This window comes from Alosa pseudoharengus, unplaced genomic scaffold (genome assembly GCF_046254945.1).
Source record: "Alosa pseudoharengus isolate Yale_2024_CS ecotype anadromous, Long Island Sound unplaced genomic scaffold, YU_APseudo_1.1 YU_APseudo_1.1_scf_19, whole genome shotgun sequence".
In the NCBI taxonomy this organism is placed as follows: domain Eukaryota; kingdom Metazoa; phylum Chordata; class Actinopteri; order Clupeiformes; family Clupeidae; genus Alosa; species Alosa pseudoharengus.
In genome coordinates this window covers 6,432,078-6,489,550 of record NW_027468657.1, presented here as the reverse complement: position 1 = coordinate 6,489,550, position 57,473 = coordinate 6,432,078, and the positions used below count along the sequence as shown (strand labels likewise).

Here is a 57,473-nt window from a genome sequence, read left to right as displayed (position 1 = left end):
CATAACGATGGCAAAGGATTTTTTCTTAGTACAGTTTTTATGTTATTTTTTGTTCAATTATTTTATTGTATGTAGGCTACTTTACTTTTTAAACTATTATAAAATGCCCTTTTATGGTTTTATTTATCGTTATTCTTGGCTTTTGTTTATTACCCCTGTGTATGAAATGCCCTATATAAATAAACTTGCCTTGCCTTGCCTGTTTGCTTGTTTGTTTAATAATGGATTTAAAAGGAGTGCGAATACTTTAGCGAATGCAACTGCTCTCTCAATTCACAACTGTTTCACCAGTCACTACACAAACTCATGCATGATATGATATTTATATAAATAACACAATAACTAGATGTACCGCAGAGCGGTACAAAATATGACCGCCGCCCAGTCCAGCACATTTTTTCCACAAAAAGAAATCACGCTGAAAGGCCTATATGATTCTAACTGTCTCACTAAATTGCATTATCCACACTCAATTCTCACTGGTATCTGCTAGACAACAAGTACCAAAACATGATTAGTTCATAGATTTCACTAGAGCCCGACCGATAAAGGATTTTGAAGGCTGATACCGATACAAATATTTGTTGATTTAAAAACCCAAAATATTCCGATATATCGACCGATATATATTTTTTTTTTCAGAAACGCGAAACAAAACATTAACAGATTTCCCTAACATTAGTTATTTGTAGTTATTTATGAATATTGACTAAAATAATATGATAATGCATTTTAAAAACAAACTTGTTTATTTTTAAATAATATTGTCACAGTGGAACATCGAAATATATTAAAGTTCTGATAAATAAAATGTATAAAAATAGAAACTTAAGATATTAAACTTAGTCTTTTGAACAAAAACACAATAACAACAACAACCAAATCAAATTTACCAGTATTAAAAGACTCGGTAAGCTTCATAAATATAACTTTGAACTAAGACTTAATTACAAAAAACAATGATGATATTATTACTATCATCATCATTTGTATTATCATTAAACAAGATAAAGGTCACTCGTAATTGTTTGCGTGTGTAATAATTAGTCCCTATTGCCTTATAAGCTACCTTATAATTACAATGTCAGCTTGCTTATCCCTTTACCTGCACTTTTAAAATTATTTCCATCAAGCTACATCAAACCATTTTCAATCATCAGTTGCTGCCTGCCTTCTAAAACCTACTATTTAGTGATCTAAATCCATTATGTAACTTGTTAATGCTGCGGCTGAACGACAGTCTGAAACGCACACTTGGCATCATTGGATTTCACACACGTTTAAAAGAAAAGCTAACTTTTATGCACAAGCTACGTTTGATACTTTTTCTCTATGTCTAAATGTTCACTCCTCGCACGTCTAACTTACATTTTACAATGCAGGGACTGTAACTACAGATATACTAGTTATAAATACAGTAATCATTACTTTATTAGGCAGAATAAGTTCGTTGTGGTTTCCAATCTCATTAATGTTAACGTTAGCGGTCTTCCACTGATATTCATGGCATTAGCTAGCTTTGTGGTTAGCTAGTCTATGATGAGCCATAATTTAGCAATGGATAACGTCATACTGCAAATTGTAAAACATACGCTTTCAAAATAACAGGCCGGGGAGAGATGATACGTCTCACTGCTATAACTGTCACACTATTAAAGAAATACAGTCATATTCAGTCACATTGTCAAAAGTTAAAAGGACAGACAGTCAACTACACTGTAACAACGTAACGTAATTACTAGCTAATTCCGCTTCACTCGGCTTATTTAACAGCAGCAAAACTGGACATTGTTTTCACGAATTTTGTCATGCTTACTTGAATTAAGAGAACTGATGGGGATGTTCTTTTCAATTGTTATACCAAATCACCATGAACAGACTTAACTGATGATCTCACTCGCGGATAACTGGTTCTCTCTGCCCGACTCTGGCTGGATCAGCAGGTTGCAGGATGTGTGGCGCGTTATAAACGAGTGTTGCCAGCAGGGACGGTGTAGAGTGCCCTCTGGTGGACAAACTATACAACGCCAAAATCTCATGACATGGTTGAAGGGTGTTTCGTCCGTTTTTATTTTTATACACAAACTCATGCATGATATGATATTTATATAAATAACACAATAACTAGATGTACCGTAGAGCGGTACAAAATATGACCGCCGCCCAGTCCAGTACATTTTTTCCACAAAAAGAAATCACGCTGAAAGGCCTATATGATTCTAACTGTCTCACTAAATTGCATTATCCACACTCAATTTTCACTGGTATCTGCTAGACAACAAGTACCAAAACATGATTAGTTCATAGATTTCACTAGAGCCCGACCGATAAAGGATTTTGAAAGGTTTTTATTTTATTTTTAAAATAGTCATTTATCGGCCATTATAAATGCCGATACCGATAGTTTGGAAAATGCCTAATATCAGCCGATAATATCGGCTCGCCAATAAATCGGTCGGGCTCTAGATTTCACATGTAAAATTCATTTTATACAACCCCACCTCCATCTTGCCTGTTCATAATTCTGAGAAATTCTTGATTGTTTGTGTTATGTTTATGTTATGTGTGTGGGTGTGTGTGTGTGTGAGTGTGTGTGCGTGCTTGTGTGTGTGCCTGCGTATGTGTCTGTGCATGGAAGCGTACATATGTCTACTGTGTGAGTATGTGTCATACGTATGATTACTGTGTGTGTGTGTGTGTATCTGTTTGTGCACATGTGCGCACATGAAATGGATTAACATGACCCCTGGAGGCAAATATACGGAAAAAAATGGTCATCCTAGGCCCTACAGTTCTCAAGATATTCACAGAGAACTGTGTCTGGCCTACCCTCCTTTCGGGGGGTCCAGTCCAGCGGGGGGGCTACAGATCAAAACGAAAAATGACGGTTCCATGCTATCCATGTGGGGGTACATGCCCACCAAGTTTTGTGTACCCCGGTCTTTCAGTGTCCCGGGAATCCTTGTTGGTGTACGTCACTAAATGTACACATAAATTGTTTTATTGTAAGGCCCCCCATGAACGAAAGTACACAAAACTTGGCATGCATTCGGAGGGTGTCATAATGATCCTACACTTTCAATTTCGTGCAGTTTTGACCATGTCAGCCAGAGATATTGTGATGAAAACACCTAATTTTTTGCTTTTTAATTTTTTAACTAGGTGGCGCTATACATGAAATAAGTGGTAATGGGATGGGTTGACATGGCCCCTTGAGATCAACATACAAAAAAAAGGTGGACCTCCTAGGCCCTACGGTTCTCGAGATATTCACAGAAAACTGTCTCCGGCCACCTACAGGCCAGTTGGTGTATAGTAACATAAATTAATTTATTGTGTGGCCCCCCATGAACGGAATTCCACGAAACTTGGCGTGCATTCAGAGGGTGTCATACACTTCCAATTTCGTGCAGTTCTGACTAAGTTAGGTCACAGATACCTGCGATTACAACACCTCATTTTTACTTTTTTGTGTTTAACTAGGTGGCGCTATACATGAAATGAGTGGTTATGGAATGGGTTGACATGGCCCCTTGAGATCAACATACAAAAAAAAATGGTCCTCCTAAACCTTACGGTTCTCGAGATATTCACAGAAAACTGTGTCTGCCCTACCCTACTTTCGGGGGGTGCAGTCCAGCGGGGGGGCTACAGATCAAAACGAAAAACGATGGTTCCATGCTATCCATATGGGGTTACATGCCCACCAAGTTTCGTCTACCCCGGTCTTTCAGTGTCCCGGGAATCATTGACGGAAATTTGGACATGCGAAAAAAAAAAAAAAAAAAAGAAAAAATCTGACTAAACCTATATGACCGCCGCTTCGCTGTGCGGCGGTCATAATAAATATGTATGGACTATGGGTTCAGTCCAAAAATTAGGTAGGTTATGAAATTTATGGAACAATGTTTTATATTTCCAAGCATTTAGCCTAACTTACTAACTCTTAGGGTAGCCTACAAGTGTTTCCCAATGTAATTGGTATTCATGATAGATTAAGAAGTCTTATGTCCCAAAAAAGTGGTATTGGTGGGGAGAAGGAGATGGAGAGGGTAAAGAGGCTAAGTGCATCAAATGAAAAAACATTGTTCCATAGACGACGTAACCTAAACTCTTTGTCGACCCATATCACTGTCTGCGTCCCAAATCTCTATTGGCAGCCGATCAGTGTTACCACCAAAAATGGCGGCACCTTCCCTCAAGAACAACCATTTTTCAGTCACCCCAAACCCCAAAATGTCCTCATGCCCACTATCTTAGAACTTCATTGATTAAGGGAAATCATTTTGAATAATTAGATAATTGTATTACTTTTTGGAACAAGAATATATTAGAACACAAAATAGCCTCTGAAACTAATTTGTATAATTCAGCACCCTCCACATTTGTATTTGTAAAAAAGTCACCTTTTGGCGAGTTATCTTACTTTCACAATGAAAACAATGGGAAAAAATCTATTTGAAAGGAAGTAAATTTCTTCTGATAAGAAAAAATCCTTATAAAGAAATAATTAACATGCCCCAACTATTGGCACCCTAGAAACTACAGAGTGCTTATGAAGTTTCAAGCAGTTGTCCATGATAGTTTCATTGAGGTCACACAGGTCAAATGTCCTACACATTCTTCAACATGGGAAAAGAAGACAATACGTAATTCAAATAAGCACAAGGTGTATTGACCTTGGTAAATCAGGAAATGGGTATAAGAAAAACAGGTACCTGCCTGAGAATGCCTGTATTTACAGTTAAAACAATCAATGTTGTTATTTTAACTGTAAATAAGGACATTCTCAGCAAGTACCTGTTTTTATATCACATACATTGCTGTTAATCAGTCAAAATCAGCAGGTTTTGATTTTAAAATGTCCAGGTATTTCATGGAGTTCATGGTACCATGCACCTCGTATCCGACTGCCAGTCGAAGATGTTTTTCCCTCATCACTGACTTATTCAGCTATGTGAGGTGATTTTCACTAATAAACAGCCATGTAAACCTAACCTCCCTGGCAGGTACTTGGCTAATGTCCATATTTACAGTTAGTCTACAACAACATCTTAATTGTTTTAACTTTATACAGACATTCTCAGGCAAGTACCTATTTTGTATACCCATTTCCTGATTAACCAAGGTCACACGTCCCCCTTATTTGAATTATGTATTGTCTTCTTTTCCAATGTTGAAGAATGACTAGGGCATTTGTGTGACTTTAGTTTTAGGCTATATCTCAGTGAAATTATCCACTATTCCATTTAAATGTATCATCGCATATGCTTGAAGTTTATTCCATCCAAATGCAGGGAATCCTCTACAGAGGGAGTTCAAAAGAAATACAAAAAAAAGCACATAAAGGGACACATTTCAAAATGGCTCACCTCCTGTTCACTCAAACAAACTTTTCATTTGATTTTAGCCTAGCCTACTCGTCTTAGCACTGAACATGTTTGATACTGCCACCAACGTTACAGTTGACAAATGGTCGTGCTATACATAGATATTAGAAAGCTAGATACCGCATTGGGCTCCAGAACATACGTAAATAGTGCTGCCATCATGGTGGGGAGGCAACAATAACTGGAGGCCAATGGAGAAACAGGTGTCTCTGACTGGACATCAGACAGGTGTCTCTGATTGTTTGCAAGTGTTGCCTATAGAGAGTAAGGTGTTTGCCCCCAGCAATATGACGACCGTGTTCACATAGCCTATGCCAGTGGTTCTCAAACTTTTCACAATGAGTACCACCTCAGAAAACAATTAGCTCTCCAAGTACCACCATTATTATACAGTAGCGTAGACCAAATAAGCAGCCATGATGACAGTGAAGTAGGGAAAGGACAGGTTTTCTGGCCCTTTGGCTCATATCCGTATCACAGGTTTGGGCCAAATTAGTGTTTTGTATTTTAAAGGAAAATTCCGGTATTTAGCACTTTGAGGCCCTTTTCTGGTTTGTTTTGGACGAACTACAGTGGTGGACACCGAAATTTTGACGATTGGTCCTGTCTCAACTTTTCTGACTCGTTTTGAATCGCCTTTGACTAGTCAAGTGGCTGCCTACAGGCATGCTCAAACATGTCCTAAAACAACCCTTAACGTTCGAATCTTAACAAATATATCGGCGCAATGTATGATTTCCAGCCGTCTTATTTGCTATTGTGGAACTATCTCACAACCGCGTATAAACTTCCGCTCAATATTTGAGCCTGAAGCATAGACGGTGGCGCAGTAATATCAACGTGCAATGAGTCTTCCAACAGAAATCAATGGGATTTTACAAAATGCCAAATAAAACACGACAGAAACTGTATTTCGCTACGCTACTTGTTTTGGAACATCAACGAACATCACTAACCACTCCTAACCGCACAGTTTTGAAAACGAACGTTAAAGGAACACGCCACCCAATGTCAGTAGTAATATATGTTCTTACCTTAACTTTCACGAGTTGAGTCATACCTCTCCCGTGTCCGTACGTGCACTCAAACGCTCTGGTGCGCGGCTGGACTGTGTTAGCATGTTGCTATGCTAGCGGGCTTTGACGGCAACTAAGCGTAGAAGTAATCAAAAACATCCACGTTTTACCGACTTAAATACAGTTGCACGACCCAGACGGCACACATAAATCTTACCGATGTCGGGCCGATAAATGCCGTTATAGTCTAGAAGACATCGCATAGGAAGCGTTTGCTCATTGGCAAGACATCGGCGAGATGTCGGCAAATCATCGAAAACGTCAATGAGCCAATGTTTCAACGACTCATCGTTTGCTCATTGGCAAGACATCGCCGGGATGTCGGCAAATAATCGAAAACGACAATGAGCCAATGTTTCAACGACTCATCAAAGCTGCCCACCCCTGGCTTATACGACCTTTATTTATTTAGGTCGGAACTTGAGATTGCACATTTTACACTATAGGCTATACATTATTAGATCTATAAAGACACAAGAAAGATGCCAGAAATATTTTCAATTCATTTTATTGAATGTTTAAAAAAGTCTGAATGATGAAAAAATGCTGTTAGAAAATGTTCCCCCAAAAATCAGGTTCTTCTCCTGCAAGAGACAAAAACAAAAATTAATTCACTGCAACACTTTCATCTTTAATGTCTACCCTTACCGATTGCTGTTAATGCATTTTCATAGATGCAGAGAACCACTACCGAGCTCGGAGAAATAGATTTCAAACCCATTAGCATTACCTCAGCTGATATTTCAATCAAGCAGAGGCGAGCTAATGCCGTTACTTGGCTAGCGCGCTAACGCCGGCCAAAACACCAACTCTGGAAGTGACTAGAGAAAGTTGGGACTGAAACGTAGCCTACATTTGCTTTGGGAACTTCGGCTGATGCATCTGTGCATTTCCTCTGTGCAAAGGCGTTATGATGACACGACCAGCAGGTTAGCTCAGCCAAGACAGTAACGTTAGCCTAGCTCCCACTCCTCTCCATACAAAAACGACAGCCTGGGTGAAGTCACGGTCAAATAATAACTTGCTATTCTTACACCTAAGCATATTGCTGTCCTTGTACCGGTAATCATGGATGCTGTAGTGTTAACATTTCGCCATAGCCGCTAGCTAGGTTTAACATATTTTCCAGTGTTAGCTCAACTAGCTAACGTGAATTAGTTCACAACGAAGATGTAATTACCCCAAAACAGCTCTTTATAAAGTAATGTACACCAAGTTATGGCTTAGCCTAGCAAGCAAATATATAAACAGTCATACAATTGACACAATGCCTATTTTCTGACAATTTACATGAGTGAATTTACCAACCGGAAAATCGCTGCTCCAGGAGGCTGATCTGACGTGCCTGGCTGCCTGCTACACACGCAAAAAAAAAGAACAGATAGAGCGGGATCTGCGTTGGATAGTAGGAACGATCAAAAGCCAACATACATGGAAGCTGGGGTAAAAAAAAACATAGCGGGATCTGCTTTGGGTAGTAGGAACGATCAAAAGCCAACATACATGGAAGCTGGGGTAAAAAAAAACAGATAGCGGGATCTGCTTTGGGTAGTAGGAACGATCAAAAGCCAACATACATGGAAGCGACTTCAGGCCGATACCCCTGCGACATTATTATATGGGAGGATTCCATGCTGATCTGAAACCGACATCGGGCAGACGTATGTGTGCTGTCTGGGGAGTAGTTGATAGAAATGCTACGGCCACGCAACGTGAAACGTGGCGATTTTCCAAGCGAATAAACCGGAGAACTACAATGTGTGGCGCAATAGCACTTGGGAGTACTTCGACCTAGCGTAGTAGTATTGTTAACACCTAATTGTAGATCCTATCCACCACAGAGTTTAGAATCCATGCTGGATCGACCCTCAGCCTCTCCCTCCCCTCTGAGCGAGAGAGAGGCACACACACTAGAGATGCGCTGATGGGCTATTATTTCAACCATAACTGCATAGCAAAACTTATCATCCATCAGCCATCCATCAACACCAAAGTTTTTTGACCAATTTTCGAAACGGCACCCGCCTACCATCCGCTGGTTGTTTTAATGTAGGGGAGAACTGGTGCAATTGTAACAGCGGTACAAATGTAACAGTCTTTTATTCTCAAGATATGGTGTAGCTACGGAAACGTAAACAGACACATATCATGTAATTATGTATAATCTTACAGCCATCCAAATATGAATGGTCTACTATAAATACGACCAGAGATATTAAGCAAAAAGGTGCAAAATTCAAGCATCGCGATTTTTTATTTATTTTTAACCGCAACTGTTTGTTTAAGTTTGCTTTGTGAAATTTGAGCGTGTGGACTTCAATCACATGTCATTCATATCTTCAGTCCCTCTGTTTCAAGTTAACATGAGTCCTATTTGATTTATGTAGTCACAGCACATGCAATTAAATGAAAATAAAAACATGACCTGTGCGGGTCAGTTGTAACACCAGTCTCTATGGCAAAATGAACTGATTTTATCGCGAATGCACGAACATTCTCATTGCGAGTTATGGATTATGATTTTTGTGCCGCCATCACCCAATTAAAGTTAACACAGCAACTTGAAATATCACTGTTGGACCAAATGCTTCAGACATGTAAGAAATAAGCAGTTTATCAACTATATTTACTGGTTTTATCAAGTGGATATGGCCAAAATAAGCATATTTAAAGGTTATTGTGAGCTAGCATAACACCGTAATATGGTCTGCAACGGCTAATCAATAATGCAATAAATTAGCTTTAACAGTCATACATTTGGACTTTTTTTCTTGATTTTATATGAAAACAGATGCTCTTTGTTTAACCCAGCACTGTTTTGTGTTAAAATATGGTATAGTAGGGATGTAACGGTATGAAAATTTAACCTCACGGTTATAGTGACCAAAATTATCACGGTTTTCGGTATTATCACGGTATTTTTAAAAGTGTGTTCAATATGTTCAGAAAGCACTGATAGGCCTACACAAGCGATTATTATTTCACAAGCTGAAATAGTTTCAAAAAGTGTCCCGTTCAGTTTTTCATGTTAAATTGGCTATGTGCTTATTGCTTAACTTACCCTACCATGACTTGGAGGTTGCTATTACTGTTATTTGGATCCAATGAGTGAGACCAGGCTTGGAATTTCACCATTCTGGGGGCAAGGCCACTTGGCCTTCAGTTGGGCATGTTTGGTGGAGGGCACAAAGGCCACATAGGCTATAAAAAATATCAAAGTTGTATAGCCTATTCACTGCAGTAGACCTGCATCACTGTATGAAACATTACAAAAACATGAAACATGACATATTATATAGAACTGCAAATCATCTGAACATCTAATATTTACAGATATCTAGGCTATATTTAACATTTATTTTATATTTGGCCTGTTATGAAATCATGTATTGAACAATTTAAGCACAGTTCAGCTTTAAGAAACTCAAATAGCCTAGATGCATGCTTAGCATTTTGTGATCTACTTTCACAAACTCTTAGTCAGCTGTCCTCTGATTTACCGATATATAGGCGATATTTGTAACATTTATTTTGTATTTGGCCCGTTATGAAATCATGTGGAACAATTTAAACACATTGTAAAACTTAAAGCCCAAATTTGGAGACATCCATGCATGTAGAAATGTGCAAATTCAAAAGTGGATTACTCTGGAACGGCTAACTGTACAGGGGACTGCTTTACACCTTTATGTTCGGTAAGGTCTGCTGTTTGTTCTGATATATGGTTTGTCATGTGTTAAACGAAAGGTTCGTGAAGTATTGCACCGAGAGGAATGGGTAGGGAGATGGACGAAAACCTTCAGTAGAATTTATGATTAAATTTAATTATATTATTTACGTTTCTCGCGAACCGTTCACCACAGCAATTCGCGGCTAACATAGTTTAAAAGCTGAGAAAAAGCTCTTTCATGTGATACTTGCGATGTCTGTGTGATGAGTAGGCTACTTCTCGAGTAGTTCAACTGAGAAGAATAGGTGAATTTAGACGCACTTTCTTTCTTGCGCTGTCACTTTCTCCACTGCGTAAAAGAAATTAATTTGCGCTGTGAATGCTAAGATTATTTTGACAGGCCATAGGCTAAATAAAATTCGCTATTAGTAGGATGCAAAGCAGAATATTGAAAGAAGGGCACCAAGGGCACCGTGGCCTGTAAACCTCTGATTTTCAAAGGGACATCACGGCCAACGCAAGGGGCAAAAACGTGGCCGCCGTGAAATTCCTACCCTGAGTGAGACCAAAGTAAGTGTTCGAAATAAAACTTTAGGCTACTGTGTTCTTCTGATAACGTGAGTGGAATGGATTTAATGTGCACGCGAACATAAAAAGACGCAGAGTGCAAATGATACAGTGCAAGTTTTGCGGTGAAAATGTTCCGCCTTTTAAAATCAGGTGTAGCCTAATCCAATTCGCAGTTAAAACCATCAATTAGACAACAGAATCCGTACCAATTTTGCTTCATTGTACCAGGCCTACTGTATGTCAAAAGCAGGCTCGGATGAAGCTGGGAAGGATTAAACACACGGTTTCAACACCGTGATAATCAACCGTGATAATTATGATATTTCAAAAGAAAACGGTAATTGTTATCGTCAACATTTTTATCACGGTTTATCATTATACCGGTAATCGTTACATCCCTAGTTATAGGATTCACGATTTTAGCACTGTTACATTCATGACGCTACTGTTACAACTGTACCGCACTTTTTTATGGCTGATAAGTTAAATTATTGACAAACTATAACATCTTTTTTAAATTCTGTTTCAACTTTCATGGAGTAGACATGTACGACTCTGTTCTGGTCAAATTCCACAACTCTCAAGTCTATCGTCTTTGTGTAAATCGAGTTTGAATTGGAAAAATAAAAAAGTGTTACTCCCCTAGGCTATATGGGTGATGCAGCGCTGCTGACGTGAGGCTAGAAAGCCCTTGCCTGTTCTAGGAAGACTGATCCAATGCAGCAAATATATTAAAAGGCTAAAGTCGTACATTGGCTATGTTGTAGCCTATCCCCAGAATATCAGCAGCAAACTCAGTCTCTGTCTCGCAAAACAGTCTCCAAATAAAACGCACATCGGCCTGTTGCCTTTTCTGCCAGCTTGTGAAAATATATCGTCCAAAATGCTTGATTGCATTGCATTCTCCACATTTTTAGCTACATTTTCATGTACCACATCAGCATTTTTGTTCAGTGAATCTTTTGTAAATTGCTTTACAATTACCGTCGGGCCTATAGGCCTATAGGCCTATTGCCTGGCTTGCCTCAGCTTCGGTCACGTCCTTTTACAATTTTATCATTGTAATAAAAAACGCAATTTGCCACATAATTTCAACATGCTCCTGGCCTACTAATTAATGCCTATTGTACTTTATTTTTTGCAAAAAGAAAGAAATCCTTGATAAAATAACAAGTCATTCACATTATAGGCTACTTTACACACTGTTATGTCAGGGTGACTGAAAGCCTGTTCTGAAGACTCCCATTCATTTTGACTGCACGAGCGCGTCTTTTTCAGACAGACAGCGCAATTCATTTTAAAGCAATTTACAAAAGATTCACTGAACAAAAATGCTGATGTGGTACATGAAGATGTAGCAAAAAATGTGGAGAATGCAATGCAATCAAGCATTTTGGACGATATATTGTCACAAGCTGGCAGTATAGGCAACAGGCCGATGTGCGTTTTATTTGGAACGTTATTAGGAAAGTGCGGTGTAAGTTTAGGCTACATTTGTGCGTAGTGCCAGTGTCATTCATTTATTTTACATGTCTTACAATGCATTCACAGTCGAGTGAAATCAGATATAAGCTTACAAAGACGCTTAGAACTCACGTTAAGCCGATGGTAGCACACTGAATGCGAATGCACGATTTGATGCAGGCAAAAGTATTGACTGTTACTAACGAAGGTTTTATAGCAATATTATAAATGTGGCGACAGAATAGCCTAGAACTTGGGTAAGCCTTGTTTAGTAGCAGCTAGCCTAATTGCGGTGATAGCCAAAACTAATGTGAATCACGGACTATCCTATAACCAAAGAAAGTAAAGGTGATTGGCCTACCTGCGTTAGCCAAATAAAGGACGGGACTGCACCCTTCACAAACCGTAAAATAAAGTTTATTAGTTTTACAGTTGACTACAGTTTACAGTTCACCATCAGTCCACACAAACAATTCTGGTTTCCTTCAGAGCCCGTCTACGGAGCCCTTATTAGACATTCTCTGTTTCCTTGCACTAGCCATTTCGTCGTAGCCTATTCTGCCTTTTTGTAAAGCGCAAGTTTTGCAAGTTTTGGTCAATTTCTGTAAAGAAACAGTGCCACCTATAGGCCTGGGGTATGAAGTAACGTGTTGAGTCGTGTTGAGATGGATCCGTTTGGACGCAAATATTCTTGATACGGTTCCAGGGAAGACAGAGGAAAAAAAGATCGGTTTGGTACGTGTGGACTAGGCCTAAAAGACTTCCAAAAAAGTTAAGTCATAGTACACAAAATGGCTTCACGTCTTGCCAACTGTTGCTGAAGAAATTTCACTTTTACTGCCTCTCAGTATTAATTTGACAGTATGATTACAGGCATCTAATTTGAAATGTTAAAGGTGCAATAACAACACACATTTGCACTTGACTCACTGAGTTTTATTTTGCTGACATCTACCTGCAGATGGAGCTGTAGGGACATGTTCTGACCTTTAGACCAATAGGCCTTTAGTTATTAACACAAGAACAACTAGACCCACACCTATCAAAATGGCAGCCCCTATCCAATATTTCAGTGAATCATTTCCTGCAAAGTTGGCAAAGACTTCAGCTCCGTCAGTCTCCTGCACCAGTTCAGCTATCTTCCTCATGAGCTCTCTCACCTGCTGCTCTGCTGCAGTCTTGTCCATGTTATTGAGCTCCTGATATCTGTTACCACAGTCCATGATGAGTTTCTGGAGGTGTGGGTTGGTAGTGCTGACATAATGCTCAATACTCTGAGATCCCAAATCATCTCCATGTGTGAAGAGGATGATGGCTCTGTCCCTTATATTGGTCCTCAGTGCGTCCTCTAACCTCTTTAAAGTATCCCTTTCTTCAATAGTAAAGCGGCCAATCTGAATGACCACCAGGTACACACACAAATGACCCACACACAGCTGTCTGCATTTCATAATATGTGTCTCCAGCTGCTGAAGATCATCATCAAAGAAGTCTGGAGTGTCGATGACCTTCACGTCTGTTCCACATATACGCTTTTCTTCAAACTGACACTCAGTAGTGATCGGAGTAGAGCTGGCTTGTGATATGAAAGCATTCTTTCCCAGGATGGTGTTCCCACTCATACTCTTCCCCGAGCCAGACTCTCCCAGGAGCACCAGGTTCAGCTGTGAGAAACCTGCACAGAGAAATGTCACTATGAAAACATGTTATAATTTACTTCAAACAGGATTTGAAGGACATTTGAGCTCTTTCAGAATCACATTGAAAATAGTGTATGTAAGTGTTGCTGGAAAAGAAATTACATTACAGTAGGATGCCTTAAATAGTTCCACTGCATAATTAGCAATACTGATTATGTGGTTAAACCTCTGTGCTGCATTTAGTAGAGTTCAGTGGGACATATTTGACCTTTTTTCCATAATTTTACGTTTCTTGAGGTCTTAACAAAACATTGTGTACTTTGGGCAAAATCCCAAAAGTAAGAAGCATCACTTTTTTCAACCCTGTCTGAAGAGCCCTGTTCGGAGAGGGCGGTTTGTGTGCCTGTTGCACAATGGCTTTGCTTTGTCATGTTAGATGGGTAAAACGATAGGAAAAGCTGAGATGGTGTTATTCAACAAGCTGCCAGCTGAATCTGAATGGCTCCCTGAACTTGTTTCTAGACCAAGGCAGCCCATGGGTTTTGTTATTTTGATGTTTTGGTATTTAGCCACCGCAAATACCCAAATATATGTAGGCTACTAATTACTGTGAAAAAATAACGTTCATTTTTGTACAAAAACAATCAAGAAAAATATCAAGATTTAGTCAGAAGGACTAAAATATTATCAGATATTTCAAACAGACCAGTAATACACCCGATACACACAAACTCAAAAGCATGACAAGGATCATCGTATGTGTCATAAGAAGACTGATGAGTGACTATATGCACTGACAAAATCATTAGTACAACAGAACAGGAAGATCCCCAAGCTGGCCTTACAGTTTTGCACTGTTTTCTGGAAATTAGCTAATAATTAAAAGTGGTTCGAAATGAAATTGTGGGACAGAAAGAAGTTGGAAGTTTAATGCAAGGCCTGGACATGTAACACCGGGCATGCCTGAGTAGTATATTGTTTCACATAATATAGCACTGAATAGAACTATGCTTAAAAGAAACATGCAATTATTCAGTAAAAATGAAATGTAAATGAAAGAATGTTTGTTTATCAAATAAACAAACACACAATATAATTATCCTATTGTTATATTCATACATCATACAGCTACATTTCAGTGTCCATGAAAAAAACCCATATAGGGATAGTGAACACTTGAATAATGAAACTATACTGAGTAACACAAACTTACTGTTGGACCTTCTGCTCATCTTAACCAAAAGTGGCTCTGTAGTCTAGAGGGATCTTCAGGCTGGACTGCTGAAACCTTGCAGTACAGGAGCTTTTACAGAAGTAGTAGGCGGGCCGTGGGGTATCTTATAAGACAGCAAGCAGAAATTCATTTCAACTTTTTGCTGGCACTCATCTGGCTGTGAGGGAACATGGGAGGTTCACTTTTTAAACCATCTATTCCTGCAGGTAACATCCCACTGCTCACTGATATTTTTAGGGTGATCATTTTATTTATTTTAGAGTCTGATCTTGTTTTAGCATGCACTCTACTATGTATATAACTGTGCTAAGAGTTGTACTTTAGTATCATGCTAATTTCTCCTCTGATTTGTTTATTTGCTTACTTGAATAGATATACAGAATGACGTCTTTACGATAGACATCCTTATATGATGTTGAGAAAATTGAGTGTTCTTGCTTTTTTACAAATATGTAAACAAATAGAAAGCCATGACACTGAGTGTTTTTGATCATTTTAATAGTTTGTTCCACAAAGATGTGTTGTGCATTTATATGTATGTTATATAACGACAAATATATAAAGTACAGTACATCATCTTACTACACAATAACACTACACAACAGCTATTCAGCAGGGAAGCAAATACATATTAGGTAAACCTGTACCATACCACCAGTAGAAGTTGATATGTATCATGATATGTATTTTTAGGTGATCCCCTGAGAATCGTGCTGATTGGCAAAACTGGAGTGGGGAAGAGTGCTGCAGGCAACACCATTCTGAGGAGGAATGTATTTACATCAAAAGTCTCAGCAAACCCGGTCACAGCAACTTGTGTGAGAGTGAGTATTAGTAGTCCGAGACAGATTGAGGTGATTGACACACCTGGTATTTTAGAGACAGATACAGGTGCAGATGATGTTAAAAAAGAGATAGTGAAATGCATTAAATACTCGTTTCCAGGACCACATGTGTTTCTGCTGGTGATTGCAGTTGGGAGGTTCAGTAGGGAGGAACAGAACGCAGTCAGAGCCCTACAGGAACTCTTTGGGGAGAATGTTGCAAAGTACATGATGATCCTGTTCACTCGTGCTGATGAACTGGAGGATCAGACTATTGAAACATGTCTGGAGACTAGTCACTCCAAACTAAGGGAGGCGATAAAGAGCTGTGGTGGACGATACCATGTGTTCAACAACAAGAGCAGCGACTACACTCAAGTTGTGGAGCTGGTGAAGAAAATAGATGAGATGGTGGAGGAAAATGGCAGCCACTTCACTGAGGAGATGTACAAAAAGGCACACAGAGATACGGAGGAAAGAGATCTACCCTGTCATTCATCTGAGGTAGATAGACATCTTGCTTACAAGAAGGTGGAAAGATGTTACTCACTTGATAGAGATATAAACTTACAGACCTGCCCCATCTGAGAAGATACCTAAATTTCAAGAGATTCTTCTGGAAGATGATCAGGTTATTCAGTGATCTTTCTACATTGGTGGATCTGCCAGCAACTTCTGGTGGACATACCCATCTGTGGCCTGGTGGGAAATTACAGCATACTGAGTAACACAAATTTACTGTTAGACAATCTGCTGTTCTTCACCAAAAGAGACTGTGGTGTAGAAGGATCTTCAGGCTGGACTGCTGAATCCTTGCAGTACAGGAGCTTATACAGTAGAGGAAGTAGGCGGATCCCGGAGGATCTTATAAGACAGCAAGCAGAAATTCATTTCAACTTTTTGCTGGCACTCATCTGGCTGTGAGGGAAAATGGGAGGTTCGCTTTTTAAACCAACTATTCCTGCAGGTAACATCCCACTGCTCACTGATATGTTCAGCGTGATCATTTATGGGAGCAAAATAGTCTCAAAAATAATTGTACATACTCGAAAAGATATGCACAAATAGATGTGTATTGGTAAATGTATTTGATTTACAATATTAATTGATCCACACACATATTTTGTCATCCACAAATATATGACTATTTAGAATAAATATAATTTTTTGTAATTTAAAAAATATATATATATTTTTGTGTGTGTTTGCATATAATGCCATTTATCTATCTTTAACTATCCAAGTATCTATCTATCTATTTGTAAATGCATTTCTTCAAATATGTGCAGCATGCTAATGAACCGGATGGAATAGTAATTTAGCTAGTAGTAGGGTGACCTACAGGGAGAGGGAGAGAAAATATTTCCACTGCTCCATGATTACTGCCATCAGTAGACACGCCACAGTAGTCTTGAATATATATCTTGAAGTGCTTCTAGCCCTCCTGTTGTGTTCACGGTCAAATTTTTCCGATTGACAATTATTTTCTCTCAAAAAAGTTGTTCATTTATTCTGACTATCATGAGGCTCCATGACTCCATGACAGGGCATCTGAACACACAAAACAAATTTTGATCATTTTTATAACAATGTGGGTGTTTTATTTAACTTTAGAACACTGTTCCCGGTCAAAAATGACCAGCCATTAGAAATGAATGGGTCAGAAATGGTCAGTGTATAAAATTGAGTCCAGGAACATACCTTGATCAGATGGACTGTATCTGTACATTCACATATTCACATACAGTGCTGGCCAAAAGTGTTGGCACCCATGCTAAAGTTGAAGAGCTGAAAAGAGGAATATAAAATCATCTTTTGTAAATTGATCTTAATGCCTTAAGTGAAAATGAGGAAATATCTAACCTTTAAGGACACCAATTTTCTTAGTGAATGAATAATGTATCATAAATAAATAAATGTTCTTCCTTAAAATACAGGGGTCATAAGTATTCCCACCCCTATGTTAAATTCCCATAGAGACAGGCAGATTTTTATTTTTAAAGGCCAGTTATTTCATGGATCCAGAATACTGTGCATCCTGATAACGTTACCTTGGCCTTTGGAATTAAAATAGCCCCACATCATCACATACCCTTCACCATACCTAGAGATTGATAAATCAAACCAGCTAATATTATTCATTCACTAAATTGGTGTCCTTAAAGGTTAGATATGTCCTCATTTTTCACTTAAGGCATTAAGATCAATTTCCAAAAGATGATTTTATATTCCTCTTTTCAGTCAACTTTAGCATGGGTGCCAATACTTTTGGCCAGCACTGTAACCCTCCACCCCCCACCCCTTCACTCCCCCTCTTTGCTTCTATGCCAGCCCCCACTGTAACCTTTCCCCAATAGAATCTTCCCCTTTTTGACTTGCATGAGCTCAGGTCAATGAGGCCTGCAGGCCATAAATAACAAATGGGAGTTCAAAACTTGTAATGTCCAATAGAACATACATTGATACAAAGGTCCATCACAACATTAGATGCTAATATGTGTTACTATGGATTTATAACAAGTCATAATGCAGCGGTCATTTTTGACAGGGAACACACAATTAGTGAACATAAAACTAGAGCAACTTCAACAGAATGTGGGGCTATCACTAGCCTGACGAGCCAGACCCACATTAAAATGTAGGGTCTGGGCACTCACCTTTCGCAGTACTCAGTCTGAGGGGCAGGATAATCAGTTGTCTTTCAAATTCCCTCTGCACACAATAGGACAGCGGCAGCGCTATGAGTCCCATGCGTTTCCCACCAGCGGAGCTAGTTGGCTAGTTCAAACGTTTGCCAACTTAATAAAAGCTTAACTCGTGTCACACTGTTCGCCAACAGCAACATCCATCTTATTTGTTTTCAAGTAGCAGGGAATTCAAGCCAAACCGTTGCAACTCTGCCATCAATCATTATGTTAAGCCCACCTAACGACTCTATACACGATTTCATTGGCCTGATTTAGTTTCGATTTCTGGAGCTCATAAGCCAACGGAGAGTTGCTAGACTAGCCCTGGCAGCAAATGTAATTTGCTGCCGCTAGGGGCGCGTCTAGATTTCTAGGCTAGGCTATCACAGCCTTTACAATTGATTCTTTGTTCGAGCACTTGAGAATTTTTGAGCTGTTGGAGAATCTGTGAAAAACTTTCTTAACAAGCCCGATGTGCAGTCCATTGACCTGTAGCTTTCGTGGTGCTTAACCGTGTGAAAAGCAACCTCTGCAGCAGTGACAACGTAGGCTACCTGTAAGTAAAGCGAGAGATGTGTGTTGCTTATGAGGCCGCGTAAGCTGCAAAGCGCTGCGTGGAACACTAGAAAGGGTGTGTCACGATTATGCCTTCTCACACGCGACACCGCGGTTCGTGGAAATGAGTGTCGCGATTTTGGTTTTGAATCGCATATTGATACAGCCCTACTGAGGGGCGTGTTATTTTCTTGTTCCAACTATTTGTGTGGCTTGCAATAGACAGCCACGAAGCCTAAACCGTCTGCTAGTTAGCTAACGATAGCTGCTGTAGGCTAACATTACCTATCTCTAAGTCACCTGGTAACAATGTTAATACATTGTGTATTGCTTTATCCACATCGATTTCACCATAATATAAGCTGTTATACAAGAAAGACCACTGTAGCTTATAGGTATTTTTCATTCTTTTGTTAGAAGTGAGAAGTGCCATGGATCTTGCTCTACAAAGTCAATGGAGACCGAGTTGACTGTTTGCCCCTCAGAATGGGTGTGGCTTTCTATGACATGAATTTTGAGACATTCTTTCTGCACAGATTCGATCCACAAACAAATAGATCCACACGCACAATGCTGGATGCATGTACTGGTCACGAGCTGTCAAATGCAGAATCAACACTTCACACACAGAAATGCAGATTTAAGAATGACATTCTATGCAAACACACCTTAAAGTATAATATATTTACAAATAGTCTTATACTGTATATTTGTGGATAGCAAAGTGTGCGTGTGAATCAATGAATATTTGTAAATTATTTATTTATTTATTTGTATAATTGTGTATTTACAAATACATGTCTATTTGTGCATATATTTTTGAGCATGTACAAATCTTTTTGAGATAGTTTTGCCCCCATTATCATTTAGTTTATTTTGTAGCGCTGTAGCTGCCTGGCTGCATTAGCTGCTGTCTGTAGCAACTGAAGCTAGGTAAAATCGTTTGTTGTCATTTTTTTGTACCGACAGTACTCTGTGACCTCGAGAAATGGAGATATATGCGAAAACTCGCTGGATTACTCCTTTAAAATCCTGACCTCCAAAAATAGTGTATTCATGAGATCAGCTCGGAAAACAAATATTGATCCCCCCTGTAACATGATTGCGTTTTGTTTAGTCTTTACAGGAAACGCATAAATAAGTTATTAGAACTGCTTATGGTTGAGCAAGAAAGAGAATGTCTCGGGCGAGAATGTCTCGCTTGTTGCGTTATAGTAAGGGAGACTGCTGTGGTAGGAGAACATGATTGTGACATCAAGTCGGGTACTTCGGGGCACAAGAGTTCCGCACGAGTCTCCGAGCTTAAAATCCGAACCGACGATGCGTTCAAGTAATTTTTCCTCTATCGGATGTCAGAATTTCCTTGTACAGAGTTGTACATTTGCATTTAATATTATATCAGTAAGGGATATTGGACAACATGCCGTTCCGTTCACAGAAATAAATGCATTTTCAAGGTTATAAAACGGCCCTGACGCGCAGCGGTATACACCTCGTAAGTGCATTTATTTCTGTGAACTGAACACCATGGAGTCCATTATCCCGCTTATTCCACTGTTGCCACTTGCGCTGTGTTCATTTCCTGTTATAATTTGAATGTTTTAATCACTAAAAATGTCTTGTTTGTAGAACTACTTCTTTCCGCCACATATCAACAAATTTCTCAACTTGCAGGACAAACTGCTGTTACTAGTTCTAAATGGATGGTTGCTATGGCCAAATGCCAGTCGTTAGTTTCATCTCTCCCGTTTTCAAGCGGGCATATCCCAGGATTCTGATTAACCTTAGCTGTGAAACATCGATATTTTACGCTATTGTCCTGTTATACGGAATTAATGGACGAGGGCGAGAGAACTCCCTGACGCACAGCGGAGGAATTATCACCCGGAGAGAAGAAATACTCTTTTCTGATTGGCTGGCGGGGTGGCTTTTAATTCTGAATAACGGGACACCTACTGTATGAAGTAGATCTGGTAAAAAAAGTTTAATCGCCGTTCCATGTCAATGCTTATGAATGGTAACTATAACAACGATAGTAGGACGACGGTTGAGCCTGGAGGCAGGCTTCGCAACAATGGAATCAACTGTAAACAAGATAACTGTCCTGCTATTGCTGTTATAGGGCCAACGAAAGTTGTGCAACAAGCTGAACTAGTGAGCTTCTTTTTCAACCGCGTGTTTCCTTTGCTTTACAGTGGCAACCGTATCCCTTACTTAAAAGCCACCCCACCAGCCAGTGGTGCAATACAGCATCTTAATAATACTACACAATAACACTACACAACAGCTATTCAAATTCCTAGTTAAAAATACCATTCCACCAGTAGAAGTTGATATGTATCATGATATGTATTTTTAGGTGATCGATCCCCTGAGAATCGTGCTGATTGGCAAAACTGGAGTGGGGAAGAGTGCTGCAGGCAACACCATTCTGAGGAGGAATGTATTTACATCAAAAGTCTCAGCAAACCCGGTCACAGCAACTTGTGTGAGAGTGAGTATTAGTAGTCCGAGACAGATTGAGGTGATTGACACACCTGGTATTTTAGAGACAGATACAGGTGCAGATGATGTTAAAAAAGAGATAGTGAAATGCATTAAATACTCATGTCCAGGACCACATGTGTTCCTGCTGGTAATTGCAGTGGGGAGGTTCAGTAGGGAAGAACAGAATGCAGTCAGAGCCCTACAGGAACTCTTTGGAGAAAATGCTGCAGACTACACGGTGATCCTGTTCACTCGTGCTGATGAACTGGAGGGTCAGACTATCGAAACATACGTGGAGACTGGTCATGTCAAACTGAGGCAGGTGATACAAAGCTGTGGTGGAAAATACCATGTGTTCAACAACAAGAGCAGCGACTACACTCAAGTTGTGGAGCTGGTGAGGAAAATAGATGCGATGGTGAAGAGAAATGGAGGAGGTCACTTCACTGAGGAGATGTACGAGGAGACACACAGAATCATGAAGGATAGAATGCTGCCATGTCACTCATCTGATGTAGATAGATATCTTAGTTTTATTCCTGCTCTGTCTGAGAAGGTGCCCAAATTTCAAGGGATTCTTAATCAAGTTTAAAGATAATTTCATCATGCATCAAGTGTTTCAGTGATCTGTCCACATTGTGGATCTGCCATCAGCTTCTGACGGACATGCCCATCTGTAGCCTGCTGGGAAACAATGTCTCTATTAACAGCATTTCCCACAAGATTGGTCACTGTGACACTGGCAAAGCAACAAACCAGAACAAAAACTAAAATCTGTGTTTTTTTTAATACTGTGTACTGTATATATTTCCTCTGTGTATAAAGAGTAAGAAATAAATATAATGTATATGGTCCTTATACATTACTAAAGGTTTTTTGTACAATATATGGAATTATTAAGGAAGGGCAGGTACGGACTGGGACTAAAAGAAGGCCCTGGATTTTCTTCCAAATAGGCCCACTACCATACACAGTACACGCACACACACACCCTTGCTGTCTCACATACTTTGCCAGTCAAGGTATCCCCTTCAAAAATAGGTGGTCACATTTGACAAAAATGGTAGTTATTGATCCGGTGCCCAATTTGGGTCCCATGGCACAAAATTATTTTGGGCCTCCCAAATGCTTGGGGGGCATGCTCCCCCATGACGAAACATTTGAAAAATAACCCCTTAAATGATGACTTCTGGTGAATTTTGTGGAAACTAATTGATAAATTAAGTTAAAATATATTATATGTATTGAAAGCATTTTACCATACAGCCTATAAAAACGTGATTATGTTTGTAGGCAAGGCACTCATTTTTGATGAAAAAGTGTAGAATGTATCTCCCTATGCTGTCAATTCGTTTGCATACTGTACTTGAATCACTATTAGAAAGTCGTGGGGGAAAAAGAATAGGTTGAAAACTAGTAGAATAAAATGATTATGCTCCATAGGCTTTGAGTAGACTGAATTGGAAGCATGGTTGGGAAGTTGTGGAAAAGGATGGACTGATTACAATTCAACAGATTATAATTAATTTCATGACCGCTTGTTACACCAAAACCATCTTTTTAGGGTGGCATTTTTTAATTAAGGATGTACTTCCTTCAAGATTAAAAATTCCAGTTTGTCAGAAATGAGCTTGCAAGCTAACTATCTTGCATACAGTACAAGAATATTATGTAATATCAGATATAGCCCATGGTGCCTTCACAATTTTCCTGCATTCACTTACATAAACTGTGCTGTCTGATTACTGTTTTAGGGGCATTGTACAGGCCCCTCTGACTGGACAGACAGGCTATCAGTCAAACCCCCGGGCAAGAGGCCAATGACTATAAGTCTTGGAAAATGCTGGACTGATACTTTAGTGTGATATATATGATTCAGTGACCTCTAAATGAGATTAAACACCAAAAATACTTTCCTAGGCTGAATAATGCTTCAGATATAGCCAAAATTAGCTTCTGGCGGCTATCCCTTTACTGGGGTCAGATTTGACTAGAGGGCAGTTCCAGCGTTATGGATGTGACAATTGGACTCATATTGGTAAACAAAATGCCTTAGAGTGGGGGCAAAATTAGTATCAGTGAATTAATTTGCATAACTTTTAATGTAACCTCTGTCCTCTGAATACTGAGAAATCCTCAAATTTCATATAATCAATTTCATCCTAAGAATACAAGGCATTTTATCAGTGTTATGGATGTGACATGAAATGGACACACTTTTGTGAGAGATTACAGGTTTTCTACAAACTCTGTGAATTTTGAAGGAAACTGCCGAACCTATGATATATGTAGCATGAAGGACACTTGAATGAACACAAAAAGTGTGTTTTTGAAACTATGCGTCATTTTCGTAATGCATTATGTAGGAAAAACTGGCGTTATGGATGTGACGGTTTCACGTTATGGATGTGACGTGTCTGAACCAGTCCTCGACAAACTACATAAAACACATAATTAAGTAGTGAATTTTGATATGAAACAATTGAAATAGTAATCATGAAAAACTAGCGATGAAATTATTGCTTCCTCAGTGCCCAATAAGATCCACAGGAAGAATCAGGACAACAAGTCATTTAAAATATAAAAAATATATATATATATTTTTTTACCGTCATCAATTTTGGTCAGTGATTCCCGGGTTACTGAAACACCAGGGAACATGAAACTTGGTGGCCACTCCCCTAAATAACTAGCCCTACCTGAACCGTTGCACCCAAGATGACAAAATATTTATGGTATGTTAGTCTCAAGAGCCCACATCAACCTAACCCATACCCACTCATTTGTGATTTGCACACATAAAGTACATGCACGCGCACATGCACACACACACACGCACACACACACACACACACGCACGCACAGTCGCACACATACAGACAGGCAAGCACACACACACATAAACACATACAGACAGGCAAGCACACACACACATAAACACATACAGACAGGCAAGCACACACACACACACACACACACACACGCACAAACACCCACCCACATGAATGCAGAAACATAAACACACACACACAGGCACGCATACACTCTTAAAAGTGCTGGGTTATTATTTTAACTAAAGCACTGGGTTAATGACATTTTTACTTTTTATTGGGTTATCATAACCCATGCTGGGTTATTGTTAAGACCCAGATGCTGGGTTAGTGGCTGAGAGCACAAAAAGTCATGTAATGCACCCAGTGCCTGGGTAATTTTAACCCAGTCATTGGTCATTATAATAGTCTACCAGACAACAGTCTTGTACCCCTGCGTGGAACAGTGTTCTAGAATCTTTGATTGCAACCGTTGGTCTTCCACATCAAGCGACAAGACGGCAGTGAAAGCGCGAAGGTATGTTGAACTTGTGTAAAATCCGTATGCCACAAATTTATATGATATGATATGATATTTGGTAGAATGCATAGACTAATCCGGTGTAGGCTAACTTTTTGGAGATAGTAACGTTATAATAAGGTTAACATTAACGGTAACGTTAACGTTGCTACACAAGCTATTTTTCAAGCTATTTGGTTATGTTAGCTGCTAGCTGCTAACGTACATACTGTAGGCCTATATATATATTGCTAACTTAGGATAACACATAAGTAAACTCATTGTAGAAGTGTTTTTAATCAGATACTGTATTCTATGACGTCTGTTGTGGTTAGAAAGTGCTTTAACGGGATGTGTTTTCAGCTAAGGTTAGGTAGGTAGAAGCTAGCTAGTTAGCGTTAACGTTAGCTTGCCACTTCGCTGGCCATAGCAGGGAGTCATAGCAGAGGTGAAGTTCGGCACTTCTTTTGAATCTGAGGGACTAGAGGTTAGACTACATATTTGGCATTTACGTTCAATTTAAACAGAACAGAAACAGTAAAGCAGAACTTCAAGCGTAACTCTGCCAAAATGCAGCCTAGGGTGTTTTTGGGAACGTACCTGAATCAAACTTTAGTTTAAAACCATAACGTTAATTACGTCCGAAGCGCCATTTTTAAGCTTCTATGAGTTGTCGTTTTCGGGTGGGCGTGGCCTTTTGAATGCACTACTATTTTGATACATGATCGTGTCAAAATCTAACACGAAGGCTCGACACAACTTGAAACTTTGATCGAAGTATTATCAGTGTCTCTACACATGAACTCGAGCATTGATAACATTGTTCGTGTACACATAGTTTACTAAAATGAAAGGGTTTGGACTTAGTGTTTTTAAAATAGCACTAGCGATTTGATGCGATCATGTATAAAAGTAGTAGTGCCCCTAGCATCAAAAGGCCATTTCACCTGAAAACAACAACGCAAGCTTAGAAGTGGCGCTTCGGACGTAATTTAGCTTTTTTGACTCGGTCCATTCACAAAAACATCCTCTACATTCACATTGCACAGTAGCCTAGATCACAATCTACATATTTGTCATATAATGTATTGATAGCAAGGTCCTCAAATTGTCTATAAACTAATGCTCCGTACATGATTATCTGTTCCACAGGCAATGTTCAGCCCCACTCATATTCCAGATCCTGCCCAGTTTACAGCTGCAACACAGGTACACACGAAAACCTTGACCATCATCACCCTAGCATCTATAATTGGGTTCTTAGCTGAAGTTCACTTTGGTCTCAGTCATGTGAAGTTTGTCATCAGGAACACAATATATGAGCAGATAGATCTAACTAGCCTACTACTCAAACATTGCCTTACATACTGAAATCCACTGCTTCATCAATCCCTTATTTAATCAAAATGTATATCCCTGTTTGTTCCCTACATTTACTATGTGTGTCTGTTTCATAGCCATGTACAGTTACTCTAGAAAATAAAGAAAAACAAAATTATTGGAGTGAACAGTACGTCAAGTTTATCACAATTAGATAAACTAACGTCAGTGGGCTGAGTAATTGCCACACATGCAACTCATCTTAACCCAGGTCAATATAAGAGGCTAACATTCACATACAGTATGTTAACAATAGGCTATTTACCAGGCCCTGTTTTGTTACAAGTATGTCTAGGTGGGCCATGGGATAGAAAATGTTGAGAACTCCTGGTTTAGGCTAAATAATTGTGATTTCAATTTTTACCTAAATTATGGTTATTATTCCATTATTGAGCAGCACAGCAATGAAAACGGCAACAGCACAGCTGAGCTGTACAATACATCCAGTAAAAAACAATTGCTGTTGAGTGACACCGGATAATAACGAAGGACTGTTACAGCGGCCTCCACACCACCCTCTTCCAGAGCTCCTTCAGAAGACTAACGATAGTAAGATATTTTACATGTAATGTATGTTATCATTTCATAGTGACAACGGTTAATTGGCAGAAGTAAGCCAAATATGAAGGGCTGGGTTCTCCTGAACGTAAACTATTTAGCATGCAGATGGAGAACACACAAAATACACACACAAAATACACAGCACACTCCTATTCAAAATGGAGAATGACAAAAATTACAGAAAAAGTTTGAGAACCACAGGTGTGGGGTCACTCGTTAAGTTCTGTTAGTTGGACCTGGGTGATGCTGTTATTTGTGTAACGGGCCCTTTTTCTGTATTTCCTAGTGGCACAAGATGATTGGCAACAAGAGACACCCAGTGATGAGCTCTCCTGAATGTAAGTTAATTAACACGCAGACACAGAACAGAGTCTGTAAAGCAACTTTGTAAGCAATTAAAGGCTCATTTCGGTTACATGACCTGTACAGTCTAGTCTGTTCTCCTGCAATCAAACTAGCTGTCTTAGTCTAAAACTACATACAGTCAAGTTAGTTTGACCCGAGAGCATGGTGGCTAGCAGGTATCTTTATATTAAAGACAATGTTTCTACTACTAGGCTGATAGAGATTCCACTTGGTAGTCACTAGAGTAGCTGGCTGCCTGTTTCGGTTTTAATTTGGGTAGGAAGAAAAGTCTCTCTCTCTCTCTCTCTCTCTAATCTCTCTCTCTCGTAGGAGCAGAGTGCAAAAAGGCTGCCCTCATTCATACGTCATTCTGACTGAATCCGATATGATCTGACACTGATTACCTAAAAGAATCATTAATCTTTGTTTTAACCTTTTTAATCTTTGTGTTTCAAGTGTCCCATCTATCCCGTCCAGACCTTCCACACAGGATCCCTCAAAGTAAGACATATTTTAGTGTATGATGTGTTTCATGTGTCTATACTTTTTACTCTGTGTTATGGTAGGCTAGAGGCTGAGAGAGAGAAGTCACTAGAGTAGCTGGCTGCCTGTTTCAGACAAGACACATTTCATCCATTGTATTTTTGTTAACACCTATATTTTTTCTGTTTTCCACAGGTCAAAGATTTTCCAGATCAGCTCCTGCAGGATGCACAGGTATTTTGGACAAGTTCTCTCTACTGTTGTCACTACACTACTGTACTATGAGCATTGCTAGTTAATTGTTTTTTTTGTAAAAAGTTTTTTTGATTTTGAGTTTTTTGTAAAATGTTTTTTAGATTTTAGTAAAATTGTTGTTCAAAATGAAATGAAACAGTGAAACAGTGTTTGAATGAAATTAAACAGTGTTTTTTACTTTTGTACTGTAGCCCATTTGTGGCAATCAATAAAAAATATAAAAATTAATATAATGTATTCTCCTATGTCTATTTCAGCTGATTTTTTCAGCCCTATTTCACCTTGATGTACATAAGTAAAATAAAGTAAAGAAATATGTTTTTGGAAATCCATAAGCAAAAAAACAGAACACCCAATAGTGGGTCAAATATATAACCCAACAGAGAGGTAAATATGAACCAGTAATGGGCTGGTAGGTCATATCCATTTTTCTGGGTTATTTTGACCCATCATGTTAGTAAGAATGACCCATAGTTGGTTTGATAAAAGTAACCCAATTTAGAGTTGAAGTCACCAACCCAATGGATTATGTTATTTTAACCCAACCCGAGGTCGGTCCAATAGTGACCCAGGTACCTGGGCTAGGAATAACCCAATTTGGGTTGTTTCCAACCCAGCATTTTTAAGAGTGTACGCATGTGCGCATGGAAACACACACGCACACACACACACACATAAACACACAAACACAGGCACGCATACGCACATGCACACACACAGACACACACACACACACTCTTATAAACAAAAGCAAACTCACATATGCACACACTCATTTACATGCACATGAGTTGCAGGAGTAGGAGATGGAGACAAATTGACAAGCGTGATTTATTTTTGCGAAGAGAATATGCAGGACTGAGAGGCGGTCATATTTTGTACCGCTATGCGGTACATCTAGTTTATTGCTGCCGTTACTAATGTTACTCTGTGGGTATTAGCTACAGAGGACCTGACACTTCAAATGCTGGCATATCGCGTCACATTTAAAACTAAACTGTGTTAAGCAGACGTGAGCGGCAGGCTGAACAGATCTGCAACAGAAGGAGGTTGCTATGTTAACTCCAGCTGCAAAGTCAGCCATCTTCACCAGCTAACACGATAATCCAGTTACTGTACAACAACACTATGACAGTTACAGGAAGATAATCGCTCAGATTTTCGTTATTACAGTAGGCCACTTGAAAATAGGCTATGGCTAGGCTAATCACTGGAGGTATTTTAATATTATGTTTGTTTTGCTAATAGTTAGGCAAGGCCTCCTTGTGGTTTTGATCAACCTAATAATCTTTGAAATGTCAATTGTAGGCCTAAACACTAAGGTGAAATGCGTTAAAACTGACATGCCACTAGAACAGACGTTTTATCGGCTTTGAGGTATAACAAAGTCTCCAGTCTTGTAAATTCACATTATGTAACATCCATAACGTCACATCCATAACGCACCATTAAAGGTTTTAAAAGTAAGAAAGGGGCACAATTTAGTCATCACACTTTACATTGATATAAATCAGCTTTGCACAGACACTATGGACATTGTCGCATCAACACTGTATGTGTAGAATAAACTTTTCCTATAAAAACGTTATGGATGTGACATGGCCATGGAACTTGCTGACTTAAAAACAAAAGCCTTACAAATGTAAGGAGTTGTGCTCTTAAAGGCAAGCTGAGCATAGACATTACTCTACCATTCCCTTGTCAATCTGGAATTTGTCAAATGACACAATTTGTTTGAACCTTGGGTCCATTTATCCACTTTTTAAATATGTATAATATTACCATGTGAAAAATGTTGTTTCTGTATATGGTTGCACACCATATTTATGATGTAAAAAGAGTGTGATTCTCCATCAAATTCAATCAGATCAGTTACAAACAATAAAATATAGACCTAAATGAAGATTTTAACAACAGTTCTATTTGCGTATGCACAACTTTTTTTTCCATGGTAAGGATGACCTTTGCATGGAATTGCCCTAGATTTTTTATATGTTGTACATCTAATGGTATCATAATCAGCTGAAAAACCTTTTGTATCAATTTGTTTGAGGTTAGGTGTTTTTTTTTCATATATTGACCTGCCTATGTACTCCAACAATCGGAGTAGACTACCTGTTTACAGTACATGGGTGGATTTTTCAATCGATCAGATTTTCAGAATGGAGTACAGTACCTTTCTCAATCCGATTGAAAATTGAATCAAATTGGGCTGAATATGATCAGTTAATGTGCTTGAAGCATTTTTATTCCGATTGAGCTATTACTTGTAATCAGATTAAACGTGTCCATGTAAACGGCCAGTGGGCCTTCCCTCTCACTCCCATCTCCTGAGGTAGTTCAGAAGATGGTAACCTATGCCTTCAAAAACTCTGCTGCCTATAAACCAGTTGGACCTTTGCTTTCCAGTCATGTTATTGCACATTGGCTGCATGTGTTTCTTGCACTTGTTGGCCTCCTCCATTGCATTATCCCAGTGAGCTGTAAGCTTGATATTTGGGACCTCTGTAGAAACCTTTTAATTTACTGTTCCATCCTAACTAAAATAATACAAATAAATTAATGATTCACTTATTGATAAACAAGCTTGAACGTGTCAGCTGAAAATAGGCTTTAGGCTCAAATTGGCTCAAATTCACACACTTGATAGCAAATTCCTAGTTAATTAAATTAACAGTTCCCCTGCCCTAACTATAACTATAGCCTTTAAATGAGCTTGGACAAACAGTTGTTGTCTAAGTCCTCAAAATCCAACTCCCACAACTGCTTAGTTGCTGTTGTTCATTACCCTGAGGGTTAGCATTAGATGCCATCCTAAACTGACATTAGTGTTGCTAATTTCACTGTTGCTGCTACAGTAGTTTAGTCAGATGCCAGGTCCAAAAATGTGCTGATTTCAGCTAAATGTTTTACCACTATCACATGTCTATCCAGCCTTTGGATTTTCCATTTCCTTTTTGTTCACCCACTAAGTTTCAGACATTGTCTATTGCAGACAAAAATGTGCAAAAAATGTTTTTGCCATTTCTACCACTACCGCATTTCTATCCAGCCTTTGGATTCCATTTCTCTTTGCACACACGATGTTGGTATCTTTTCATGTTGAGGTTTTGTTGGTGATTTTGAACGTCCCTCTTATTTTCTAGCAGAGCCACACTGACAGTGAGGTCTCTAGTCTGAAAAGCCATCTGAGGCACAATAAACCTTGTATGGGCAGCAACATTAATGAAACTAAACCCAAACCTGCATTCCTTGCTCAAGATAACACAACTTTTCAGTTTAATCACCTTTACCTTGTCAGTGAAATCACCTTATAAATGCTCACATTAACAGAATCACTTCATGAACACAACATCACTTCAACACATCGTATCAAACAATCAACACATCATATCAAAATTTTTAATATTTCAAATATAGGCAGAATTTCCATCAAAAAGTTAAGAAGTTTAGCTGACCTGCTTGAACTGACTTAGCAGAGTAAATACCTCAGATATGCATCAAACTTCATACATCATAATAACCATTGATTGTAAAATAGTGTATAGTATAGGCTATATTAATATACAGTGTATATATTACAATGTGTGTATCTATTATATATATATATATATATATATATATATATATATATATATATATATATATAGGGGGACGGGACCTGGTGACCTTCTCAAAGTAAACGGTAAAAAAGGGGGCTACATTAAGATTCTGGAGGAAAAGATCTAGATCAATCAGAACAAACATATTGGTCAAGAGAAAATCAACATTCAATTCTTAACTGTATATAAAAGATGAAAACACTTCTTTTTTTGATTCCATGTTTCATGTTGTCTTGCAACCTTTTGGCATGTGACAGTTTCAGTCAGAACAAACATATTGGTCAAGAGAAAAAATCATATTCAATATTTGTATGAATATTTGGTAATTATTATGAGATATGATAAAACTTACTTAACCAATCTTACTTAAAAGTTTGCCAACTCAAGGAGAAAAAAAAATATATATATATTGTATAAAAAGCCTTTATTTTTAGGCCTTGTGATTGTGATTGCCCTGATTGTGAAACTATTGCTCTGGTCTCTCATCTCCGGATAATGAACCTGAAACACCAGCCATATACTGTATTTTTTCTTTATACACACACAGTCATTGTTTTTGCCATTTAGTGCCCCCCACCCTTCACTGCTTGGTACTTGTTGACCAGGTCCCCCCGTCACTTGCCCAATACCACATTTGGATACTCTGGTCTTGCTGTTGTTTCTAGTTTCAAGATTTCTCCTTTTGCAGACAAAAAAATGTGCTGATTTGAGGGTATATGTTTGACCATTTCCACATTTCTATCCAGCTTTTGGAATTTCAGTTTTCTTCTTGCTTACCTACTGCCCACTATGCTGGTGTCTTTTCATGTTCAATTTTAGATAGTCATTTTGAAAGTTATCGTTCATGTCATGACTTGTAAGGTATAACAAAATCAACCTTTTTATGGCGTATATCATAGTCATAGCTAGGATGCTCTGCAAGAAGGATTAAAAATCTGATGATCGAATCATAGGAGACCTGAGATGTGGTGACCCTCAGTCAAAGTTTGAAGTCTATCAGATCAGTACTTTTTTAGTTATGTGAAAAGGCAAACAGAAAGATAGACAGACCCAATTACACTGCCCTCTTTCCCTGAAACATCAGAGATCATGTGCAGCATGACACCTCTTTGTTATAATACACATGTGAAATTACAGGCTTCAAAAGGTTTTAGACTGTAGTTTGTATATATCAGCAGTTCCCACTTGTGATGCATTTGAGAAAGCAAATGTCGAACCCAAACCATCGAAACCCAGCACAAACCCCTGTCATAATGTCACCATTTCTTAATTAATTGCATTAATGAAAAGACATTAATTAAATTAATGTTATATCCAAGAACATAAATAATTTATTTCACATGAATGTAGCTCAAAGAAGTGCTTTACATCACAACAACAAAAAATCATAATGAGTTGATCACACAATAAGAAAAGCAGATATAAATCACACAATCAGTGACACAAAACAGGGAAGATCAGACAATAAGGAAACAGAAGAGTGAAACAATTTACAACTCCTTTACAAATGTCCACTTAGCACCTCTCTAGTACTGGACTTCTTTTAATAGGGTAACCCTTGTGTTCAGGTCAAATTGACCCGTTTTTTTAATTTTCGCTAAAAGAAAAACTATTCAAGATGAATGTTTTTCAGTAGTAGATAGTAAGCTAGTAGTCATCATATCATCGCAATGAATGAATGTCAAAAGTGACCCACAGAGGTAAACCACAGAGTGACCACTTTACTTCTCTCGGTGTGTGTGTGTGTGTGTGTGTGTGTGTGTGTGTCAGATGGTGTCACTGTTGCTCTGACAACCTCTTGATTCCAGTCAGTTTAATTAAAGGAGGTTCACACCAGTGACTACTTCTGATGGTGAACTACAGAGTGACTTCTTTACTTCTCACTTCTGGCACTCCAGGTGATGGCACAGTAATGTGAGCCTCTGGCGCCCCCCTCAGCCTCAGATCAGAATTGCACCAGGAACACAGAATTCAGGGAGGGTTCTGAACGGTTCCCACCAGAGGCAATGTCTGATTCTAGAGTGGACCCATTCTAGATCTGATATCAATTCATCCCACATCAGGCATACAGTATATATGCTCTCTAGAATAGATCAAGCACAGAATGTATGTTCTAGATTCGGCCCAGATATGTTCTAGATTAGGCCTAGATATTGTATGTTCCAGAGCTTCTTCAAACCCAACCAGGGAAAAGCCAGGTAAGAGCACATTAGTTCCACTCTGACCATAATGCATGACACAGACGCAGTCATTATCATCATTCTTATCAGGATGTTTTCATCATAAGAGTTCGTAGTACCAATGTTAGTCAGTTAGGCAGCAGCAGTGACAGCGGCAGTGTGAATAGCAGTAGTTGTAGTTGTGGTAGCAACAGCAGCAACAATAGCAATAGTGGTATTTGTGTTGGTAGTAGTAAGGCTGTTTTGAGTCCGATGCCAGTATGTTGAGATCAGTGATTGAAATGCATTCTCAGTCAGAGTGTTACAAACACAGGACGGCTCACTGTGTGGGTCTCTTTCTGAACTGCAGGAGCTGATGTGGGCTGGTATGTGGCTCGTCATTCTGCTTGCAGTCATACTGCTTGCTGTTATCTTGACATCCTGTTTCATATGTTCCTGTTTTGGTCTCAAATGATGCAAAGGTACACAGTTTCTTCTTCATTCAGACAGTAATACAAATAGCAGTGTTATGTGTTTCTGGTGATATTTTGTACTCACTTTGTTCATGATATCTCCAAGAGCTGCCATGGGAAAGAAGGCACCACTAACCCAGACTGAGTCACCTCTCACACACTGTCAATATCATGCACAGTAAAACCCTCTTGAGAGATGAGAGATAAGTTTGTGAGAGATAAGTTTGTATTTGACACAATTGAGGATGTGAAAACTAGTTGTTTATAAAGCAAACCTAAAAGATGTCATGCATGATTAATATGAAAACTTGCACACCAAAAAATCTCCAATTTTTAATGTGTGTGATATTTTGCACATATGTATGTACTGTATTAACAGTATAAATGAGAGCTATATTTGGACGGTGGATTGGGACTGGGATAGGGACTGGTTGAAGATCTTGGTAAAGACCCCCACTAGCTAGTCCGCACACTCCTTCAACACCCTCCCTGAGACGCCGCCTGGCCCTGCAGCCTTCCTTGGGTTCACTGCCTCCAGTGTGCACCTCACCTCATGCTCCTCCACCACGAGGATGTGGTTGCTGTGGGCTGGAGCAGGTAAAGTGGCTGCCTCCGATGTCTTCCTCCCGAAACCGGCAAAAAACTCATTCAGTTCCTCTGCGTCCCTGTCAGCTGCTGGATTTGTAGCTGATGATGTGCTGAACCCCCTGCCTTGTGTTATTGTTGTTAAAATTGTATTCAATTTTCCTTTTGTATGATGCCTTTGCCTCTCAATAATTAAAAAGTCAAGCAGAGCCTGTGTTTATCGTTATCTCTGCATGTGCATCTCAGGTAATGAAGTGTCCTCTCTTGAGGACTGCAGTCAGTGCAACATAGACACAGAACAACTGAAGTGCATGAACACAAACTGGTACCAATATGTTATAAAAGACAGATATTTGCGTCTCTACACCTCAGCAGTCATGTGCAGCATGACACCACTGTGTTGTTATACACACATGAGATTACAGGCTCCAAGAGGTTGTAGAGTAGTTTGCATGTAGCAGCAGCACCCCCTTGTGATGTATTTGAGAAAGCAAATGTTAAACACAAACCATCTACACCAGGGTTGTCAGACTCGTAAGTAGTGGGCCAGATTTATTTGAATGAGACCTCACAGGGACTTCTCATTATATTTTTTTCTGCATGGTTGTCAGATTTTTGTTTGCTGATATACTATATCTATTATACAAATAAGGCATATAGGTTTATTGGTTTATCATGTGCTGCTGTCATATACTGCTCTTTCTGTCTTGAAATGCCCTACCTTCCACATTAGTCTTTTTCCCCAGCATAGACAGTACCGGTATATGGCTACGCCAACATAATGTAATTGTTGGTGCAGCAAACTGCAGTATTTTCCCTTTTCTGCATCTTCCTTTGTGCAGATAGATTGTAGTTTTGTGCAGATAGATTGTAGTTTTGTGCAGATAGATTGTAGTTTTGTGAGGATTAATTGTAGTTTATCATATCACAGAGATATTGATGATAACATAGTCGATGATAACTGGATGTGAATCTGTAATGTTTTGTGCTCCTTCCATCTGCTCCCCCTGGTGGCTGTTATGGGCCGTATCTTTGACACCCCTGATGATCTACTGTTATGGGCCGTATCTTTGACACCCCTAATCTAAACCCAACTCAGACTCTGCCAAGCTCCTTCCTGCATATGACACCACTTCTTAAAATAACTACAAAACTACAAACAAGAACTGGATTTTGTGTGTGGTGTGTGTGTGTATGTATATATATATATATGAAATGTGATAACATTTACAAAGAAAAGCCATAACGTTGGTTTAGTCAAAATTAACTCATAAAGAAACATTTTATTTAACATCAAAACAGCTCAAACTGATTTACTTCACAATTGTAATTAATGGACTACACAATGATAAAAGCAGAGATAAAATACACAATCAGTGACACAAAACAGGGAAGGTCAGAAACTATAATGAAGTAACAAAAGAGTTAAAAAAGTATAACTATTCCAAGCACCTCTCCTGTCTAGTACAGGTCCTTTTAATAGGGTGCTCAACAGTATAGGTCAGTCTAAGTTAAGGTTAAACCAGATACCTGCTATTTAACTCTGTGTTGTTGAATAGGTGATGACTGAATAGGTTTCTGGCACGTCTGCAGTCTGTCCTGCTCGTGTGGACCCAACACTGTCCGGCTGTGTTCTGAGCTGAACCACTGAATATGGTTCAGGCACATCTGAGGACGGTCCACTGGGTCCTGCTGGAGTGGACCCAACACAGTCTGGCTGTGTTCTGATGTGTACTACTGAGTACGGTTCATGCTGCCGGACGCCCACTGCATAGGGAGAGCCTATGGAGAGCAGTGTCGGGGGTCAGTGTAAAATATACATTCATTCATTTACATTCATTCATTTAGCAGACCCTGTTATCCAAAGTGACATAATGCTGCATTTTATAAAAAATGAAAGGTCAAATATACACTGCCTGGCCAAAAAAAGGTCACCGCCTGGATTTAACTAAACAAATAGGTAAGAGCCTCCCTGTGCTATGATCTGGGATTGCTGCAGGTGGTCAGGTCTAGGATCAGCAACGTTATGAAGAACTTTCCTCTGTCGCACGCACGCTATTTGTTTATCCAGCACTGGCTTTTCAAATAACGATGTCCACAGACAAGGTAGAATATGTTGCATGTTTTTATGAAAGTACGATGTATTGCAACATCAGATGCAAGTCAAATTTGTTGTTTCTTATGTCTCATTCCATCGAACTACAGTTCTATCAGAAAGACTCAGGGAAGTATAATGAAAGTTAACATGTTTTAATCCATCAAAGGATACACAAAATACATAAGCAACAATAAGATAGTCTTTGGCGTAGGCCTCGTCCTCGGTCCAGGTCACTGAATGTGCAGAACCTTGCAGATCCTGCCGGAATGCAACGGCAGGTGGCGGAGCCTACCCCCCGGACGTCTGGACAAGGCCAAACTGGTGGTGGTTAGGGGAGGGAGGGAGGGAACATCGAAAATCGGCACCGGAAAGCAACAGGCAGGTGCAAAGTCATGTCATTATAAAGACTGATGCAGACAGGTGATTGGACGGAAGTAATGAATGATGAGTGACCAATTAAGTCTTCCTGACAGAACTAGCGCTTACGCTTCCATATCCGCTACCCGATCTGGCAAACTTGCATAGTGCGGTTATAGCCGATAAAGGGCTGCGAAGCGAATGCAGAAGTGCAGTTCACCCTGTTAGGAGTTGATGAACCACTGAAACGATTTTGGAAACATTATTTTAAAGTACAAAAAACTCTTTGGTGTTGCTTTAATGCAACGCTGAACGGAAATAAATGTTGTGACATTCCAGAAGCTTGTGGAAACAATGCCACAGCGAATGCGTGCCGTAATCAAAGCTAAAGGCGGTTCAACGAAATATTAGAGTGTGTGACTTTTGGCCAGGCAGTGTATTTGTTCAATGCAGAATCAAAGCAACTGTAAGAGAAAAAAAATAAATTTACACCAAAAAAAGCTCCCATTTATATGTGTAACATGCACACATTAATTTAGATTAAGTGCTAGTATAATTTGTATTTTTGTAATTTGTATTTTAGTATATTTTTACATATTGTATTAAGTGTTCGTATAAATTGTATTTTAGTATATTTAGCATATTCTTTATCTTCTACTGTCCTTACTGCTTAGTTGTGTTTTTATATTATATACTTTAATTACTCTTTCTGCTGTTAAAGAATGTGTTTGTGTTGTATGTATGCTGCTGAGACCTTGAATTTCCCCTGGGGATCAATAAAGTATCTATCTATCTATCTATCTATCTATCTATTAACAGGAGCCTTTTTTTGGTGTGCGAGTTTCCATATTTCCATATTTGTTTAGGTTTGCTTTATAAACTAGTTTTGGCATCATCTTCAAATTAATTTTGAAATTAAAATGAATTTGGTCACTCAAATACGACTCGTCGTGAGACAGGATAGAAGTGATGTCACTGTGCGTGGTGACAGTGTGTGAGACAGGACAGAAGTGATGTCACTGTGCGTGGTGACAGTGTGTGAGACAGGACAGAAGTGATGTCACTGTGCGTGGTGACAGTGTGTGAGACAGGACAGAAGTGATGTCACTGTGCGTGGTGACAGTGTGTGAGACAGGACAGAAGTGATGTCACTGTGCGTGGTGGTGACGGTGTGTGAGCAGAGGGAAGGGACTCACAGTCTGGGTCAGTGGTGCCTTGGTCCCCATGGCAACTCCTGGAGATATCATAAACAAAGTGAGCACAAAATAACACCAGAAACACATAACGCTGCTTTTCTTACTGTCTCTGAATGAAGAAGAAAATGTGTACCTTTGCATCATTAGAGATTGACGTGCTGTTAAAACAGGAACATATGAAACAGGATGTCAAGATAAGAGCAAAGTTTCTGAGATTAACATGATTGTAAAACCGAGAAACTGGACAAAATTAACCCCTGACGAACATCTCTGGCCATAAACTAAACAAAAAAAGTGCATTTAGCATTTTGGGGTTTCTAACCCTACTTTGTGATATTGCATGAACTGTTACCTTGATTGCTCTTCATTTTTTCTCTTGCAAGCAAAAGTATGACAGCAACCAGAATGAGCAGGACTGCACCAGCCACATACCAGCCCACATCAGCTCCTGCAGTTCAGAAACAAGAGACCCATACAGTGAGCAGTCCTGTGTTTTAACTCTCCAGCTGAGAATGCATTTCAATCACTGATCTCAACATACTGGCATCGGACTCAAAACAGCCTTACTACTACCGACTATTGCCTACCACAAATACCACTATTGCTATTGTTTCTGCTGTTGCTACCACAACTACAACTACTGCTATTCACGCTGCTGCCGACACGCCTAACATTGATACTACAACATTTTATGATGTAAACATCTTGATAATAATGATGATAATAACTGTGTCATGCATCACGGTCAGTGTGGAGCTAATGTGCTCTTACCTGGCGTTTTCCAGGTTGGGTTTGGAGCACCGTTCCTTGTTACACTGACTGTGATGTTGCGTATTATAATCCAGTCTTTTTTTCTGTCTTTTGTGTCCGGCACACTTGTGTCCTGTGTGTTCTGTACATCATTGTTGCCTTCCCTCTGGCTTTTGTTCTGTCCCTTGTTCAGGACACACACGTAAACACTGCTGTCGCTAAGCCGGCTGCTGTTAGTACTGACATTATAGCTCCTGCCCCTGTGATGTTCTGAAGGACCCAGTGAGGTGAAGCGTGCGTTTTCTGAGCAGATCTGGTGATCGTGGCCCTCCCTGCTGTGGGAAGATATGCAGGTGGCTCTCCCATTCCCACTGTTCACCTTCAGCCAGTAGATCACATAGTGCCGATTTGGGCCGATTGGGAAGGAACAGTTTAGAAGGATGGGTGACCCTTCAATCACATTCTGTTGAGTTGGCAGCACATGCTCAGCTGTAAACACGTAAAATATGTCATCAGTAAAACAATCTCAGAAAATATTTGTAAATATTGTAATTGGTATACTGATACTGTGTATTTGTTCATTCTATATGAAATAGAAACAGCTTTTTTTTCATTATCTTCATCGTATAAAATATCAACTCACATCGTGTATCTCCAATAGCTACAACATCAGAGTGAGGTTTGAGTGGGTACTGAGAATTGCAATCATGGACACAAGTATAGAATCCACTTCTTGCTTCTATATGGCATGTTCCTCCTTCATCTTCTCCAGAATCCACCTGCTCGTTCTGTTCTCCAACACATCCTTGTGAACAGGGACCCGTTTGAGTTCTCATCTTCTGGTTTTTATAATCCACTTGGTTGTCAATCTGCCAGCCAGATGTTTCACAGGTCAAGGTGATCTTAGCACCATCCTTCTGATGATAGAAGTAAGTATGTCCTAGGAAGCAATATAAATATACAGCTTGTTTAGTGATAAACTGATGTTTTTGTAAGTAAGACCTTCATCATTGTTAAGGAAAGCACAGCATATTTACAATGAGCTCGAAACAGGAACTAGCAAATGGGTGTCCTAACTAATATTTCAATTAATTTAAAAGGGTATCCAATAGGTCACCACTTAAACATCCACATCCATACATTAAAATCTCTCTCTAAGTACAAACAATATACATACACATGTTTTTTTTTTTTATTTATACAAGTTTAAATTACTTTTATACATTCAAACATGATGAATGAACAAGAATGAATCAATGAATATTGACAAATGAACATAACATGTAAAGCATGTCATTGTGAATAAATTCTTCATTTAATCCCTTATTGTAACTCTGCGGGGTTTCACGTTCTAATAAAATGGTATCTATGTCTCCACGTCTTTTGGGCCGCTTCACTTTCAAAGCAGTGTTGCGCTTTTCTTTTTTCTGTTTCTCTAATGATACATAATGTAACTTGAAGGACATAAAGAAATCTGTTTCCATAATGCAATGATGCCTTTTCAACAAAATGTCTCTTACCGTAGCATTTCAGGAGGAGATGTGTCAGTATAACAAAGCTGAATAACCCCATTGCTGCTCACAGACTAGTTAGACTGATGAAACAGTGAGCTGCTGTCAGACAGCAAATACATCGTGTTTCACATACTGTACCTCTATGATAGCGGATTCTGCATAAATGCATGAAGGGAAGTGGTCAATCAGGAAAAAACATTTGCTGTGTGTGGCTCACCAATAACATGCGCTATAAATGGTTAGTGTTGCTTCATGCTCTTGAAATGGAAAAATACTGGCTTAAACAGCCAGGAGAGTGACACATGCAGAGGTGACAATGTAGAATTCAGCCAATTAATTTCTGTTCATTGTTATTCCTGTGGTATTCAAGGTCCAGTCATTTACTGTATGTTTTAAACAGTTTTCACTTTTTGTCAAATTCAGCTGAATTTTGGTCACGTTTCTCCAACTGTTTGTTCTGCGTGAGCTCAGAAGTGCTCCAGTTTTAAGTTCAAAATTCAACTTTATTGTGTCATGTGCATTTACAGGTACGATGTACACTGTCAGACAGCAACTACCTTATGTGTATCTGATTGCATATGTAATAGCGAATAGCAAGAAGGGAAGTCTATCACAGGAATAACAGTTGCTAATATGCACTATAAATGGATTTTGTTGTTTCATCCTCTTAAAATGAAAAAATAAATACTGCCTTAAACTGCCAGGAGTGGGACACATGCAGAGGCGTGATTGTAGAATAAACCAATTTGTTTCTGTTCATTGCTATTCCTGTGGTTTGTCCTGTGTGAGCTCAGAAGTGCTCCAGTTTCAAGTTCAAAATTCAACTTTATTGTTTCATGTGAATTTAAAGGTACGATGTGCACTAAAATGAAATGAAATATGTTTTGCCCTGGCTCTTGCTCAGTCCATATATTATATGATATATAACAACAAACAATCTGTGGTGTTTGTTTGTGGATCTGACTCTGATGTGCAACTCAGTATTTAGGCCATATCTAGATAGATAGATAGATAGATATACTTTATTTATCGAGAAGAAAATTAAGGAACATATCTAGCACATAACTGTGCCTAATCTAGAACATAATTGTGCCTGATCTATTCTAGAGAGCATATCTGTGCCTGATGTGGGGTGGATTGAAAAATGATCTTGAATAGGTCCATTCCAGAGTCAGACATTGCCTGGTGGAAACCATTCAGAACCCTCCCTGTAGTCTGGCACTGACAGGACAACATATTTTTCCGTTGTTGGTGTCACTTTGTAACCTGACTCCACCAGATGGATTGCTTCGCATTTGCTCCGCATATCCTTTTGGGAACCAATCAGATCAACAAAGTGTTCTTCTAATGCCATCTTTTAACATACACGTTAGGTAAGTAGCTAACATTAACGTTTTTAAACTTACCATTTGTTTGTGACATGAACCTCATCAACGACAATCCCCCACCAAGTTTTCATGGTAGGCTACACTTCTGAAGAAAGCATATTCCTTCTCGTTAAGTAACTAAGATTCAGGGCTACCAAACACTAACTAGATTTGACCGTGTAGGATGCCTGTGTCCTTCATTCCTTCCAGCTACATTGTAGAGACTCCTAGCTTCCTAAGGAATACTCGAATATTCGGATAAAACTTAGATAGCTTAAAACAGAGATAGCTATGCTCATCTCATCCGTGGAAGTCGCCATGTTGTTTAGATTGAACAGTAGATTCTCGTTGCATCCCACCTAAACCCGCCTCAAAACCCACACTGATTGGACGTTTGTTTGGCGAACTGCTCCAAATGTTCTCTATTGGACTGATCTGCGACTGGAAATCTGAAGCTTGCGAGATCAGGATGGTCTCACGAGGCTAGTAACTTTGGGTCACTTTGGACATGGTGGGGGTGAGATCTACTTTATCATGATTTATAAAAGTTAAAATGTTTAATTAATTGTGACGATTTGATCACTACTAGCCTACTATCTGCTACTACTATACTGACTGCAAAGTAATGGACCCATTGGTTTCATGTTAGAATAGAATAGAATTGTATATGTACAACAAAATATTAAAATGTGCATGTAATGTTCTGAGCAAAAAGAGAGTTCAATAAAAGAATGTTTAGAAATAAACATTCCTCTAAAATAAATAAATCATAATAAATAAAAAACTGAAAAGGGAACATGCATCCACTCACACATAGGGTTGCCAACTTTCTGATACGAAAATAAGGAATGGGGGGGGGGGGGGGGCTATAGACTTCAGAACACTGGCATCCAGTTCAGTTACTGGGGGGGGGGGGGCTATAGACTTCAGAACACTGGCATCCAGTTCAGTTACTGGGGGGGGGGGGGCTATAGACTTCAGAACACTGGCATCCAGTTCAGTTACTGGGGGGGGGGGGAGCTATAGACTTCAGAACACTGGCATCCAGTTCAGTTACTGGGGGGGGGGGCTATAGACTTCAGAACACTGGCATCCAGTTCAGTTACTGGGGGGGGGGGGGCTATAGACTTCAGAACACTGGCATCCAGTTCAGTTACTGGGGGGGGGCTATAGACTTCAGAACACTGGCTTCCAGTTCAGTTACTGGGGGGGGGGGGGTATGAATAAGAATGAGACATAAAGCAGAGGAGTTAAAAACAGACTACATGTTAAAGCAGAGGAGTTAAAAACAGACTACATGTTAAAGTAGGGGAGTTAAAAACAGACTACATGTTAAAGCAGAGGAGTTAAAAACAGACTACGGGCCCTATTTTAATGGTCTGAAACGGAAGTGTCTTTGCGCAAAACGCAAGTGACTTTGTGGGCGGATCTTGGGCGCTGATGCTATTTTACCGGCGGGATAATTGGCTGTTGCGCCCGACGCAAATCTAAAATGGGGTGGTCTGAAGTAGCTACATTAATCATGGGTGTGGTTTGGGCGTAACGTGCAATAAACCAATCAGAGCGTCATCTCACATTCCCTTTAACAACAGGCATGCTTGTTCCATAGCTGATTGCTATTATGGTGGCGTATTTGCCAGGCACAGCCAGGAGCGTTCACAGCGCTGTTCAGTTGGGAACAGTTAGCTATTGATTTTTCCTCTTGACAAAATGTAATGCAGAATTGTCACAAAGACATACTTTCCGATGTTTTGGGATCACTCTCACTGAATCACGAGGTTATGAATGCATGGTGATATTTTTGCAATGTACAATGTAATCTAACATGCTCTCCCGTGCTGCCGCTGGGGCAATTCAACATCACGTCTCCTCTAATATTTCCTAATTTATGTCATCAACACATCCGTGATTCGTGAAATGTGTACGCTAGATTTATGCCTATTTTTTTCACATCTTAATGGACACCACACTGATTTCCCTCGAGTGGTAAAATTTTTCTTTGAAATTGTATGGTTTACAGAAAAGGGAACTACGATGTATAGATGAGAGGAGCGAAGTGTGCGTTGCGCAGCACAGGCGGCCAAGCAAGGGCACCTTACCCTCAGGCAACTCAACAAGAGAAACAATTTCCAAGTTGACCTAACTTTCAACTCTGCACAGTATCCCATTAACTGCATGACAGTAGGCTATTTACAATATTTTCTGTTAAGTAGAGTTTGTAAACACGTTATCATCAACTTAATGCACGCACAACATTTGTTTGAGCAGGAGAGAATAACAATGAATGGATGCAGCAACTACAGAAGTTGTAGCCATACTTGCTGCTTTCTTGTACTATCTATGGTTGCTGGTTAACAGCACATAAAAGCTGATTTAAGCTAATTCACTAACTCAAGACTTCAAGGCCATCATGGATATAAAACGTTTTTTGAAAATAACGAAAGGATGGAGGGAACATAACAAAGCTTGGAGTTATTTCAGATGGGCTACAACAAGGTAGGCAAAATGATGGTGCTTAAAACCTTAGCGCAGCTGGAATAATGCTTAGGCTGATGTTAAAGCGCACGTGATGTTTAAAGCCATACACAACGGTAAATTGGAACAAAACTGAAGGTAACTTTAGCCTTTATAGGGCTGTTTAAAGTTGTCCAAATTAATAGGTCATAATTAGGCGTTGTTGTTGTAAAGATATTGCATGTAGATGTTGTACTGTATAGGCTACTAAATGTTTAGGTCACCAATGCACGAACAAAACCGGGTAATGGACAAATATTAACAAGGCTTTGAATGTTTCCGTCTGTGCACAGGGGTGTCTGTAGATTGGGGTGCAACGCATTCATTCATGCAGGTCTGTGGTCATGCATGCGCCCTTAAAATAGCATCTGCATTTGCGCCACAGACTTTAGACCAGGGAGTTCCTGGTCTGTGGCGGAATTGTTTTCTGAAACTGCAAAATATCAACAGTGAACGTTTGCGCCGGAACACGCCCCGTCTTTTCGCTGAACCGCCCCGGTGGGCGCAATCGAATTCCCTAATTTACAGGCATGTACCTGTGGAGGGAAAATTCCAATATGCGCTGACTGCAAAATAGGAAAGACAAAAGCGCGAGTATACAAAGTCAATTGCGCTGGGACGCAAAATAGCAGAAAGTACGATGTATTGCGACTTCAGATGCAAGTCAAATTTGTAGTTTCTTATGTCTCATTCCATCGAACTACAGATCCGCTACCCGATCTGGCAAACTTACGCAAACTTACATAGTGCGGTTATAGCCGATAGAGGGCCGCGAAGCGAATGCAGAAGTGCCGTTCACCCTGTTATGAGTTGATGAACCACTGAAACGATTTTGGAAACATTATTTTAAGGTGCAAAAAACTCTTTGGTGTTGCTTTAAGAACAAAGTCTCATATTACATCAGATTGGAAAGTACTGTAAAACCCAAATCACACAATAACTAGATGTACCGCAGAGCAGTACAAAATACGACCGCCGCCCAGCACCGCAGCACATTTTCTCCAGAAAAATACTTTGTTCCTTTTTTGTGTGTTTGTAATTGAGTGTGTGTTTTTTTTTCTTTATCTTTAACAACCATGGTGAGTCAGGACCTCAATTTAACATTCATGCAAAGGAAAACATCTCCTGCAGTACAGTGTCCAGCAGGAACCTACTCTTCCCAGGAGGTTTCTTATCCAAGTACTAACTAAGCCTGCTTAGCTTCAGTAATCCAGCAAAATTAGGGTATCTGCTGGATTGGCTGCTGGCTAAAAACAAAAGGTGAAAGGCATATAGGATTCTAACTGTCTCACTGAATTGCATTATGCACACTCAATTCTCACTGGTATCTGCTAGACAACAAGTACCAAAACATGATATAGAACCCCACCCCCATCTTGCCTGTTTATAATTCTGAGAAATTGTTGAATTGTGTGCATGTGTGTGTGTACGTGTTTGAGGATACAATGAAATTGTCTCTGCGAGACACTCTGGCAAAGAGCAGTGATGCACGTTACTTTTTCCCCTTGCATTCCAGGGAACCAGTAGCCTAGAAATCTAGACGCACCCTAGCGGCGGCAAATTAATTTGCTCAGCCTGTACGTCTAGTATCGAACCATAGGAATTTCTATTGGCTTAACAGCGTGGATGTTCTACAATCACAGCGCTCTATTTCATTAGAGAGTCTTAAGGCGGGCTTAACAGGATAACGACATCCTGCGACGGTGAACCAACAAGGAAGGTGGCTATGGCGAACGAAGAGCGGTTGTTTGAATCGGCGTTGGCGTCAACTTTGGAGGAGTTGGACTTGTGCTTTTCTTTGAAAGTAGAGCAACACAATGCACTTAAGTCATTCCTTTCGAAGAAGGATGTATTTGCCGTTTTGCCGACCGGATACGGATATGGTCGTAGCGCTGGCCTATTGCATGCCTAGGCAGTTTGAAAGACAATTCTCTGCCCGCCCCTTGGATTAAGCAGGTGAATGATTCGATTCCAGACTATACATTTCAATGATATAGGATGGCCCGCCAGGCTAGGGAACCAGCTAAACCGATGAAGACAGCGCTGCAACGTTGGAGGACAGTACACATTCGTCGTAATGTTATCCCATTGCGTCGAAGTCCGAAATCATTCAGAGTAAACATGGTCTAGTATTATCCAATTGCGTGCAGTGAGATTTTTAAATGCATGCTTGTTGCCGCCCCTCGAGTTGGGCCATTACATTGCTCTTTGCCAGACCCTTAATCTTAGATTATCAGGGTCTGGATTTTCCAGGCTAAATTGAGGAAGCATTGCTGGTCTAAAAATATATACATTTAAAAAACTGAATGGCGAGGACAGATAGCGTAAAAAGACCTTTATCAACTCATCAACCTGTTGCACCACATACAACTTATCGCTTGATAAGAAATAAATTATTAAAATAGGCTATATAAATCCAATACACCTCAAACCTATGTTAACATGTCTAAAACACAAACCTAAATAGCCTAGGCCTACGTGTATCTTTTGTGATATTTGATATTACATATCTTTTGTGATATGTAAAATGTTTTGTAAAATGTGGACACATAGACTTTTCCTGCACATTACAGTGTGCGTTTCAATGCGTGGTTCACGTTCGTTGTGATATGCATCAGGTTAATATGCAGATTATAGACCTAGTTCTAGTTTTGTTATTCGAGTTTGAATGTCATAGTTGAACTTTCTTATTTTATTTATTTGCTGGCGTTCATAATCCTGTGTTAAAGACACTTAAAGTATAGGCGGCCACAGCCTGGCAGCAATCAGTGAAATGTTTGTAAACTTAACGGCTTGGGCAACATTGCAAGATAACACAGTAGCCAGTTACCATAATCCGCTGTGTTAACCTGCTAAACACAATAACATACTAGGTGACCTCATTTACTAGTAGGCCTAGTACATATCACAGATTTCGCTGTGAAGTGTCAGCTGGTTAGTGGCGCAAGCAGGTTGTTGTCAGGTTATCATGCAAGCAGTTTCATTTAGTAGAGGTTCGAGACCCACGTGGAGTTTATTTAGTTTTATTTATTTGGTGGCAAATTCATGGTCCAGCCAGCGCATAGCCTAGCCTATTACAGACAACCTGACACTTCCAACGCAGACACATCGTGTTGTAAAGCTTTATTAAACAACAAAGTGGAGCATCACAAACATTTCTATTTGAACTTGAGTTAAACAGACGAATCTGCTACCAGGTATCGGAGGCTAAATCATCAGCTGAACACATCTGCAAAAGAAGGGGGCGGTTACGTTCAACGTGATCTCACGAGATAGCGTAAAATAACACGCCACTTTTAAAGCAATTTAGCGTGTCATGTACTGTATTCACCTTATTCCGCGCGCAAACATGGGGGGCGCTACCTTTGCCCACATTGTCTCTAAACTTCTGATTGAGCAGTACATCCATTACGATACATTGAGATAACAGAGCTCTATCGAGATGACTGGCATCATATGTTATGGGTCATCATAAAGTTAGGAACGTTTATTTAGGATTTTGGTGACTTAAGACATTTCTGTTATACACCTTTCCAATTTGAAGTTTGGAAACACTGACTTTGGAGCGGCTGCTCTGTAATGACTTTCTAAACTAGTTACCATAGTTACCAAACAGATAAGGATTTGCGAGTTTCTCCATATGATACAGCAGCCACTGCCACATCGTCTACCCACTCCGTAGGGCTGAATAGCCTTGGGTAGCGAAGTACAATATTGCAGTCTGACCTCCTGATGGCATTTGTCATTTTCCTCCCAAGTTAGCCTCTCTATCCTCTTCTGCCGTGTTATCCCAATGAAGCTAACTAGACGTAGCTAGCCGACCGGAAGTTTAAAGACAACTTGGAATTTAAAAAAATGGGCGGGGCTAAATAAGGTGAATACGCCTTTCAGTCTATCCTAGCGTTAATAGATCTCTCCAGAATAAGTCCCGCCTCCTTAACTTCCGTATCCTTCCAACTTCCGGGCGTCGATTGTCTATGGGAAATAACATGGCGTTTCGAAATATCATACCGGTAAAACATCTGTAGGTAGCGAAGTAGAAAAAGCTGGTGGGCAGATTGGCCTACATACTTCTGCCATCTAGTTTCCACTGGATTTTTTGATTGTCGGTGCCGTTTAAGTAGTATACTATAGACTATACTACTTAAACGGCACCGAAAATAAAAAAAACAGGGATTTGAGATGCATCTTATTTTTGTTAGAGTGAATTAAATGTGAACTAGATGTACCGCAGAGCGGTACAAAATATGACCGCCGCCCAGTCCAGCACATTTTTTCCACAACAATAAATCACGCTGAAAGGCCTATATGATTCTAACTGTCTCACTAAATTGCATTATCCACACTCAATTCTCACTGATATCTGCTAGACAACAAGTACCAAAACATGATTAGTTCACAGATTTCACATGTAAAATTCATTTTATACAACCCCACCTCCATCTTGCCTGTTCATAATTCTGAGAAATTCTTGAATTGTGTGCATGTGTGCATGTACATGTTTATGTTATGCATGTGTGTGTGTGTGTGTGCTTGCTTGTGTGTGTGCCTGCGTATGTGCCTGTGCATGCAAGTGTACATATGTCTACTGTGTGAGTATGTGTCATACGTATGATTACTGTGAATGTATGTGTGTGTGTGTGTGTGTGTGTATCTGTTTGTGCACATGTGTGCACATGAAATGGGTTAACATGACCCCTGGAGTAGGGCTGGGACAACGCGTCGACGTAATCGATGACGTCGACGCAAAATATGAGCGTCGATTCGTCAAGCATAACGTGTGCTGCTAAATATTTTTAATTTTACACCTTCAGTGTTTTCCATACGTTGACTAATCGAAATCAAAACCGGCCACCACACATTGATGTTCTATGTTGTAGGCCTGCTATTTAAATTAAAGATAAGATAAAATAATTTCATTGAGCTGCACTTTTTACTCACACAGCCTTTCCTCGCCCCGCCCGCTCTCTCTCGTAACGAGCCCGCTGCTCCTCCTCTGCATGTGCATTTAACAAAATATTCACGATTGTTGAAGGATTGTTGTTGCCACATAGAAGCACTGCATAGAACACAGTGGGCTACATTGCTATTAAATCCGCTTAGCATCGTGACCATGCTGCGCAAATTTGTTCAAAACCGCTGCATTAAAGTTAAAGTAAACTCTGCTAAGGTCTTATCACAACATAGTACATTGAGGAGACTAAACGAAGTTAAGTTACAGTAGGCCTATGCAATCAAGCAGTAGCCCTATATCAAAGCCTAGAATACTGTTTGGATGTCAAGTTTAGCATGCTTACTTGCAGCTGCTTGTATTACTCATGCAGGGCTCATTTTATTGACTCTGCAAAATCCCGATGGAAATGGAAAAGTGTTTTCAAGACTCAAAAGTGCTTGTCCAAAGGAGAAGTACGAACTGTTATTTGAACTACGTTATGAATTGCATCCACACATGATTCCCACACGAACGTCTTAAAATGACAGGCACTCAATTAAACATACACTAGCCTACTGAACTTTATTGAATGCTACCTCTGACTAAGAATACATTACTTTGCACTTGTAGTTACTTGCACTTCAGTCTTTTATTTTGGAATCTTAAGAGCAATAAACATATATTGCAATGTTAAAGAATTCATGTTTTTTCATTCAGATATGTAAATAAACATGTATAAGTTGCTATGAATTAATGGGGAGATAATCGATAATCGAATCGAATCGAAATCGAATCGGACTGAAAAAATGAATCGTTAGATTAATCGATGCATCGAAAAAATAATCGCTAGATTAATCGTTTAAAAAATAATCGTTTATCCCAGCCCTACCCTGGAGGCAAACATACGGAAAAAAATGGTCATCCTAGGCCCTACAGTTCTCAAGATATTCACAGAGAACTGTGTCTGCCCTACCCTCCTTTCGGGGGGTCCAGTCCAGCGGGGGGGCTACAGATCAAAACGAAAAATTACGGTTCCATGCTATCCATGTGGGGGTACATGCCCACCAAGTTTTGTGTACCCCGGTCTTTCAGTGTCCCGGGAATCCTTGTTGGTGTACGTCACTAAATGTACACATAAATTATTTTATTGTAAGGCCCCCCATGAACGAAAGTACACAAAACTTGGCATGCATTCGGAGGGTGTCATAATGATCCATAATGATCCACCAGTTTTGACCTTGTCAGCCAGAGATATTGTGATGAAAACACCTAATTTTTTGCTTTTTAATTTTTAACTAGGTGGCGCTATACATGAAATAAGTGGTATTGGGATGGGTTGACATGCCCCCTTAAGACCAACATACATAAAAAAGGTGGACCTCCTAGGCCCTACGGTTATCGAGATATTCACAGAAAACTGTCTCCGGCCACCTACAGGCCAGTTGGTGTATAGTAACATAAATTAATTTATTGTGTGGCCCCCCATGAACGGAATTCCACGAAACTTGGCGTGCATATAGAGGGTGTCATAATGATCCTACACTTCCAATTTTGTATAGTTTTGACTTTGTTAGGTCACAGATACCTTCAATTACAACACCTCATTTTTACTTTTTTGTGTTTAACTAGGTGGCGCTATACATGAAATGAGTGGTTATGGAATGGGTTGACATGGCCCTTTGAGATCAACATACAAAAAAAAAATGGTCCTCCTAAACCCTACGGTTTTCGAGATATTCACAGAAAACTGTGTCTGCCCTACCCTCCTTTCGGGGGGTCCAGTCCAGCGGGGGGGGCTACAGATCAAAACGAAAAACGATGGTTCCATGCTATCCATGTGGGGTTACATGCCCACCAAGTTTCGTGTACCCTGGTCTTTCAGTGTCCTGGGAATCATTGACAGAAATTTGGGCATGCGAAAAAGAAAAAAAAAAAAAAAGGAAAAAAAAAAGGAAAAAAAAAATCTGACTAAACCTATATGACCGCCGCTTCGCTGTGCGGCGGTCATAATAATACAGTGTTGGGCAAGCTACTTGGGAATTGTAGTGAGCAAAACTATCAGTATCTTGAATTTCCCCTTGAGGATCAATAAAGTATCTATCTATCTATCTAGTTACTTATGGTATAAAATTCTCGCCAAAAGTTTTCTGTACCTGTACCAAAGTTTTGTGCTTGTAAGAATATTTTGTGCTCGTAAAAAATATTTGTGTACATGTAAAAATACTTTGTATCCGTAAAAATATTTTGTGCATGTAAAAATAGTTTGTACATCTTCAAATCCGTTTTGTCACTGTGTCGAAAAAAGTTTTGTGAATTTGCGAACGATTTTTGCACGCACAGATTTTCCATTTGCAAGTGCGCATCTGTTTTCTACAGACATGAAACAGATCTACGGGTACGAAACGAATTTACAAGTACAAAACTTTTTTACAAATTTTCCCAAAACAGCCAATCACAGCACTGCTTACTGAACGGCCAGTCAGCCGATCAGCTCGCTTCTTTAATTCTGGAACGCTGGACATACCGCTCTGGGTAATTTGTAAAAAAGTTTTGTACTTATAAATTCGTTTCGTACCCGTAGATCTGTTTCATGTCTGTAGAAAACAGATGCGCACTTGCAAATGGAAAATCCGTGCGTGCAAAAATCGTTCGCAAATTCACAAAACTTTTTTCGACACAGTGACAAAACGGATTTGAAGATGTACAAACCATTTTTACATGCACAAAATATTTTTACGGATACAAAGTATTTTTACATGTACACAAATATTTTTTACGAGCAGAAAATATTCTTACAAGCACAAAACTTTGGTACAGGTACAGAAAACTTTTGGCGAGAATTTTATACCATAGTTAACTCTGCCATGAATAAAACTTCACTACACAAAACTACCACCCCAGTCAAATGTAGCAAGCTTAGTAACACAAACACAGCAGTAGGCTAGTTCACTACATAGGAAGCTACTTTAAATTGTGCTAATTTCACATGACAAAAGTGTAGCTTGTTTGGCCAAGCTACTTCATATAAAGAAGTTAAGCTATTGAAAAGTTACTTTATTCAGGAAATAGTGAAGCTACCACCAACACACTTATTACTAGCTAAGCTACAAGTAGCAACTGCCCGATAATAGGCTACAGTTTGTGCCACTTGTGTAAAATTCGCCGGCCAATGTTATATTAGTAATATTTGATTAATTTCTACAATAGCATTCTTGTGTCAGTTGTATGGAATATGACTCATCAAGTCTCAGTTCATAGCCGGGTGAACACCTGAACACCTAGCAAGTAGCCTAGCCAGCTGGCTACGATTTACATACAATAACAAAGATCCTTGCTCCTTTTCAACTCTCTGGTAATATTGCATTCACAAAATACAACCAATAGTACGATAATGTTAAATCTTACTTGTGAAAAGTAATCCTGCAACTATAGCGGCTGCATTTCCTGTTTCCTGCGGCCAATGCTGTGTCTACTCTGGCACAAAGGTAGCCTGGCGAGCCAGACCCACATTAAAATGTAGGGTCTGGGCACTCACCGTTCGCAGTGCTCAGTCCGAGGGGCGGGATAATCAGTTGTACTTCAAATATTTGTTTTCAAGTAGCAGGGAATTCAAGCCAAACCGTTGCAACACTGCCATCAATCATTATGTTAAGCCCACCAAACGACTCTATACACGATTTCAATGCCTGATTAAGTTTCGATTTCTGGAGCTCACAAGCCAACGGAGAGTTGCTAGACTAGCCCTGGCAGCAAATTTAATTTGCTGCCGCTAGGGGCGCGTCTAGATTTCTAGGCTAGCACAAAGGCTCTGGCATTGCAGCAAATCACCCAGACGTCATTTTTTTACTTCTGACGTCAGACGCAAAGTTTTTGCGTGTGGTACACGTAAAATTTTGACGTCTGACGTCTATTTTTTACTCCTGAAGAAGTAAAAAATCTACACGTGGAGGTGTTATTTTGACAGACGTTTTGTCTTGAACGGCTTGCCATACTTTTAAAGCAATTTAGCGTGTCGTGTATACGCCTTTCAGTCTTTTAGCGTGTCTTTTCACGCCCATTGTGGATCAATGACAGCCCGTTACGGCGTGTCATTTGACGAACTAGTAAAAAAATATCAACCCAGCTTCCATTCAGCTTGGAGGGAAATTTCAAGGTAAGACGTCAATCGTTTGTAATGATTACAATTACATTGTACTAGCCTATATTTCATCATATTTCCATTTTATCCCCCATAATTTTGCAAAATTAGTATCGTTAGGTTTGTTAGTAGTACTGTCGTTAGGTTTGTTAGCCTCTAGTATTCATGATATACTATTCGTTGTTTGGTGTATCAGCTAAAGTTAGGAAACGTTAACTGTTAGCCTATTAATGCTTGCTTGTAAATAACCGTTACCCTACAACACACATAATTAGTAATGTTGAAGTTGTTGAATAGCATGATCTATATAGGCTAATCAATAGATTGTATACATATCCTAATAAAGTGCCATTATAGGCGGTAGGTTGGTGTTGTAATAGTAACTTTGTTAGCAATACCCATGGTAAGGCTATTAGATAGCATGCTTGTCCAAAACAGGCATGTGCAATCGAATGTAATCCGCAGATGAATGCGCATAATAATAACCTTAGTCAAGAAGTGCTTTTGTATTTGAGCTAGCTTTATGCAATCTGTTACAGAGTTAATACAACTACATGTAATTAATAATGTTTTGTGAATACAGTAATAACGTTTTCCTGATGTCCCAATTCAACTTAATTAATAGCAGCTGTTGGGACCCCATTCTCTCCTATAAATGATGATAAGTACATTAAAGATGAGAGTGAGTGTCAGGTGTTTAATGCTTAATGTGAATTCATTTAAGATGCAAGCAAGAACAAGCAAGCGACTCTAAATTTAGAGAGGAGTGCGAGCTGGGCGGAGGCCACAAGAAGGAATCGCAACGTTTCCCATGTGTTAAACGATGCGCATATCATGGTAAGATGCAGCTGTCCAGTTGATCTTTGAATGTACAATAGATTTTAGTGCACAGTTTGAAAAAGAGGAAGCATCTTCCCTGCAGCTGTCACCCTACTGAATACTAACTCTGCAAGAACACTGAACACTAACTCTAACCAAGCTACTAACACCCCACCACCACCACCGACGCATCCTTGCCTGTTGAGCTGCACCTCGACCATGGACCTCTTGACAGGGACAACAAGGAGGTGGCACTACCCTATCCTACTCATAGCATCCTGTTTATATTACAAAATGTACACACTGTAACTACACTTATACATGTCAGTACCAATATTCCTACTGCTCTTATAATGTTAATGCCATCACACTGTAGACTATACTCCATAGTCAACTGTACCTATCTATACTGTTATTACTGCATAGACACTAATGTTACTACTGCTATAATATTACTGGTAATATACTGCACATACCAATGCCCCCCAACCCCCCCCCCCCCACACACACACGCCTGTTGAACCGCATTTTATTTATATTACAAATGTACATACTGCACATACACTCATACATACCAATATTCTACTTCTTATGTTAATGTCATCATACTGTAGACCAATGGTTCTTAAACTTTTATACCTGTTCATACTGTACATATCTGTCTATATTCTTACTGCATATCTGTATTATTCTGCTCTTATCTAATTCCCTAATCTAATCCTCACACACATTTTATGAGCATAAAGCACACCAGGAGCACACACACATGATGGGTTGTTGGCAGCCATTGGGGCTATCTGCCTTTGCTCAAAGGCATCTCAGCTGTGGTGCAGTGAGAGTGCTTTTCACTTCCCCCACATTTTTCACACCAGGAAGTGACTGAACCCCCACCCTCTAATTTCAATGGTTTACTTATCTGGGTGGTTCTAAAAATGGCAAGCCCTGTAAAAAGTTATATTAATATAAAGAGAATGAACCATATTGTGGTGTGGTGGTAAATTAGCCAATGTACTATATTATGGTGTGGTTTATGATTATGGCCACGTAAAGCAAACACTTTGACCTGCATTCAACTGGTATGTGCTCATGGTTTACAGAGTTGCAGAGCAGGAAGAAAACCATGCTGGTTATTCCTTTCACACACAGACACTCTCATGACAACTGTCATGTTTTCAACTTGCTGAAAATCACACATCACATTGCTTCTGACCTCCTAATCATTTGTTATTGTGCTTTATGAAACAACTGTTTGTCTTGCAACTCCTTCAGGTGGAAAAACTGAAGGCCCTGGGGATGAGGCCCCTACTTCTCACCGGGGCCTATTCCAATACTAGCCAGGTCTGGGGGACAGAATGTGTGTTCCCATATGACCTCCCAGACATGGCTAAGAACATCATCAAACAGATTCAGTTTCTGTATAGAAACCTGTTAGAGGGTATGTTTTTTTTTTATCTGTCACTTGTCCAAAATAATTTATCAGCACACCCCACCTTTACATATTGTTTTTTTCTTGGGGATTAATAAAGTATCTATCTATCTATCTATTTATCTATGTTCTTTAATATATGAAAGGATGGACTCCACCAGGAGAGGAACCAGCAAAAAAAAAAAAAAAAAAAGTTAATTAGGTGCTCAAATACATTCTGTGTATTTTAACACAAGAAACAATGTTTAAGAGATACTGTGGCAAACAAACCTTGACTTGACATCATTGTAATTTATTTCAATAAGAGATGGGAGAGAGAGGGGCTGTGGCAGGTGAGGAGGCAGAGAAGGTGGAGGCAGAGGAGGAGGCAGCCGTGGAGGCAGAAGAAGTAGCCATGGATGCAGGAGAGCGAGAGGAGGCAGAGGAGAGAGAGGCAGCCGTGGATGCAGGAGAGCGAGAGGAGGCAGGAGAAGTAGCCATGGATGCAGGAGAGCGAGAGGAGGCAGGAGAGAGAGAGGAGAGTGCCATGGAGGCAGCGATGGAGGCAGGAGAGGAAGGGGCTGCAACTGCCATGGTAGTAATCATCACTATGACATCATATGATGTGAAACACCTTATGTAATCCAAAATTACTTTAAGTGGTGTTACAGTTTTTCTCAGTCACTTTGGTGCATTTCTCAGGTTGGAAATTGAAATTCTCAAAACTATTAGTTCAACCATCACATCATGTTGTCACATGTGTACATCGTAACGCTAAGTGAGCACCCAGTATGTCTTCAGCATGGTATCAAAATCTGTTTGAAGATAGACCACTTAGGAAAAGAGATGGGTGGGGACCAAACAACATTTTTCTGTACAAGTCTAGTGGGGCTACATTCCCACCAAGTTGCATATGCCCTGTTGTTCAGGGCCCGTATTCACAAAGCATTTTATCTTACAACTAGGAGTACTCCTAAATCACATCTTACAACTAGGAGTACTCCTAAATCACACTAATGGCGGCCTTACATTGTACGATTTTGGTCTGTTTTCACAGTCGGCGACTAAATGTTCAAAGTCGGACAGAAATCATGGGAGTTGTACTGGAATCGCGGCGCGCTCCCGTCAACTAGATCGTTAAGTGTAAGGTGCCAATCTTAGCGGTTTTAAGTCAGTCGGAGTCAGTCCTTTTCTAGTTTTGCCGTTACGACAATATCAAACATGTTTGATATTATCGCAAGTCTTTCTAGTCGTGGCTCATGCAAATAGTGACGTGAACTATGAAAACCAATAGTGACCTCTCTTCAACACCAAACAGGAAGGGGCAAAGTAGGCGACAGCTGTAGCATATATGATTATTTGTTATTCTTATAATATTTGTCATTTGAATTTGAATTTAGTAGGCTATCACTTCAGTTCCTGTTGATATCTATTGCACGATGGGTAATAATTTAAAGGAATCTAGTTGCAGTCTTGTGAATAGTGATCCTGCAAGATCCCCAGTCATTGCAAAATCATAGTCTGTGACTTAAAACTCTTTTACTTGTCTTTAGATGTGAGAGGGTCTGAGACTGTAGTCTTTCAAAAATCTTTTCCAAATCTTTGCAAATCT

At 39.6% G+C, this 57,473-nt stretch overlaps 4 protein-coding genes and 1 long non-coding RNA gene across 7 annotated transcripts; 3 read left to right on the top strand and 2 right to left on the bottom strand.

Moving 5' to 3' along the window:
* Window positions 1-6,951: 6,951 nt before the first annotated feature.
* On the bottom strand, window positions 6,952-15,144 carry LOC143132196 (GTPase IMAP family member 5-like). Of its 3 annotated transcripts, XM_076291559.1 has the most exons (4): window positions 15,024-15,144; window positions 13,331-13,845; window positions 7,775-7,822; window positions 6,952-7,050 (listed from the first exon to the last, which is right to left on the bottom strand). In XM_076291559.1, exons 1-4 carry the CDS (start codon window positions 15,040-15,042, stop codon window positions 6,985-6,987), a joined length of 648 nt encoding a protein of 215 aa, XP_076147674.1. In that variant the 5' UTR covers window positions 15,043-15,144; the 3' UTR covers window positions 6,952-6,984. The 3 variants fall into 3 exon arrangements, with proteins under 3 accessions (XP_076147674.1, XP_076147675.1, XP_076147673.1); XM_076291560.1 differs by lacking the exon at window positions 7,775-7,822 and having other exon boundaries at window positions 15,024-15,142; XM_076291558.1 differs by lacking the exons at window positions 6,952-7,050; window positions 7,775-7,822 and having other exon boundaries at window positions 13,038-13,845; window positions 15,024-15,136.
* A 36-nt stretch (window positions 15,145-15,180) lies between these two features.
* On the top strand, window positions 15,181-16,967 carry LOC143132195 (GTPase IMAP family member 9-like). Its single transcript, XM_076291557.1, has 2 exons — window positions 15,181-15,250; window positions 15,738-16,967. Exons 1-2 carry the CDS (start codon window positions 15,214-15,216, stop codon window positions 16,454-16,456), a joined length of 756 nt encoding a protein of 251 aa, XP_076147672.1. The 5' UTR covers window positions 15,181-15,213; the 3' UTR covers window positions 16,457-16,967.
* Window positions 16,968-21,184: 4,217 nt separating this feature from the next.
* Window positions 21,185-22,455, top strand: LOC143133332 (GTPase IMAP family member 7-like). The gene is made up of 2 exons (XM_076293117.1): window positions 21,185-21,196; window positions 21,470-22,455. The coding sequence occupies exons 1-2, from the start codon at window positions 21,185-21,187 to the stop codon at window positions 22,187-22,189; spliced, it is 732 nt and encodes a 243-aa protein (XP_076149232.1). The 3' UTR covers window positions 22,190-22,455.
* A 2,944-nt stretch (window positions 22,456-25,399) lies between these two features.
* LOC143133021 (uncharacterized) lies at window positions 25,400-27,980 on the top strand. The gene is made up of 5 exons (XR_012988407.1): window positions 25,400-26,136; window positions 26,705-26,856; window positions 27,155-27,206; window positions 27,670-27,714; window positions 27,892-27,980. It is a non-coding gene; the product is annotated as an uncharacterized LOC143133021 (long non-coding RNA).
* Window positions 27,981-36,033: 8,053 nt separating this feature from the next.
* LOC143132193 (uncharacterized) lies at window positions 36,034-40,775 on the bottom strand. Its single transcript, XM_076291556.1, has 7 exons — window positions 40,692-40,775; window positions 39,815-40,111; window positions 39,193-39,660; window positions 38,774-38,869; window positions 38,555-38,579; window positions 38,422-38,459; window positions 36,034-36,552 (listed from the first exon to the last, which is right to left on the bottom strand). The coding sequence occupies exons 1-7, from the start codon at window positions 40,741-40,743 to the stop codon at window positions 36,308-36,310; spliced, it is 1,221 nt and encodes a 406-aa protein (XP_076147671.1). The 5' UTR covers window positions 40,744-40,775; the 3' UTR covers window positions 36,034-36,307.
* Between the last annotated feature and the right edge of the window lie 16,698 nt (window positions 40,776-57,473).

What these genes read in the sequence shown, in the direction of transcription:
- LOC143132195 (XM_076291557.1), top strand. Translation starts at nt 15,214, where the DNA reads ATGGGAGGTTCACTTTTTAAACCATCTATTCCTGCAG. An exon ending in TAAACCATCTATTCCTGCAG is followed by an intron (nt 15,251 to 15,737) that starts GTAACATCCCAC and finishes ATGTATTTTTAG; the next exon opens with GTGATCCCCTGAGAATCGTG.
- LOC143132193 (XM_076291556.1), bottom strand. Translation starts at nt 40,743, where the DNA reads ATGGGGTTATTCAGCTTTGTTATACTGACACATCTCCTCCTGAAATGC. An exon ending in AAAAATGAAGAGCAATCAAG is followed by an intron (nt 38,580 to 38,773) that starts GTAACAGTTCAT and finishes CTGTTTTAACAG; the next exon opens with CACGTCAATCTCTAATGATG. An exon ending in CAATCTCTAATGATGCAAAG is followed by an intron (nt 38,460 to 38,554) that starts GTACACATTTTC and finishes TGATATCTCCAG; the next exon opens with GAGTTGCCATGGGGACCAAG.